At 43.1% G+C, this 72,089-nt stretch overlaps 2 protein-coding genes, 2 long non-coding RNA genes and 1 pseudogene across 4 annotated transcripts; 3 read left to right on the top strand and 2 right to left on the bottom strand.

Moving 5' to 3' along the window:
• Positions 1-9,991: 9,991 nt before the first annotated feature.
• On the bottom strand, positions 9,992-17,571 carry LOC124681760 (annotated as a pseudogene).
• Positions 17,572-44,159: 26,588 nt separating this feature from the next.
• Positions 44,160-45,964, top strand: LOC124681766 (mucin-5AC-like). The gene is made up of 3 exons (XM_047216591.1): positions 44,160-45,369; positions 45,460-45,493; positions 45,629-45,964. The coding sequence occupies exons 1-3, from the start codon at positions 44,571-44,573 to the stop codon at positions 45,918-45,920; spliced, it is 1,125 nt and encodes a 374-aa protein (XP_047072547.1). The 5' UTR covers positions 44,160-44,570; the 3' UTR covers positions 45,921-45,964.
• A 298-nt stretch (positions 45,965-46,262) lies between these two features.
• On the bottom strand, positions 46,263-49,528 carry LOC124681764 (probable RNA 3'-terminal phosphate cyclase-like protein). The gene is made up of 6 exons (XM_047216589.1): positions 49,297-49,528; positions 49,048-49,197; positions 47,831-48,012; positions 47,578-47,753; positions 47,266-47,476; positions 46,263-46,722 (listed from the first exon to the last, which is right to left on the bottom strand). Exons 1-6 carry the CDS (start codon positions 49,496-49,498, stop codon positions 46,513-46,515), a joined length of 1,131 nt encoding a protein of 376 aa, XP_047072545.1. The 5' UTR covers positions 49,499-49,528; the 3' UTR covers positions 46,263-46,512.
• Positions 49,529-53,192: 3,664 nt separating this feature from the next.
• LOC124681758 lies at positions 53,193-56,748 on the top strand. The gene is made up of 3 exons (XR_006996012.1): positions 53,193-53,259; positions 55,997-56,227; positions 56,520-56,748. It is a non-coding gene; the product is annotated as an uncharacterized LOC124681758 (long non-coding RNA).
• A 692-nt stretch (positions 56,749-57,440) lies between these two features.
• On the top strand, positions 57,441-58,807 carry LOC124681757. Its single transcript, XR_006996011.1, has 2 exons — positions 57,441-58,055; positions 58,651-58,807. It is a non-coding gene; the product is annotated as an uncharacterized LOC124681757 (long non-coding RNA).
• Positions 58,808-72,089: the final 13,282 nt, after the last annotated feature.

The following is a 72,089-nucleotide window of genomic DNA, read 5'->3' as shown; positions in this document are numbered from 1 at the left end:
ATCCTTTCTTTGAGCACTTTCTTGAGAGCACAACTGTCATTCTTAGTATAATATGCTTGTCTCAAAATATGATTGATTGTGGTATAACTTTGATGCTTTTATCTTTGACAATCACTACTTCTAGTCTTTCTGTGAACTTCAGAGGTGCCCGGGCATTTATATTTTGCCAATCGAATACAGGCAAGCCAGATACCATTTTATCATACTCTCTTATGAACATTGCAATCCTGCCTACATACATGATTCATGATGCTTATTATTAATTGTTGGTACCTTTTCATGATTGACATAGCTTTTAGATGATCTTATTTGCATGTATCTTATTATGAACTGCTTAAGTATTAGCCATATCATGAGAATATATACATCATATGAGCAAATGTGTTCGTGAAAGTTCTTTTATCGCTCAGTTGTTAACTGAATTGCTTGAGGACAAGCAATAAGCTAAGCTTGGGGGGAGTTGATACGTCCAAAACGTATCTACTTTCCCGAACACTTTTGCTATTGTTTTGCCTCTAATTTGTGTATTTTGGATGCAACTAAGACGGACTAACGCTGTTTTCAGCAGAACTGTTCTGGTGTCTCATTTTTGTGCAGAAATCCAACTTTCAGGAAAAACCTCGGGATTTTGATGAAAGGGCCTATTTTCCCAGAATACTGACGGAGCCAGAAGGACAAGTAAGGTGGAGGCCCGAGGGCCCCACACCATAGGGCGGCGCGACCTAGGGGGGGCACGCGCGGCCCTGTGGTGTGGCCCCCTCGGCCGGCCTCCGACGCCCTCCTTCGGACTACTTATTCGCCTCGACCTAAAAACGCACGGGGAGAAGTCGAAGTCGCCAGAAACCCTCCAGAACGCCGCCACATCGCGAAACTCCGTCTCGGGAGCCAGAAGTCTCCGTTCTGGCACTCCGCCGGGACGGGGAATTGGAGGAGATCATCACCGCCACCACCACCAACGCCTCTACATCAACCAGCCATGTTTCCCCCATCCATGTGTGAGTAATTCCCCCGCTGTAGGCCGAAGGGGATGGTAGGGATTGGATGAGATTGGTCATGTAATAGCATAAGATTGTTAGGGCATAGTGCCTAGTATCCGTAGATGTTACTTTTATGATATTGTTGCAACTTGTTATGCTTAATGCTTGTCACTAGGGCCCGAGTGCCATGATCTCAGATCTGAACATGTTATTGATTCATGAAGATATTCGTTGTTTATGATCTTACCTGCAAGTTGTATACACATGTCGCTGTCCGGAACCAATGGCCCCGAAGTGACAGAAATCGGGACAACCGGAGGAAATGGTAGTGATGTGAGGATCACATGTGTTCACGGAGTGTTAATGCTTTGCTCCGGTACTCTATTAAAAGGAGTACCTTAATATCCAGTAGTTTCCCTTGAGGCCCGGCTGCCACCGGCTGGTTGGACAAAAGATGTTGTGCAAGTTTCTCATTGCGAGCACGTACGACTATAATTGGAACACATGCCTATTAATTGATTAGTACTTGGATACCGTTTTATTATTATCTGCAAATGCCCTGCTATGATTGTTACATGAGTTTCTCTCATCCATGCAACGCCCGTCATCCGTCCCCGTGCCTACAGTATTTTAATCCTGCTGCTGTCTTTGTTACTCTGCTGCTGTTATTTCACTACTGCTACTGCTATAAAACTGTTACTACTGATAAACTCTTGCGAGCAAGTCTGTTTCCAGGTGCAGCTGAATTGACAACTCCGCTGTTAAGGCTTTCAAGTGTTCTTTGTCTCCCCTTGTGTCGAATCAATAAATTGGGTAATACTTCCCTCGAAGACTGTTGCGATCCCCTATACTTGTGGGTCATCACCTGGCTTTCACATACATGGTCCAAGTGGATAATGAGATAATGAGAGTACGATAAAACATATTTGTGGACATATTGTCGTAGCATAGAACTTGGGCTGTGTATGTGAAAGCAGGGTAACTATTGTAGTCGATGCACACCGATTGCAACATCTTGTGTGTTTACTTGGGTAACGCAATGGCCATCTTCCAAAGTTTTGGTAACGATGCTCTTCTTCTTTTTCGAGCATTTGAAAATAAGGGGGCGATGTCTTCTGGCCGTATTCCATCGAGCCATGGAGCTTCCCAAAAGAAAGCTTTCTTTCCATTTTCGATGGCAACTACTGTAGTCGCTGCAAAAAGCTCCATGTCTTGAGGCGTGCAAGGGGTCCCAAGGCCAATACATGGTTTGGTTCCAACGTTCAATTCATGCCATAACAATTGCAATATTCCATGAGAAGGGCCGCGGCAAATTTTTGGAGATCGAGGATCCCAAGCCCTCCAAATTCTTTTGGCTTGCACTTTCATCCAGAAACCTTGTCACAAGCCGCTCAATGAAAAAATTTCTAATACTATCAATTTTATGAGGACCTCTACGGGGATGTTGAGCACATTCTCATAATTAAGCTCATTAACTGTAGCAATGCAAGTATTTAGCTAATTTTCGAAAATGAAGTATTTAGCTAGTTAACAGAATAAAGCACGTGCATGGCGTGTTGCCATGCTGAAGCCCACCAGTATATACTCATTCCAATTAATTCGCACACCATTATGCTCAAGGTAAAGCTTCGTACAAATATTGTTCCCATAACTAGCAAGGTGGCCCTCGCAGATGCGAGGGCATCATCTTCATGTGTATAAAATGTTACGTTTATTACCTCGAGATTATTTAAGTTAAAATATTTTTTCTTTTGTATGCCAAAGTAAATGTAAAAATACATGTCATTTCAGAAATCGGCACATTTGTATATGGGAAATGATTGCTTTCCCCCGGGGGTTGACGCGCTAGCAACCTCCTGTTCCCGGGTCGTTGGATCGAACGCATCGTGCGGACAGTAATCCTCCAGCGTATCCCACGTGGAAGCAGCTCCACCACATCCTGGCGAGAAAAACGTGTGGAAGACACCTACCTTATCTCTTCTCGCTCACAAAATCAACGCCGCCTGCTCGATGCGCCGCCACACGCTACCATGGCCGGCGACACTGGACGAGCTCCTCCCCGTCGACGGCCACCGCACCCTCCCCGTCGACGGCCACCGCGCCACCCCCGTCGACGGCCACCGCGCCTTCCCGCTGCGTCGAGCTTCTCGCCTCGCCGCCGGCCCGCCTCCCCCGACCTCCTCCTCCAGCAGTCTCTCCGCCCTCACCACCGGCCGCAGTCCCCGACCTCCTCCTCCTTCAGCCGCCGTGCCGCGTCCTCATCGGAGCCCAGGCAGAGCCTCCCATGCGCGCAGCCGCATTGCATCCTTGTCGGTGCCCGCGCCGAGCCTCCCGTGTGCCGGCCGCCTCCACGGGCCTCCTCCACCGTCGCCGGCGCTGGCGGCTGCGACGTGCCGCGGCCGTCGAGGCCCTCTGCGCCGCGTGTGGCTGTCGGCGTCTGCAGGCGACTCCGTACCTCACGGGCGTCATCCGACGAGCCGTCCCACCGCGGGCCTGCAGATATGCGAGCGCACTGCCCTGTCCCTCCCTCTCCCTGCCTCCTCGTCCCGCGGCGAGGACGCCATGTGCCGCCCCAACCTCTCCATCTTCTTTCCTCCTCCATGCGGTGTTGCGAGCGGCAGCTGGCGGTGCTACCATGAGCGAGCCAAGTTGCTGCCGACGGCGGCCCTCGTTGCTGCTGACGGCAGGCCAAGTTGCTGCCGACGGCTTGCGATATGCATTACGTGAATTTTGCTGTAATATATAGATTTTTTTTGCTACAACCGTTCTATATTTTTTGCTATGTTAGTATATATATTTTGCTACTAAGTATTTTCGGTGATGTATGGGACGAAGTCTGTTTTGATACAATAGCAATTATCTCGCCAGAGACCTTGTAAAAAAATGATGTGATGCTATTTTTTTTTTGCTATAATTCTTTTGTTGTTTTGCTACTTTAGTATAGAAATTTTGCTACGAGCGTCTCCGGCGAGGCCTCCGTCAATATTTCTGATGATATTGGTTTTTGCTACATTAGCATTTTTTTGCTATAATAGCATAATTTTTTGCTACGAGGTCTCCGGCGAGCTCAGTTGATTTCGTGACTGAACCGTTTTTTGCTACATTGTAGCAAAAGCGGAGTTATTTTTTGCTGCCGGGAGGTGTCTTTTTGCTACATTCAGTAAAAGCAGATCTGACCGTCTAAGATGGCCGATCCGACGGCTGGCGACCCGGGGGCTGTGAAATCAGATCCCCCGGGGGACGCCCAGCAGTTTCCTTTGTATATTTGTCTATCTCTTAGAACGGTATTAAAGTTTCAGAAATTCTAAGGGCTGAACGCCAGTGTTTGCCCCCTGGCGTGTTGGAAAGGTTAGTTGGAAGGGTATTTTATGTGGGACCCGACAACTTCCCTTTTCTTTAAAAAAAAGCACCGCCAAGCAGATTTAAAGTAGCGCCCTAGATCACGTTGTGTCACCGCGCTAGAAATATCACATTTACCAGATTTCATGGTCCTAAAGTTTAATTAATCATGCATATATTGTATTTCTGAAAACCACAACTAGACTTTTAATGTGTTAATTTTACTGACATTTTTACCTAAGAAAAATCTTGTTATGGCATAGGTTGATTTTGTTTCTAGTTGGTAAAATCACTGACAATCTTTTCTGTTACGGATTGAGAGATCTTTACTATTAAATGGGAGTTGGTCGTACGTCATACAACACGTTTGGTGAGGAGATTGGGAACATCTAGACCGTCTAATCTAATCTCACGGCTTTAGCTTTGTTTCACAGCAAATCAGGGCTCACGGCACAATAATGGTATGACGAATAAAGCTCACCAAACTATGGTATGAGAAGATATCTTTCCTGTTCGAGAGCTGGTGCTCCTATCTTAAACTCTCACGTTAATTACGGTACAGTAATTAGGAAGATACCTTTCCTATTCCTGAAAAAATCTCACCCGCCATCATCATCATCCAGGAAAGTTCATCGTGCGCCTCCACGGCTCCACCCGATCCCTATTCTCCTTCTCCCAATTTTCTCTATCTAATCCAATCCTGTAGTCGCTGCCTCTTCCGCGGGGGACACCCGAACCCCTCCACCGCCGGCCATTCCTCCCACGCCTAAGAGCTCATCAGCCGCTTCCTCTCCTCCTGGTGACCATGGAATACCACACGGACGACGGGCACGCCTGACGGCCTGACCCATGCCTGTGCTCTCTCCCGTGTCCCGTCGCGCCACGGCAAGCAGCCGAGGGCAGGGTTGGCGACGGGGCTCCATGTATGGCTATGGTGACCGATAATTACGAAGGGGTGCACGTCAATGGCTGCGGCTGGCGGGAGGGCCTCGTACGGAAGGAGCCCGCCATGGTGCAGGAATGGCGGCGAGGAGGCGCAGATGTTAAACCAACTTTTGGCTGTGAAGACTGACGATGAGGCATTCTTGATGAAATTTATGACTCCGATATACAGAGTTATGGAGGAGGTATAGTTGCATGTTTGTATTCAGACAGTTCATTTTCCACCGTATCAAACCTTACTATTGACCCTCCTCTGAAATTCTACAGGAAGCTCAGAGGAACAGGACAATGAAATCTAAACACTCACACTGGAGGAACTACGATAATCTCAGTGATTACTTTTGGTAAATAGCAGTCAAATATAATTGTTGCGTTTAATATACTGTGTCATATATTTTGACAGAAACCATAGAATTATTCTTGTGTTGCATTCAGAAAAAATGACTCTGTCCAGCTTAGATTTCAGGCAGGGAGAAGTTGCTAAGGAAGTTTGTGTCCGATGATTTAAACAGCCATGGAGCCAACTTCTTGGATTGAAAATATGCTACCTATTGATCACACGATTATGCTCATGGACCAAGATATGGAAAAAATTCATGAGATATCCTACATGGAGAAGTAAGTACTTTTGATATGTATACAACCATGCATGTTTCACTGTTTTGGGATCAATCTCAGAAGATTATCCCTTTTTCTACTAGGGAACTGCACATAGCTCCTTCGTGAGGACTGATCTAGGGCCTGGTCACTGATTTACTGCTGCATATGAAGACCCTCCAGAATCACACAGTTCCATTCACAGATATACCATTCTGCGGAAACATGAAGATATACTCCTCCAAAGAGCCTAGAAAGGGCACAAGAAACTTCTGCTCAAGAAACAAACTTGATATGTCTATTTTGGCTACACCTACCTGCTAGGTTCATTTGCCAGTTTGTACACTATTTGTTTTTTAATATTAAAGTCCAAACACCACAACCTCTTGCTCCTACAACATATCATTTGTAGACATCATGTACTTTGGAGTCAATCTAGCACTTGTATAGCTATATTCATGAGTGCTCACGCCATGGTCTGAATTATGTAGGGAAAGCTGAAGAATGACCAGAAAGTTTCCATCCAGTTGTTGTCGGAGTTCAAGTAAGGGACAAGTTCTTAGAATGAGTTACATTAACAGGATAGTTTTGAGCAATTTGAAATATTCGATTGAAGGGATTGTGGCGCTGATGCACATAATGGAGAATGATCTGCTTAAGGCCAGCTCTATAAGAAGGTATGACATGAACTCTCTGATGGCAACAACTTTGTATTGACAAAGACCAAATTACCTTAAAAAGATAACTCTTTGGAGCAAACAAAACTACCATTGCAGTCTACTGATGTTTGTTATTTGTTCTATAAGAAAAATATATAACTTAATACGCCGGAACGTGGCACCTAAAAAAGCTACAAAAGAAAAGCATGTACTTGATACAAAAGAACTTATTATTGCACATATTTAAAATTTTCCATATAATGCTCAATTTACATGTCTAAATTATCTATGTGAAGAATTGGTCCTTAAGACATTTTATAAATTATCTATGTGATGAAATGCTCTTGATTGTAAATGCCCTATTGAGCAAATTTTAAAGTATTTTTAATACAACTGCTTTATAAGTGTAGGAATATCAAAGATTGTAACACTGGTAGAAACAATTAGTATGGACACCATGTTTGTTTCTGTACTCGTTAATAATCCTTGGTTGTGGAATCATTGACTTGATTTTTTCCTGCAAGCATTATATTATTAGTAATTCTTACTGGAGGTTGCCTTCAGATGTCAAACTGTCAGATGGCTTAACCTCGCATATTTGTGTTTACTGCCCTTAAAGCAAACTCTGACTACTCTGCAATTTACTGAGGAAAGTTGCATATGATGTCGGTGAAACCAAACAGGACAATAACGAAAACGGGAAGATCTACTACTCCAAAGAGCCTAGAAAGGCCACAAGAAATTTCTGCTCAAGAAATGACATGTCTATTTTGGCTACGTCTACTCTACCATTTACTGAGGCAAGTTGCATATGATGTTGGTGAACCAAACATGAGAATAACTGTAGTTTATTTGATTGCATTACAGTTCGATAATGTAGAATTTGTTTTTTTATTAAATGCAATTATCATGTATTTGCACATCATAAATGTTGAACAAAGGGATTATGAGGAAATTGAAGAGAAGCATTAACTTTAACTTGTAGAGAAATGACTTGGTCAAGTCGTTATATTCTATCATTTAAATATTTTTGCTTATCATATACCATACTCCTTTTGTGCTCATAGTTATATTCCTTATCTATTGTTTGTACTCTTAACAATATCTTGATTGTCATATTGTAAAATTTGGTACATGGTTACAGTGATTTTTTTCATTTTAGTCATATACTACCTTCGTACCATATATAAGATGTTTTAGTAGGCTATTTTAGCTCACTGAAACATCTTTTATTTTGTAACAAAGGACGTCTAATTATTTTAGAAGGTACTTTTATTTAGTGATTTTCCCATGTACTTAAATGGTTATTGATTATGTTGTAAACTCATGACTTTCCCATTTGATACCTATCCTTTGGTGCTTGCAGCCCGTGCGTGACAGCTTCACTTTCTTCGGCAGGTGCTACATGTCGAAGCTCAACAAAAAGGATTTGCGTTATGGGCAGGTCCTTAGACAAACATACTTGCTTCTCCCATGAACACACAAGTCAGTCGTTGCTGCGCCTTTGACAGTTGCTGCCGTGCCATGGCTTGCAAAATTGGTCATGTTGGTTCTTCCAACTTTGAAACAAACACTTCACGCTTGGATGATGACCTACTTGACGGGGGAAATCTCACGTGTGCAATTGGAGTATGCTATCTGCCCTGGTAAGGGACGTCCACGCACCAAGCCATGAAGAAATTAAGTCTAGCATGACAATTTCTAGCCATGCTAGGCAATTTATTAATCGTTATTCGGAGCAACTTATGGGTATTTAGCTATAGTTTAAAGACATCTGTGTATGGAAGTGCCTATTAGTGCAAATGTGTTTTCATTATCAATAATGTGATTTTCTCACGTGAATGTTGCATCATTTATTAGATTATTATAAGATATCCGTGCTCTGCCACCTATATTGACATGTTTGCAAAAATAGGACCGTGGCAACGCACGGGCATTCACCTAGTGCTTATTAGTTTGGACATCTACAACTCACCCACATATACATGTAGCGATTGCTAGAGATGAAAATTAATTTGTTTTTTTAAGATGTGTACGTGTGTGCATGGATAGGAGGCAATAATTAGTAGCTCAACAAAAATACATCAAGAAAATCAACCATGATGTGAAAATACGAAGAGATGTACTCCCCTTGTCCCATGAAACATATCATAGATTTGTCTAATTTTTTTTAAAATTGACAAATCTAAGACTGGTTTTATGAGACGAATAGGCTGGATAGACTGCGATATGACGTTTTCTTGTGTTTTAAGATACCTGGAAAAAGTTTTTGATTCCATAGAACCGATGTGAGGGGTCGGTAGGCTTTAAAAGAGCATTATTGGGCCGGTCTCCTTTTCACGTGTTATAATCGTTTGGAAGTTGTGTACCCGTTTCTCGTAGACAAGGAGACAGAGTCCTACACGTATAATAAAGGAAAACTGATATCTCTCACCCGTATGATTCAAGGAAAGAAAAAAGTCCTTGTCTCATACGTAATGTCAGTATATTAATTAGGCAACGTGTACAAAAATAAACTTATGCCATGTAAAAGATCTCTACGGAAAAAAAGAGGTAATGTCAGCATATTAAGTAACACTTCTTATCATTTAATCTTAGGCGTTATGATTAAAATTACTGTTTTATATTTTTAAGCATATGCGGATTAACCTGGTACCTCAAAAAAATACCCTTATAATATCGGAATCCTCATTGCCCACGGTCTCGTTATGAAATTCCAGATCTCGATGAAGTGCCTCGCGCGTCCATCATTTATCACCGCTTTACATTTTTAAACATATGCGGATTAACCTGGTGCCTCAAAAAATACCCTTATAATGTCAGAATCATCATTACCCATCAACTCGTTATGAAATTACGATGAAGTATTACGCGTGTCCATCATTTTTCCACCATGTTCTACATTCTAGGCCGTGTATGCATTATTTCTAGTGCAGCTAGAGCCCTAGGCCTCCATGCTCATTTCAGTCACCACCATGTTCTAAATAGTCTAGGAATTATTTTTACGTAGGAAGAGTCCTATGCCTCCACGCTCTTCATCGATCAGTTCTGTTTTTTTTTTATGTCTAATCTTACTTTGGTACGTGTCGCCTGTGCAATGGCCTCAAGTTATACGTTAACATGCATTGTTTTTTGTTTGGATTCAGCTAGAATTTTATGCCTCCACGCAGTTGACGTTTTATCGTGTAGAATAGCCTATATTTGTTACACAGTTACGTAACAATTTGTCTCATGTTAAATCTCAACCACATATTTTAGATCTAACTGTCAAAATAATTTAAGATGATGTGGATTAACGTGGTGTCTCTATTTAAAACCTCTGTATTGTGCTTTTAGTATATAATAGATAGATACATATATATGGTTTTCAAAAATATTGTGAAGCTGCAATCCATATATTGGATTCTTACGCATATTTCATTATGTGACCTTGCACATATAGGGAGCATGCATATACGCAGCTCCTCCCTTATTAATCTAGGCACCATTCATGAGGGCAGGCTTCATTTCCCACGCCGCCAGCTGTGAGACCTTGATGTCTGCCTTGCCATTGTTGAACACGTGAAGATGAGCGTTCTTGCCAGTGTCGAGCGATGGGTATACCCGAGAGAGAGTATGCACGTCCTGCCTCCAGCCCCAAAGCTCTCGACCACGGATCGGTCGATCTAGAAGAGAGAAATATGGGACAAATGAAATCAGTAACGGATGATAGCAGGGCCGGCCCATAGGGCGGGGCAGCGGGGCTCGCCTCGGGCCTGCAACAGTTAGGGCCCTAATTCAAGATTTGTTTGCACGCTTACTATACTTATATTCATACTCTTTAGGCAGTAAAGTTTAGAATAATTTTAGAAAATATAGAAGGTTGAAGTTGTAGCTTAATGTGCCTATATTCCAACTTTTTTTCAAATGTGCAGAACAACACTGATCCTCATAATTTTGTTCTCTGATTATTTCTATTTCTCGCAAACAATGCACATGTACACAAGTAGCTATTGGTAGAAATAAGAATTATGGTATATAGTTTGTGCGATCAATAGAAATAAATATTTCCGTCTTCACTAATATTCCGATGAGCATGGATCTTTCAAATGTAAATACTACTTAGTTTGTTATTGCATTATCTTAATATTTATCTTGCTGAATAATAATTTTTTTAAGTTTTCTTTGTGTGTGACCAAGTGGTGAAGCTTGACTGAGATTATTAAGGTGCCTAGAACACCAATCATGCTTAAACTTTAAGTAAGATATATAAATTTAATATAAATGAATATCTTTAAGGAATTTTTCAGAGCAGGGGGCCATCGCCCCCAGCCCTAGAAAAGCTTAGCCACAATGAACAAGGGGTCATTGGTGTCGGTTCGCCCTATGGTCCTCGAAATCTGTGGATCGGCCCTAGATGATAGTTGTGAACTACACGTAGTACAGTACAAAAGCAAGGAATAACTACAAAAGCGAGGAATAATATGGTAAGCATCTACATACCAAGCTTCGCAGTGTTATCTTGCCCTATGAGAAGTCAGTCTCAACAAATCCTGCGAATGTTGGCCGGTATAGGTTCGGGCTCAGAGATGACCTGCACCGGTGTGAGATGACAAACGCGAGTACATTAGTTGCTAATGAGGAAGGATATATGAGAGCCATGAGATCGATGTCATTAGTCCAGGTGCGATGTACCTTGTGGTATCCGTGCACATAAGCACCACGGGCTTCGTGTCACTCCTGCCCGCCACCCTGAAAACCCTGAAGAACACCGTGGTTTTCTCCTCCAGCTTGGCTGAGGCGAGAACCCATAGCCCGAAAGGGCCCATGCCGCCCTTCTTATCTGCGCCCCATAGGCTGCACAGCTTCTGGGCGTCCTTGGCGAGTGCCGGGTGCAGCACCTCCATTCCTTCCATACTTGGCACCTCAAAGGTAATCTCAACCTCAGCCTGATGAACAATACATTAGGCTGGATAAGTACACCAACTGGTTAAGCTGATATAAGAAAACAATGTTTATATAAGCAAGAACTATAATATCATATTCATTTTTTTTATCAAATGAAAATGTACTGTTCACAAAAAGATCATTGAAGACTCTGTGTGGTAGGCTTAACCATGAGCAATCGGATGATGACATTTTTTTTAGAAAAACAGGGGGGCCAAAGCCCCCCCCCCCCAGCCCCATTTTATTACAATGAAGCCAAGGTATCATAGTAGCATCCGGGAGGAGTCAGAGCAACCCTCCAGCAAAGATTACAGAAAATTTCGATACAAGTTCATAAGATGCAATGAACGTCAAGCAAGCTCCAGGAAAGTACAAAACTATTCTGGCATGTACCAATTGGTATTGGCGATCAGGAACTGTCGACGCTCTACATCCGTTGCTACACCCACCAAACAATCCGAAGTAGTTCTCCCCTCTTGATATCCAGCAGACGCAAGCTTCTGTCCATCAACCGAGAGTTCGATTCGTTGAGCAAAGGCGCCCAGCTCCGTAGCAAAGAAGTTGCACGATCCCAATCGGATGATGACATTAGGAAGAAAATTGATGTTTCTAAAGAGCTTGAAGCTGCAGACCCGGCTTTCACATACACGGCCCAAGTGGATAATGAGATAATGAGAGTACAGTAAAAACATAGTTGTGGACAAATGGTCGTAGCATAGAACAATACTGCTACTTTGGTGATGTCCTCGCATTTGATACTACGTATGGAACCAACCTTTACGATATGCCATTTGGTATATTTTTAGGTGTGAATAACCATTTCTAGAACATAATCCTTGGTGGGGTCCTTTTGTGAGTACATTCGAATTAGTTTTCTCGGAATTCATCGGGGTGATGTGTGGCAAACCAGCGCAAACCACACTTACCGGCGAGATCCCAGTCCCATTAAGTGCCATCTAATATTGTGATCTTATTTTGTATGTGTATTCCTGTTGTACAAGGGGCTAATCAAACTGATTGAAACAACTTCTTCCAAACAGATCAAGCTTTGTGCCATGGAAATTGCAATATCAGCGGTCTTGCCAAGTACCGCACATCGGTTGTGTGAGTGGTAAGTTCTACAGAAGCAAAAGAGTACCTAGGTCCTTTGTATGGCAAGAAAAATGACTTCAGGGCAGAATTTCACTAGATGATCTAGGAACACCAATATCGGATAATTTCAATAAGGTTGGGCAATTTTGCTAGCAAAGTATGGTCTCTAGGAACACCAATATCGGACTCAAATATATGAGGTTAGAAAAAAAAGTGCCAATCCATATTTTTATGGTGTATTTTGCGCCAAAATGACCAGTACCCAGAGGAATGAAAGTGCTAACCACATGCTGATATGCCGCCTGCGTGTTAAGTACATGTAAAAGTAATCTCTTATAGTTGATATCAAGTAAATAAAAATGAGGACTGATTAGAAGATGTCATTGAAAACTAGTTTGTTTTGAGGATGCTTAATATACAAACTGAATAATCAGCTCAGATTTCACCATACTAAAGCTAGCTAACCGCTGAAAACGAGGACTAATTAGTAGGTTGCCATTAAACACATGTGGTAGGCACACTAAGAGCAATTCCAATAGTATAGCCAACTGTTGGCTATAACAAGATGTCATATCATTTGTAGTCATCATATAGCTAACATGTACAATAGTTGGCTATAAGAATGTAGTACTTTACTAATATATGGCCCATCTTTCACTCTCACAAGGTGACTAGGAGCACGTGCAAGAGCTAGCTATTGCATAGTAGCCCACCTCCCTTCTCTCTCCTCTTCTCTCTCCTCCAACTTATCTAAAATATATTATTTAATGTCTTATAGTCAGCTGATTGGACTCTATTGTACTTGCTCTAACGTGTGCAGTTTGTAAGCCAGTGACGTCGACAGAATCTCCTGGCTTGATTACCTGGTCACTGAGAGTCTGAGACTGACCAGCTTCCCTCTCAGCGTCTCCACCTCCTCAACCGGCCACTGCAGCAATTGTTTGTCGCCTTGATCAAGCCAAACCTTCCTTGGTATAGCCTGAAATGTGGACGATTAAGCCAAATCAGTCTTGCTTGTTTATTTTATCTTGAACAAAGCATCAAGCAATGAACAAAACTTCCAAGTAGAACCTGCTAACGGTAATAAGCATACATTCAGTTTGATCATGATTGATATCAGGTTTCAAAATCTTACTTAGTACTAAGGAGTGTATGATCTGATCGCGTGAAATTATTTATTATTTAGCATGATGATTCCACAAGAATATACTCTCTCCATTCCAATGCATGTGGCATCCTTTCTTGCACTTCGGATTGTTCTCTGCAACTCAGGAACATTAAGTTGACGAACTTTGGCTAGCAATTTGATATTTAAACATTTGATAGTTGTTATAAAAATTACGCCATTAGAAACTTTATTGAAATACGAATTCAATGGTATAACATGTATAACATATAATCAATATTTGGTTGGCCAAATCGATGGTTAAACTTAAATCACGAAAAATGTATGTACCACCTAAATAGAGATAAATCGAGTAAATGAGACAAAATACTAGTGCTTAGTCTTTCGCTAATCTATTCAGAAGAACACAGGAGTGAACTAAACACCTTAGAAATTCCTTGACCGGCTTTCTAACCAGGTTCAGCAATCACCCAAGGGGTAATGCTACACGAAGAAAACAATTAAACCTCAAGAGTCAACTCAACTTATGAAGTAGATATGTGAAATTGTATTCTACTACGAAATTTCTCGGTGGAGCTAGTGGTCTATGTTGACGTGTACAAGTAGATTGCCTAGTCCTTTTCATAGTCATTTCCATTAGTTCGGACTTTTCGTTCAAGTGGCTAGTGCATGAAGCTTAACATGGTATCAGAGCCCCAGGTCACGAGTTCAAATCATGGCTTTCTTAATTTATTCTAAAAAAATCCCCGCAGCCTCCTGCCGTGTGGTCCCGGCCTTCCGCTGCCTCTTTGCCTCTCTACACGTGTTGAGTTGTCTTCTCGTCTCCCCGTCACATGTGAGAGGGGGTGTTGACGTGTACAAGTAGATTGTCTAGCCCTTTCCATTAGTTCGGACTTTTGCTTCAAGTGGCTAGTGCATGAAGCTTAACAGTCTACCTAATTCTTGACCATTGTTTCAACTGGGACTATGAGTATGCTAATCGTATCACTACTGGACAGGCCCTTCTGTCCCGGCCTGTAAGGGGTTTTAATCCCGGTTAGCCAACCAGGACTAGTCAGGTGAGACTAAAGGCGAACCCTTTAGTCCCGGCCCGGTTAACAGCCGAGAAAAATGACTCTCCACATGGCTGTGATACAGCGTTTGGGCTGGAGGAACTTTAGTCCCGGCTTGTAAGTCCAACCGGGACTAACGATTATTTTTCGAAATTGTTTTTCTTTTTTCAGTTTTTATTTTTCTAATTTCCTTTTTCTAATTGTTTGACTCGTTACTCTCTCACTTGGACCATTTTTAACACTAACTACACCTAATCTTTAGTCAATTCTAGACTTGCTCATATCCCGGTCGGTTACCGATCCTCACACTACTCCACCCTCAGCACGCTTAACTCCTCGGTTCTTTCCTCTTGTGCTCCCGCGAATGTGATTATACCTTGTTGTAAATACTACCATATCAATCCTATTAACTCTTATACCATTGTGTCACAGCTGTATTTTTTGAAACCAAAACAATTATTTAATTAAATAATAAGATAATAATATTGAATTCCAATGAAAATAAAATAAGTATAAAACTATTTATTATTATTATCAAATAATATATGCATTATTCGTATAATTTGGCACAATTAATTTTTTATTATTATCAATTAATATTTTCCAATCCCAATATCATTCAAAATTATTTTATATTTTTATTTAAATAAAAGTCCCTATATCTCACTTTACAAAAGACCCCATCTTATATGCTTTTAAAAATTCTCCAAATATTAGGAAGTGGTCCCTATAGCATATAAATCCTATTTCTACACACACACACACACACACAATGCCATACATGCTTTGGGCCAACACCTATTTATTTTAACATTTTGTGTCATCCTCAATTTTTTTTTCTAATACATTGCAAAGTATTTTTCGGGGTGATTTAAAGCCCAAAGTAGGTGCCACTATATTGCACTAACCGTCACCTTCATACCTTGGGACAAGGTGTCTCCGGAGATCACATAATAAAACCACTTGAGTAGCATAATAGTCAAGAATAACGTCTACTTATTCAACTATATTAAAAAACTCATGATCACATAAAGATCATACGATGGGAGAGAGAGATAGACCACATAGCTACCGGTAAAATCCTTAGCCTCGGGGGAGAACTACTCCCTCCTCATCATGGGAGTCAGCAACAGCGATGAAGATGGCGGTGGAGTCGATGGAGATGGCTCCGGGGGCACTTCCCCGTCTCGGCAGGGTGCCGGAATAGAGACTTTTGTCCCTCGAAACTTGTCTTCGATGGCGGCGGAGCTACAGAACTTTTCGTGGACGAAGGCTTGTTGATTTAGGGTTTTCGCATCGAGAGGCAACTTATAGGCGGAAGGGCGAGGTCGGTTGGCGCCCGAGGGGCCCACACCACCCCTAGACGCGGATAGGGAGGGGGCCGCGCCCAGGTATGGTGTGGCCGCCTCGGCGCCCTCCTCCGTTTTTGTTTTGGACTCCGTCTTTGGGTCGGGAAAATAGGAACTTTTACTTCCGTTTCATCCAATTCCGAGAATATTTCCTGTACAACTTTTCTGAAATACAAAACAGTAGAAAACAGGAACTGTGGCATCTTATTAATAGGTTAGTTCCAAAAAATACATAAAAATGCCACGAAGTGTAAATAAAACATATAGAAATTGTTGTAAAACAAGCATGAAGCATCAAAAATTATAGATACGTTTGCAACGTATCAATCTACTTCCGCAACTTCGCTAGATCGGAGCCATGTGCGTCGTTGAGCACCGCATGTGTCCAAAACTACGAGGTGTTGCACATGCGGTACTCGACGTCATGGTAGAGGACTTCTACACGACCCTAAGGTCGGCGACGAGTACGTCTACATCAACCACGTTCTAGCCTAACGTTAACAGCTATCGGTCTAAGAGGGTACATCACCGATATCATCTCTGTTACAGTTCCTTAGATAGATCTTGGGCCTACTAGGGTTTGCGATATTTAGAATTTTTTGTTTTCTGCTGCGAACCCCTACAGCCGCTAGAGTCCGGGAAGAAGAGGCCCGAGCATTGGAGGCGGCCGCCGGAGGGGGTGAGAAAACCCCTTCCAAATTGGCGACGTTAGGATCTACGAACGCATGTGCCTTGCCTGCCGTGATGCTATCGGGACCGGGGACCGCCAGCGATGACGATCTCGAGTCAGATCCGTGACCTCAAAGGCGGCCGCCGAGGTTGCCGCCCTCGTCGCGCACACCTCGAACAGGTCGACCGGGGGCGGGCGCTTCAGTGCGGCTGCGAGGTTGGGTCTGCCAACCGCTAGTTGGTCGAGTTGGCACGCCACCGCACTTCCTGGGCGGACATATGCGTGATGGTGGGGAGGCCGCCGGGTGGAGGGGGAGGAGGAGGTGGAGCGGCGGCCATGGAGAAACCGAGGGAGGTGTGAATACCGGTTGGGTGGTGAGGGGACTAGAGTGCGGAGTCATGCAATAACGTCTTGTTCCCGCGCTTTCCAACGTGTGCAAAATAGTACACATGCGGCTCGGCAGGGCTTGCCCCTGGAAAAATGGCCGAATCGACCGTTCCTCTTTGACCAACTTTTGGCCTGCTTTAAACATCATGCTATGCAAAATTTCCAGGTGATTTGAGCTTCCAAACAGCTGATTTTTTGGCTCACTGGATACATGAAAAGCCTTTGTTAGCAACCAAACACACCCTATCACTCCTGCCCACCACCCTGAAAACTCTTAAGAACACCACGGTTTTCTCCTCCAGTTTGGCTCAGGCGAGAACCCACACCCCGAAAGGGCACACGCCTCCTTTCTTATCTGCACCCCATAGGTTGCACAACTCTCGGGTGTCGTTAGCGAGTGCCCGGTCTACCACCTCCATTCCTTCCATAGTCGGCACCTCAAAGGTAACCTCCATGTCAGCCTGATGAACAATTACATAGACTGGATAAGTACACCAACTGGTTAAGCTGCTACGAGAAAATAAAATTAATATGAGCAAAGGCTATGATATCATATTTAATATTTTTGGATCAAATGAAAATTTACGGTTCACAAAAAGTTTGTTGAAGACTATGTGGTAATCTTAACCGTGAGCAATCGGATGATGACATTAGGAATACTATGGATGTTTTAAAGAGCTTCAAGCAGCAGACCTTACCCGGCTTTCACATACACGGTCCAAGTGGATAATGAGATAATGAGAGTACAGTAAAACATAGTTGTGGGCATATTGTCGCAGCATAGAACTTGGGGTGTGTATGTGAAAACCGGGTAACTGTTGTAGTCGATGCACACCGATTGCAACATCATGTGTGTTTACTTGGGTAACGCAATGGCCATCTTCCAAAGTTTTTCTAACGATGCTCTTCTTCTTTTCGAGCATTTGAAAATAAGGGGGCGATGTCTTCTGGCCGTATTGCATCGAGCCATGGGGCTTCCCAAAAGAAAGCTTGCTTTCCATTTTCGACGGTAACTACTGTAGTCGCTGCAAAAAGCTCCATGTCTTGAGGAGTGCAAGTGGTCCCAAAGCCAATACATGGTTTGGTCTCAACGTTCAATTCATGCCATAACAATTGCAATATTCCATGAGAAGGGCCACGGGGTGCCGCTGACAATCAGTACAGGGAGTTCGGAGACGGCACCCAAGACGTCGACGAAGAAAAAGAACAGGCCGACGGCGAGGACGAGGACGTGATGATCCTACAGCAACGGGGAAGGGAAAGAAGAACTCGCTGCCAGCCGAGCCGCGGATCAAATGGATGGGCAAAGAAGAGGAGTGGCTCGCTGAAGTTTGGAAGACCGTCTCCATGAATGGCATTACCGGCGCCAATCAAAACTATGAGACGTATTGGCAGTGGGTCAAGTTGGCGTTCGACGAACGCAAGATCGTCGATCCCTACTTCAACAAGACAGTGATGGTGCGCGGCGACAAGGCCATGTGCACCCATTGGGGATCATCCAGACGGCGTGCAACAAGTGACACGACATACATGAGGAGATCGAAGCTCGCCCGGAGAGCAGCGCCGACTTCGAGCAAAAGGTGAGCTGACTCGCTGTGCCATCCCTCGATCATGGATTGCCGAGGTTTAAACTTGTTTCGCCGGCCTATCTTGCAGATGCGTCGTGCTTCGACAAGTTCTGGGCTGACGCGAAAGGTTGCAGCTGTCCTACGACAAGTGCTAGGCTGACACGAGGGCGCACTGATACGTCTCCGACGTATCGATAATTTCTTATGTTCTATGCCATATTATTGATGATACCTACATGTTTTATGCACACTTTATGTCATATTCGTGCATTTTCTGGAACTAACCTATTAACAAGATGCCGAAGTGCCAGTTCTCGTTTTCTGCTGTTTTTGGTTTCGAAATCCTAGTAACGAAATATTCTCGGAATTGGACGAAACAAAGACCCGGGGGCCTATTTTGCCACGAACCTTCCGGAAGACCGAAGAGCATACGAAGTGGGGCCACGAGGTGGCGACACCACATGGCGGCGCGGCCAAGGGGGGCCCGCGCCGCCCTATGGTGTGGGCCCCTCGTCGGGCCCCGACTCGCCCTTCCGCCTACTTAAAGCCTCCGTCGCGAAACCCCTGATGCGAAAAACCACGATACGGAAAACCTTACTGAGACGCCGCCGCCGATCCCATCTCGGGGGATCCTGGAGATCTCCTCCGGCACCCTACCGGAGAGGGGATTCATCTCCCGGAGGACTCTACACCGCCATGGTCGCCTCCGGAGTGATGAGTGAGTAGTTCACCCCTGGACTATGGGTCCATAGCAGTAGCTAGATGGTTGTCTTCTCCTCATTGTGCTTCATTGTTGGATCTTGTGAGCTGCCTAACATGATCAAGATCATCTATCTGTAATACTCTATGTTGTGTTTGTCGGGATCCGATGGATAGAGAATACCATGTCATGTTAATTATCAAGTTATTACATATGTGTTGTTTATGATCTTGCATGCTCTCCGTTACTAGTAGAGGCTCTGGCCAAGTTTTTGTTTTTAACTCCAAGAGGGAGTATTTATGCTCGATAGTGGGTTCATGCCTGCATTGACACCGGGACGAGTGACGAAAGTTCTAAGGTTGTGTTGTGCTTGTTGCCACTAGGGATAAAACATTGGCGCTATGTCCGAGGATGTAGTTGTTGATTACATTACGCACCATACTTAATGCAATTGTCCGTTGCTTTGCAACTTAATACTGGAGGGGTTCGGACGATAACCTCGAAGGTGGACTTTTTAGGCATAGATGCAGTTGGATGGCGGTCTATGTACTTTGTCGTAATGCCCAATTAAATCTCACTATACTTATCATGTCATGTATGTGCATTGTTATGCTCTCTCTATTTGTCAATTGCCCGACTGTAATTTGTTCACCCAACATGCTTTTCTCTTATGGGAGAGACACCTCTAGTGAACTGTGGACCCCGGTCCATTCTTTAATACTGAAATACAAATCTGCTGCAATACTTGTTTTACTTGTTTTCTCTGCAAACAATCATCTTCCACACAATACGGTTAATCCTTTGTTACAGCAAGCCGGTGAGATTGACAACCTCACTGTTTCGTTGGGGCAAAGTACTTTGGTTGTGTTGTGCGGGTTCCACGTTGGCGCCGGAATCTCCGGTGTTGCGCCGCACTACATTCCGCCGCCATCAACCTTCAACGTGCTTCTTGGCTCCTCCTGGTTCGATAAACCTTGGTTTCTTTCTCGAGGGAAAACTTGCTGCTGTGCGCATCATACCTTCCTCTTGGGGTTGCCCAACGAACGTGTGAAATACACGCCATCAAGCTCTTTTTACGGCGCCGTTGCCGGGGAGATCAAGACACGCTGCAAGGGGAGTCTCCACTTCTCAATCTCTTTACTTTGTTTTTGTCTTGCTTTATTTTATTTACTACTTTGTTTGCTGCACTTATATCAAAACACAAAAAAATTAGTTGCTAGTTTTACTTTATTTACTGTCTTGCACTCTATATCAAAAACACAAAAAAAATTAGTATACTTGCATTTACTTTATCTAGTTTGCTTTATTTACTGTCCTGCACTCTATATTAAAAATACAAATTTTTTTTTTAGTTACTTTTGTTACCATGTCTAGCTCTGAACATGTTACTTCTACGCCTGAAGAATTAGTCTTCACTTTTAAACAAGGGGATGATGAGAGTTTTAAAGATGCTTGGTCTAGAATTTTTACTTCTTATCGTAAAACTGAACTCCAAATGACTCTAAGTTTGCTCCTTAGTAATTTTTATTTTGGTCTTATGATTCGCTATAGATATGCCTTGGATGCTCTAGTGGGAGGAGATTTCCTCCATTGTAATGGGGATCAAGCTTTTAATGCCATAAAGAAGTTGGTTGCATCACATGATTCATCTAATAATTTTGATTCAGCCCTTATTAGCATTCATAATAGATTAAATACTCTTGAGACAAGTGCATCTCGCTTAAATGAAAATTATGGATACATTCGTAACCGTCTTGATCAAGTTTTAGTGAACTCTGAACCTTCATTGTGGAAACCTACTATTAAAATTGTCATAGGTAACCAAACTCTTCGTGCTAATTGTGATATTATGACTGAATTTTGCCTAATGCCTAAGGGGATCCATAAATCTTTGAAACTTTGGGAATTCACTGAAGGGGGAGAAGGAATAGCTCTTATTGATAACTCTGTTATAATTCCTAAAGGGATAGCTGCGGGTGTGCATACAACCATTCTTGGGATAACAATATCCGTTGATTACCTTGTCATTGAATGCGCAGGAACAGGACAAATCACACTCGGAAGATCCCTGCTGAAATTATTGGGAGCAGTCATAGACGTGAGAGAAGGCACCATAAAATTCACCTCTACACCCGGGGGTAGTCATATATTCCCTAAGCCAAAGAGTAAGGACAAGAAATGTAAGGGTAAAGTCCAAGGTAATGTCAATGCTTCATCTCTCGATAATACTTGAGATACACTTTCTGCGCCTAGCTGAAAGGCGTTAAAGAAAAGCGCTTATGGGAGACAACCCATGTTTTTACTCCAGTATTTTTGTTTTATATTTGTGTCTTGGAAGTTTTTTACTACTGTAGCAACCTCTCCTTATCTTAGTTTTATGTTTAGTTGTGCCAAGTAAAGTCTTTGATAGAAAAGTAAGTACTAGATTTGGATTACTGCGCAGTTCCAGATTTCTTTGCTGTCACGAATCTGGGTCTATCTCCCTGTAGGTAGCTCAGAAAATTAAGCCAATTTACGAGCATGATCCTCAGATATGTACGCAACTTTCATTCAATTTGAGCATTTTCGTTTGAGCATGTCTGGTGGCCTAATAAAATCCATATTTACGGACTGTTCTGTTTTGACATATTCTCTCTTTTATTTCGCATTGCCTCTTTTGCTATGTTGGATGAATTTCTTTGATCCATTAATGTCCAGTAGCTATATGCAATGTCCAGAAGTGTTAAGAATGATTGTGTCACCTCTGAACATGTGAATTTTTATTATGCACTAACCCTCTAATGAGTTGTTTCGAGTTTGGTGTGGAGGAAGTTTTCAAGGATCAAGAGAGGAGTATGATGCAATATGATCAAGGAGAGTGAAAGCTCTAAGCTTGGGGATGCCCCGGTGGTTCATCCCTGCATATTTTAAGAAGACTCAAGCGTCTAAGCTTGGGGATGCCCAAGGCATCCCCTTCTTCATCGACAACATTATCAGGTTCCTCCCCTGAAACTATATTTTTATTCCGTCACATCTTATGTACTTTGCTTGGAGCGTCGGTTTGTTTTTGTTTTTGTTTTGTTTGAATAAAATGGATCTTAGCATTCACTTTATGGGAGAGAGACACGCTCCGCTGTAGCATATGGACAAGTATGTCCTTAGGCTCTACTCGTAGTATTCATGGCGAAGTTTCTTCTTCGTTAAATTGTTATATGGTTGGAATTGGAAAATGCTACATGTAGTAATTCTAAAATGTCTTGGATAATTTGATACTTGGCAATTGTTGTGCTCATGTTTAAGCTCTTGCATCATATACTTTGCACCCATTAATGAAGAAATACTTAGAGCTTGCTAATTTGGTTTGCATATTTGGTTTCTCTAGAGTCTAGATAACATCTAGTATTGAGTTTTGAACAACAAGGAAGACGGTATGGAGTCTTATAATGTTTACCATATGTCTTTTATGTGAGTTTTGCTGTACCGTTCATCCTTGTGTTTGTTTCAAATAACCTTTCTAGCCTAAACCTTGTATCGAGAGGGAATACTTCTCATGCATCCCAAATACTTGAGCCAACCACTATGCCATTTATGTCCACCATACCTACCTACTACATGGTATTTCTCCGCCATTCCAAAGTAAATTGCTTGAGTGCTACCTTTAAAATTCCATCATTCACCTTTGCAATATATAGCTCATGGGACAAATAGCTTAAAAACTATTGTGGTATTGAATATGTACTTATGCATTTTATCTCTTATTAAGTTGCTTGTTGTGCGATAACCATGTTTCGGGGACGCCATCAACTATTCCTTGTTGAATATCATGTGAGTTGCTATGCATGTCCGTCTTGTCCGAAGTAAGAGAGATCTACCACCTTTATGGTTGGAGCATGCATATTGTTAGAGAAGAACATTGGGCCGCTAACTAAAGCCATGATTCATGGTGGAAGTTTCAGTTTTGGACATATATCCTCAATCTCATATGAGAATAATAATTGTTGCCACATGCTTATGCATTAAAGAGGAGTCCATTATCTGTTGTCCATGTTGTCCCGGTATGGATGTCTAAGTTGAGAATAATCAAAAGCGAGAAATCCAAAATGCGAGCTTTCTCCTTAGACCTTTGTACAGGCGGCATGGAGGTACCCCATTGTGACACTTGGTTAAAACATGTGCATTGCAAAGATCCGGTAGTCCAAGCTAATTAGGACAAGCTGCGGGCACTATTAGTATACTATGCATGAGGCTTGCAACTTATAAGATATAATTTACATAACTCATATGCTTTATTACTACCGTTGACAAAATTGTTTCATGTTTTCAAAATAAAAGCTCTAGCACAAATATAGCAATAGATGCTTTCCTCTTTGAAGGACCATTCTTTTACTTTTATGTTGAGTCAGTTCACCTATCTCTCTCCACCTCAAGAAGCAAACACTTGTGTGAACTGTGCATTGATTCCTACATACTTGCATATTGTACTTGTTATATTACTCTACGTTGACAATTATCCATGAGATATACATGTTACAAGTTGAAAGCAACCGCTGAAACTTAATCTTCCTTTGTGTTGTTTCAATGCCTTTACTTTGATTTATTGTTTTATGAGTTAACACTTATGCAAGACTTCTTGATACTTGTCTTGAAGTACTATTCATGAAAAGTCTTTGCTTTATGATTCACTTGTTTACTCATGTCATCACCATTGTTTTGATCGCTGCATCCACTACATATGTTTACAAATAGTATGATCAAGGTTATGATGGCATATCACTTCAGAAATTATCTTTGTTATCGTTTTACCTGCTCGGGACGAGCAGAACTAAGCTTGGGGATGCTTGATACGTCTCCGACGTATCGATAATTTCTTATGTTCTATGCCATAGTATTGATGATACCTACATGTTTTATGCACACTTTATGTCATATTCGTGCATTTTCTGGAACTAACCTATTAACAAGATGCCGAAGTGCCAGTTCTCGTTTTTCGCTGTTTTTGGTTTCAGAAATCCTAGTAACGAAATATTCTCGGAATTGGACGAAACAAAGACCCGGGGGCCTATTTTGCCACGAACCTTCCGGAAGACCGAAGAGCATACGAAGTGGGGCCACGAGGTGGCGACACCACATGGCGGCGCGGCCAAGGGGGCCCGCGCCGCCCTGTGGTGTGGGCCCCTCGTCGGGCCCCCGACTCTGCCCTTCCGCCTACTTAAAGCCTCCGTCGCGAAACCCCTGATGCGAAAAACCACGATACGGAAAACCTTACTGAGACGCCGCCGCCGCCGATCCCATCTCGGGGGATCCTGGAGATCTCCTCCGGCACCCTGCCGGAGAGGTGATTCATCTCCCGGAGGACTCTACACCGCCATGGTCGCCTTCGGAGTGATGAGTGAGTAGTTCACCCCTGGACTATGGGTCCATAGCAGTAGCTAGATGGTTGTCTTCTCCTCATTGTGCTTCATTGTTGGATCTTGTGAGCTGCCTAACATGATCAAGATCATCTATCCGTAATACTCTATGTTGTGTTTGTCGGGATCCGATGGATAGAGAATACCATGTCATGTTAATTATCAAGTTATTACATATGTGTTGTTTATGATCTTGCATGCTCTCCGTTACTAGTAGAGGCTTTGGCCAAGTTTTTGCTTTTAACTCCAAGAGGGAGTATTTATGCTCGATAGTGGGTTCATGCCTGCATTGACACCTGGGACAGTGACTAGAAAGTTCTAAGGTTGTGTTGTGCTGTTGCCACTAGGGATAAAACATTGGCGCTATGTCCGAGGATGTAGTTGTTGATTACATTACGCACCATACTTAATGCAATTGTCTGTTGCTTTGCAACTTAATACTGGAGGGGGTTCGGACGATAACCTGAAGGTGGACTTTTTAGGCATAGATGCGGTTGGATGGCGGTCTATGTACTTTGTCGTAATGCCCAATTAAATCTCACTATACTTATCATGTCATGTATGTGCATTGTTATGCTCTCTCTATTTGTCAATTGCCCGACTGTAATTTGTTCACCCAACATGCTTTTATCTTATGGGAGAGACACCTCTAGTGAACTGTGGACCCCGGTCCATTCTTTAATACTGAAATACAAATCTGCTGCAATACTTGTTTTACTGTTTTCTCTGCAAACAATCATCTTCCACACAATACGGTTAATCCTTTGTTACAGCAAGCCGGTGAGATTGACAACCTCACTGTTTCGTTGGGGCAAAGTACTTTGGTTGTGTTGTGCAGGTTCCACGTTAGCGCCGGAATCTCTGGTGTTGCGCCGCACTACATCCCGCCGCCATCAACCTTCAACGTGCTTCTTGGCTCCTCCTGGTTCGATAAACCTTGGTTTCTTTCGGAGGGAAAACTTGCTGCTGTGCGCATCATACCTTCCTCTTGGGGTTGCCCGACGAACGTGTGAAATACACGCCATCACGCACGCCGCCGGGAGGGACGACAAGTACGACGTCAGGTGGAAGGAGATGCTCGCCAACTAGGGCGTCCGGATTACCCTGCTGAAGGCAACCTCCGCGGCGAAGAAGAGGAACATCGAGCTGGCGTTCCTGATCGGCGGCAACGATGGCAAGATGGACGAGGAGACGAGGGCTTGCTACGACGGCCATCGCCAAGACATCCTCCGACCCCCTCCGTCGAGTGCTTCGTCCTCTCCTCCGACGTCCACTCCCGTCGCTGCGACTCCAGCGGCCAACGATGCATCGCCGCCCGACTCCGCGGCAGACAAGGCGCAGGAAGGGACTGCCGATGTCCATGTTGTCCTCTAATTTCTTTTTAAATCGCCGGTATGTGGCTGATCCGATCGCCAAACTATTGGGCGATGCTTTTGTGTAGCGGGAAGACGATTATTTGAAATTATCATCGCTATTGGACGAATGCTGAGGTGCATCTGAAAAACTGGTGCCCCCATGTCCTATTTTCATCCAATCTGGCGGTAGTTTCGTCCGGATTTGGCCTGGGAGCACCAACGGCTGGAGGTTGGAGGTGCTCTTACGAGCGCAAGCTGTTCCTCAACGTTAACTTCTCAACAGCCTCATTATGCCCGTCCTCAACAGTCAACAGACAGTATTTCCCAAGACGGGAATGGGCTCCTCTACTTCTCATCGTCATGTCGGAGACCAAGACGCCGGGCACGGGCAGCCTGGTGCAGTGGTGCTGGTGGAACAACCAGTCCTTTTCTTCGTTTCTTTTGAGATGGCACAACCAGACCTGAATCCTGATTAACTGGTAGGGAGCTACAACAAGATCCAGTAGTTCAAGAACGGGCCGGATGGCCCCTACACCAGCCCGCTGGCGGCCATTCTCTGCGAGGACGCGTTCCAGTCCAGAGCATGTACGCGCAGATGCTGTGCGGTTTGTGCCAGCGGCACGACGTCCTGCGCATCGGTGGCTTCTTCGCCTCCGGCCTCCTCTGCGCCATCAGCTTCCTCCTGTTCAACTTTGATCAGCTCATCGATGATATTGACGCCGGCGCACTCACGTACCGGTTCCGCGTTGGCGACCTATGTTCTCCGTGTAACAACTGACAACGCGGCGCCGCTTCCGGTTCGTTTGACGCAGGAACGTGGTGCTGTCCGTGTACTCCGGAAAGACCGACGAGACCGAGCTCCAGGGCGCGGTGAGCTCGCGTCGGCGCAGCTCCAATCCCACGGAGCGTCCGTCGCCGAGTACACCAGCCGCGCATGCACAGAGGCCACCCCGGGCACTACGTCATCTACTGAGCACGCCAAATACAAGCTATAACAACCTCAGACTTCGGACACAAGTAGTAGAAGATGGTCGGAGGAGACGACCTGAAGGCTGTTCGGCTCATGGAGACCAGAGTCCGTTTGTCATCAGAGTGAAGCTTGGATTGTGCCGGTGCTCGTTGGCAATGGTACATCGATGAGGGGTTCCACTTCCACACAAGCCCGTAGCTCAGCTTCCAAGGGGCTACTGCATTTTACATGAAACGGCAAGCTGTGAAGATGATGGGCGTGCTTGGTAGCATGTGCTTCTTTTGGCGCTCCGGAGGGCATGCCCCGTCCAAAACCAGTTTCAGCCTTTTAGGTCATGTTCTACCTTTCTGATGATTTTTTCTGGCCCATCAAAGATGCAAGAGACCCAGATTGTTTGGTTGCATATGATCAGTCAGTTTACTCTCACCTCTTGTCTATGTGGTGATCTTACCTCTCGCCTATGACAACCAGCCCCACATTGTTGTTCACGAACCGGGTACAAGGCCTACCACCACGCCAGCACACGGAAAGACCATTGTGCATTCATGCAAGACAAGGCTGAATACGACAGCTCAAATCTTTTGGCGTGGCACAAAAAAATAGGCGATGACGCTGGCTACATCTACACGGTGCACCTCCATGAGGATAACGCTACGGTGAATTACCACCATTATCTAACCACCATTACAAATACCACTCTTGTAAGGTACTAGCATGCACAAGGTCTACCTCCTTTATGAACTAGATGACCATGAGACAAGTAAGAGGTTGACCAACACATGCTACAATAACAGCATGAACTAGCACACTCACACTATACTAGCGAGGTGTGGATCTAGTGGTTTACGATCACCGAAACAAAATACTTACAACACGACAAGTAATGGTGACTTGAAGTTGCTCTTTAAAGGAAAATTTAAACGGTGAACCGTGTGTGATGAATTTGACGGAATTTCGTCTAAAATGCTCCAAACACAAAATGAAAATTTACATCAATCTGAACTCATAACCAATTGCCAAAATGGAATCATATCATTGACGCGCATATTTTTATTTACAACATATTTTGATTTCAAGCATGGTTGTGTTGATTTGAAGCGAGTGGTTGAGTGAAATTAAGGGAGAATGAGTGGAATGAACTTCACATACTACCCACAAGTGAAAGGTTCCATCGCTAGAGCAAAGACCAGACATGTCCCTAGGAAAATGGCTGATTCAGATGTTTTTTCCGGGTCTGGCGTGGAGGTGCTTTGAAAACCATGATTCGATAACACAGAGGGAAGGGAGACACAAAATCAGCAAAAATAAAAAAAAATTGCTCCACCGAGCCTAGATGGCGAGCATGTGGGCTACCAAACACGTCCGATATGAACAATGAAGTTGTGTGCGTGTCTGCAGGTCGTGGCACCATGGGTATACACTGTTATTCATGATGAATTTCATTTGTTATTGAGAGTGGTTTTTTAATCGTGGGCACCTATACACTCACGTCTTCTAGAGATTTCCGTGTACCAAAAATTTAAGAAAATATATACGCATTGTAGTATAGACATATTATTGAACCGTAAAGTTTGAGGTATATATATATATATATGCTTTGGCATTTGAGGGAAACATGCATCTATTACCACTTATTTTTATGAACCATAAGTTTTCCCTCTATTTTTTGACATAGTATAATGTTGTACACCATCTGTTTTAAGTTATTTTATTGTATTTCGGTTTAAAAACCCAGGGTTAGTGGGTGTGTAGTTGCAACCGTGCTAAACTACAACTTTCTCTTTGCTTTTTCTATAACAGGGAATCCATCAACAAGCTAGACACATCTATAGTTCCCGGAGACATTGCTCATTTCAACTTCTATATATATTTGAATAATTGAGTGCTTTCTCTACCAAATATTACAACTTTCTCTTTGTTTTTTCTGTCAAATTGAGAAAAGGTAGACAATTTAAATTGCTTGACAAATATCATGTTTTGGAAAAGGTGACTTGGCTGAGTATTTGTACTCGCACGAGATTTTTCTTCTACAAATATATGTGTCCAGGGCCCACTTTGCTTCCTTCGTGGATTGGGTAGCTAAAAACTGATCTTAACATACACTTTGATGAAACACTTTGTCCGGTTTTCACAAAAGTCTTTTGCTTTTTTGTTTTTGAAAATTTCCAAACATTTTTTTTAAATCTGAATATTTTTCAAATCAGAAAAATATAAAATATAAAATTTTAAATTTTAACTTTTTGGTATATGAACAATTTGTAAATATGAAATTTTTGAAAACTGAATTATTTTCAAATCTGAACCTTTTCAAGATCTGCACATTTTTCAGATCCGGAATAATTTTCAAATTTGAACCTCTTCAATATCTGCAAAATTTCATATCTGAACAATTTTTAAAATAGAAGTAATTAAATCTAGATTGTTTAAAGTATGAACATTTTCAAAAGTCCTAAACGAGAAAAAAAACTGGCAGAAAATAGAAACCTGATAGAAAATTGTTCAAAATCGAGAAAACCGAAAAAAAATAGCGAGGTGACAGGAGTTTGGCCACAGGTACAAAACGCTGGAGGAGGTGCGCGGCTCCAGCATTAGAGCAGATACAATCGGGACTAGTAAGCATGATGTAAGGATTTAAATATTATATTTATACTTAGTTGGATAAGAGAGAATAGAAGAGAAGGTAGCTCTCTCACGCACGAGCTAGTTGTATCATGTCCTCCTAGATACTTTATGATAGTGAAAAGTGGAACATACTCCCTCCTTTCAAAATTAGCATGCATATAGTTTTTAGTTAAAGTTAAACTTTCTAAAATTTGAGTAACTATGTGTAGAAAAATATCAACATCTAAAATTTTAAATACACATAATATGAAAATATATTTCATGATGGTTTTAAAAATATTAATTTGCGATTATAATTGTTAACATTTTTTCTACATAGTTGGTCAAACTTTAAAAAGTTTGAATTTATCAGAATATTGTAGGCATCCTATTTTAAGATAGAGGGAATACATTAGTAAAGTAATATATTTTTCTATCTATCTATTGTACATGTTAACCACCGAAGCTGTTCCCGAGCGAGGACCACCTTCAACGGCCTCATTATTATGCCCGTCATCAATCAACTTGTGAGTTTCACTACGAAACACTCGTTGGACGTACCCTTACGTACTCTTTTTTTTAAAGGAAAAAAAAAATAAAAGAGCACTTATGTCGGAAATCTATTTTGTCTCATAGGTGTCGATGCACCTATTACTGAAAAAAACATATTTCAAAATATCTAAAAAAAATTAAAATAAATTCCGGTGTACTTCCACATATTCTATTCTGCACACAAAGTGTCGCGAAAAATATTATTTTCTATGGCACGTGCAAAAAAGACAATTTCTGATGCTCCAAAAATGTTTTAGGAGATATTTATTTGTCTTTTTTACATATGCCACATAAAGTATATTTTTCCCGCAAAATTTTCATGAGGTAACATAGGATGTTCGGATGCACAATGAGATATTTTATTCGATTTTTTACATTTTAAAATAAAATAGTATTTTACTTTTCCTAATAGGTGTATCTACACTTAGGAGCCAAAACGCCTTGTCCCACTTTTTCTTTTGAGATTGTCCCACTTACCTACTCTTGATATAATAATTTTGTCAGTATACACACCGGTGTCGTGTGCAGATATTTTCCGGGAGTCAGTATTTGATTTTTTGAGAGATTCCGGGAGTCAGTCAAGCCGGAAAGCCGGCCGCATTTGCATCTTGGAGGCTTTTCTTTGAGAGTTCGGACCTGGCCTGCCAGCCCAGCTACCGAAGTCGATCCTTGTTTTTCCGTTGCTGCGCAGCATGTGCTCTCACGGCATCTCCAGCGGCGTGACGCAAACGGCCGCTGAGCGACCGTTTTCATCCGCTGTAACCGGAAATGCGTTTGGGACCTGCTCCAGCGGGTCGACGCAAAGTGATCGGACCGTCCGCGGAGACGTAAACCTGGCCCAAATATACGCCTAGGATGCATCTCTGGCGGACGCTCGGCGGACGCGGAAAATGTCCGCTCGTGTCTGGCGGACGTTTCGTCGGGCCCGCCTGGCAGTGACACAGCGTCGATGCGTCTTCTCCGCCAGTACTGGCAGCGAGGCGTCGCTTCGGCAGTCTGCGGCCGCGTTAATGGCGATGCCTCGCGTGGCGCGCGGCTGTCGCCTACCTCTGCGCACATACTAATGGCGATGCCACGCGTGGCGCGGTCGTCGCCCTGCCTCCGACCTATATATACAGGGGCGCGAGCATCTCATCTCCTCCCCACTAAACCCTAGCCGCCGCTGCCGTAGCGCGCTTCCTCTCAGCCTCCAGCAGATCCACCATGAGCAGCACCGGACGCGGCCAGGCTGCCGCGCCTTCACCTCCACCTCCACCTTCACCTCCCACTCCACCTCCTCCGGCCTCGAGCTCCTCCGAGGAGTTCGACTCCGAAGACAGCACCGACCTCCTCCACCCGGTCAGGGACGCTGCGGCCCTGGCTGAAGCGGAGAAGGAAGCACATGAGGAGCTAGCGGGCCACGCGGCGTTGGACACCGAGCTGGAACAGCGCAGGCTGGCCGCCGCCGCTGCAGCAGAGGACTCCGACTCGGAGATATCTTGGTCCTCCGATGACCCTGATGCGCCGACGCCGGAGGAGAAGGCGGCGGAGCAGAGGGCACTCGTCGAGTCTTTCGAGACGCTCAAGGACGACACCGCCAACGCGAGGCTGGAGTAGTGCCTGCAAGAGGACGCGGCAGCGCACCGAGCCATAGCGGCCACGCGGGAGGCGGCGGAGAAGCAGGCGACGGAGCGACGCAACGACGGTGCCGGCCCGTCAGGAAGCAAGTAGTCTGGGCCTATAGATCTATTTTGTATAGTTTTTATGCATTTTTATGTACTACTTTGAATGTTTTTACTATGTTGCAATTCAAAAAATGGGTCACCCCGGTGGGAGCACACCCAGACGCAAACGGACGAGCGGACAAAATATGTCCGCGGGGTGACGCAAATGGACTCGCGACCACTTTTGGGCGTCCGAAATGCGTCTCGCCGCTGGAGATGCCCTCAACGAGAAAAAAAAAATTACTGCAACGAGTCACGTGCTTACATACGTAGGCTGAGAAAACGCACGTGTTTGGCTTGGGACCCGTGTGTCAACGCGACCTTTGGAGCCAAGGAATGTTCAGGTGAACCTCACTCTCGATTAGCATAGCACTCACGTACCATAATCATGCCGTGCATGCAAATATGCAATCGGTAGCTACTTGGCCGGCCCACATAGTACTATACTCCTTATCTCTTTCTCTTTCCTCATCTTTCTAATCGATCCGATCGGTCGTTCAGATTGACGTGTGCATGCATGCCATGGCTTTTCTTGTTTTCTTTCTCGTCTAGTGCAGAGCAGTGTGTGCATATCGTATAGTCGCCCCGCTTTAATCAATCCCAATGTCTTAGTTTAACGACCCCATGTATAGCCTCCCATCCATTAACATTCCTCTTTGGCCTTAGCTCTTAAGCAAAGTGCACATTACCTTTCTCCTCGTCCACTTGGCTCAGGCTCATCTGCATCATCTCTTCGCGCTTCCGTTTTGCCATTGTACTTGAACGTTCATCAGCCAATGGCTGGCTACCTAGGTGATGTTTCTTTCTCTGTTTAACTCCATGGTAAATCACATTGCGAGCTAGAGCCAGGATTTGGGGCGACCATTTTATAGCTAAGGTCGACATATACTATGATGACAAAGAGGAAAACTTTGACATCCAGGCAGGGATGGGTCGACGTGGATACCTCCCAACAAGTGGTTGTATCGTGGTTGGATATACTTCCTCCGTCTAATAAAACTTGTCTGAGATTTATCCAAATATAAATATATCTAGATGCTATTTAGTGTCTACACATATTCGAACTTAGATAAGTCTCAGAAATCTTTCATAGAATGGAGGGAGCATATTCGAATGCATACGGGGCATGTCCTGATGTTGGCATATACCATATGATGCAAGTCATGTAACTTTAGGTCGCTAACATGTGGGCCTCCCATCTAACGGCCCCACATATCAGCCACTCAAAGTTAGAGTAACTTGCGCTAGAGAAATTGGAGCGCCCCGGATATAGGTTGGCATGTATCAGAAAGACAGTTAATTTCAGAGCAGACAAAAGAAACACTAATGTGTAGTACCTCCCTTGTACGTACATACTACACCCGACATTCCTACACTAGTTCTCCCCATCTCTCGTCCTCACCGCTTGTCGTGGCGGCGGCCAAAGATGAAGCAACGGCGACAAACGCTTCTGGCATGAAGGTGGTGGCACATCAATGATCGGCGGCTAGATTAGCCCATTTCTCCCCTTTCTTCTCTCAGCTCTCTCGTTATTGGTGTTGTAGGATGGAGCACAAAATAACATTGAAATTTGGTAGGTTGATATTCAGTAAACTTCTCATGCATCACCTGAAACACTGCATATAACCATCTCATTTCTGCATTTGATTTGAGTGCATACACTTTTATATCTATCGGGCAATGAAAATCATGCTATCATCACACTAACCAAAATGCTTCTATGTTTGCCGTGTAGCTATGTTGTACCAAGAAACTTTTGTATCATATGATTAAGTGGAATCTGCTTGTAGTACAGTTATTTGTTTATAATATGTTGTACAATTATTTGTTTATATATGTTGTCACATATCTTGTTTCCTCATACTTGTTTGCTTCATTCTGAATTCTTTGTCACTCTAGCACTTCCCAAACATAATTCTCTTACTTTGGCTACCACCCCGGTCCGACATTCAGAGCCATTTGGAGGACTCAGCAGGTTGGGAAAACAAATCATACTCCTACCTTGTGGCGGTTTGCAACTCTGCCATGTGTGTGGAGTTGGGCATCCCAGCTATCATCACGCTGGTCCACGGACACCACCACATAATGGCTGATTGGCTCGGCGTGCCGTTGATGGCCGCAGACACCTACCGCATTGTCGCCAAGCTGATGTATGTGGCCATCTTCCTCCGATTCCTAGTTGGCAACTGGCGGTGGCCTGTGATCACTCTCGACATCGTCTTGATTGTGTCTATTACCGTGCTCCTGCTTCTCTTATTGAGGGGGTGGTCATGAACCTTCATGGGCTATTTCACCATGTTTTTAGGAGTGGCAATGTACATCATACGCGTTTACACCACGGTATGGAATTAGTGTCGGTGGTTGTCTATAGCTTCTAAAAAGTTTATTTGCTAATAATGTGGTTTGGACTGCATATGTCTACATTGGCCTAGTTCAAGCTTTCATCTTTGTATCATTTGCGACATAACCCAAATTTCTTATAGCGCATGTAATTTAGTAATATCACTCATCCAGCCTTAACTAATATGCCCACTTGTTCCTATTTGCATGCGTCTGATCTTACTATGATCACAGGCAGCTTTTCGTTTAGTATGTGTCCATGCAAATTATTGGCACCCAAGCAAGTTGAAATAAATATAATTATTCATACTAAATTTAAATACTTATTTCTAATTCATAGTTTTGAGGATTTATGATCACCATATTTGAGAATAAAAGTTAGGTTAGTTTTTAATCAATAACACCTTACAATTAGCTAAAAATTATGGCAAATGTGAGAAAAACAAAAGCCGCACTTGTATGAATTTTGTGTATATCCGTGTATTTGTATCTGTCTTGTTAGCGAACTCTAGTTTATATGCTTTAAGAATATCTTGAGAGAAGTTTCTAGTTTATCATTAGGAATACAATACTAAAAATAACTTAGAGTTCATATGGTGGTTAAGAGAAATTATCACCAAATCATTGGCATGTGTTGCTGTCATTCTCGGGTCAAACGTGTCTTAGAGCACCTCCAACCGTTGGCCCTCTCTACGGCCAAATCCGGGGTGAAGTACTGCCAGATTGGACAAAAGTTTAGCGTGGGGAGTACCGAACTTCCAGTTGTTCCCCGAGCTAGGCGTCCGACGATCGGCTTATTTGGCTTTATTTCAAAAATAAACTCACAGTTCGGCGTATTTGCAGCGAGAAAATGGTGGGGTTCACGTGTTTTCTCGCCAACAGAGTGGGTCCGTCTCCGCTTTTCTCTCGTCCGGACTCCCCGAGCGCACCCCGGGAGTGGCCTGGACTCTCCAGATGGATTTATGCCCTTTTCCGGGGGGGGGGGGGGGGGGGGACGAGGAACCAGAGGGGCGCGGCTAGGCCGAATAACGCCGTTCGGATGAAAAAAAAAAAGGGGTGCCAGGGGCCTCGTCGGGTAGACGGCTGGAGGTGCTCTTACATATAACAAGGGGTTCAACACTTTTTTGATGAAGGGTATCCTTCGTTGTATTTGGTACAAAAATTAGTCTCTACCTAATATAGTATGTTAGTTTTGCTAATTCTTAGCTAGCTCAGAATTAACTTAGCTCTGAGTTGAGTCCTACACCATCATAATGTATGAACATCAATGCATGTATTAGTTGCAAGTGAGGTTGCAGTTGCAGCTCAGAAAAATTCTGTTGCAAATGAGGCTGGAACTGGCATTATTTTTCAGTTGCAAGTAAGGTTGCTACTAGGAAAAAATATTTCAAATCGTTAGATTTGCTTCATGGTTTGTGTCAATCGTAAATTACAACATGAGTTGCAACTGAGATTAAATGACATCACTTCACCGAGAACTATAAAAAAAAACTTAAGTTCAAGGGAGAATTAGTCACACCCATAATATTTAGTACAACTTGCAGGGAATTCGCTGGGAGAGACTCGTCACCTAAGTGAACTAACTACAACCGCTACTGAGTTGATCATAATAATTTGTTTCTACGTGGTTCAGTCTAAAAGTTTGTGATTTTAACTTAGTCCTGAAATTTGGTTTTTTGTTCAATGTACTCTTTGGCATAAGCAAGTTAGGAGACGTAATACCCAAACCGGCACCAGCCAGGAGAGGAGAGAGGGGGCGGCCCCAAAACTCATCTAGAATTCTGTTCTCCTTGCTGCTGATGTCATCGGTTCGCTCCACCTCTAGTGGTCTTTGGATCTTGGAGGTGTGGCGGACCACGACCTCTCGCCAGCGAAGCGTTTTCGTTATTATTTTAGTTTGTTTTTTGGTGTCTTTTTAAGGATGTTGAGGCGGTGGCTATATCATGAAGTCGGAATAAGGATCTCTTCGCTCCATCCTCACTCTGGTGATGCGTCCAGGCTGACGGAGGGCGCGTGAAGTCGTGTGACCGACAGATCTATTACGATCTACGGTTGTTATCATTGGTGATGGTTCCTACTCTTGTGCGTTGGTCATTTGGGGCCTTAGCACGATGACTTCCTGTCTATCTACTATAATAAATCCTACTACAACAAGATTTGACCGAGTCCGGTGATGAAGGGATGAGGACGGCGACACGCCACTAGTAGAGAACTGGCCTATTGTCACGGGCCGTTAGAGGCTTTTGTTCCGGCTGCCCAACCGGAACAACGGAGGCGGGACAAAAGGCCCAAACTTATAGTCCACCACGTGGCTACGATGTAGGGGTTTGGGCTGGAGGAATTTTTGTCCCGGCTCGTAAGCACAACCGGGACAAAAGGTTTTATTTTTATTTTTTCATTTATCTTTTTTCATTTTCATTTTCATTTTTTATTTTTTTTGTTTGACTCATTACTCCCTCACTTGGACCATTGTTAACACCAATTACACTTAATCTATATTAAATTTTAGACTTGGTCACTTACCGGTCATTCACCCATCCTCACACTGGTTCTTTCCTGCTGTGCTTCCACGAATGTGGTTGTACCTTGTTGTAAATACTACCATAAGATAATAATATAGCATTCCAATGTGAGGAATTGAATATCTTTAAATCTTTAAACTGCAAGTGGACAAATATTATATGCATAACTATTCGAAAAATGTGAGGAATTTGAATATGGAATAATTTTGTTTTTATTAATTTCTTAATATTATTATCAAATAATATATGCATTATTCATATAATATGGCCAAATAATTAATATCTTTAAATCTTTAAGACGCAAGTGGACAAATAATATATGCATAACTATTAGAAAATGTGAGGAATTTGAATATGAAATAATTTTATTTTTATTCATTTATTAATATTATTATCAAATAATATATGCATTATTCTTATAATATGGCCAAATAATTAATATCTTTAAATCTTTAAACCGCAAGTGGACAAATAATATATGCATAACTATTAGAAAAATGTGAGAAATTTGAATATGAAATAATTTTATTTTTATTCATTTATTAATATTACTATCAAATAATATATGCATTATCATATAATATGGCCAAATAATTAATATCTTTAAATCTTGAAACCGCAAGTGGACAAATAATATATGCATAACTATTAGAAAAATGTAAGGAATTTGAATATGGAATAATTTTATTTTTGTTCATTTATTAATATTATTATCAAATAATATATGCATAACTATTAGAAAAATAGGAGAAAGTTAAAGCCATCTGTCAGCGCTACCAATTATGTGTTTCTAAGGTTTGAGGGAATATGGTTTATTGCATGGATGTGATGGGGTTCGTGTGTCATGATAATTTTTTCTGTAACTCCGATTGAGATGAAATTTTAACCACTACAACTTTGCATAACCTACGCACTTATAAAATATGAGATTATTCTGAGGTGTTTAGGCAGGGTAAAACAATACTATATGTGAGGAATTTAAATAACATATCATTATTCATATAATATGGTATACTTAATATCTTTGAATCTGTAAATCGTATTTGGACAAATAATATGTCCATTATTATTAGAAAACTCTGAGGAATATAAATAACAATATAATAGAAATATTTAATATATTGATCACGGCGATTTATATGTTCATACATAGAAGACACACACGCACACCACACACCACACCACCATGCATCTACTCATAAATATTAAGTCCGAGACGATCCAACTGGCTATTGTAGCCAAGTGCCTGGATATGCCTCCTACCCAGCTTGAAGCCGAGGCGAGCGTCGACAGCGGCATACTACAGTTGCTTATGGCTCAAGGGAAAATTGCCCCATTCAAAAATTAGTGCCTCTTCTTATGCTAATTCCTTGGCGGTCTTCGGCGTCTTGTTCTTCTTATTAAACTTCTTCTTCTGCTCGAGACCCGTCCCAATATAATGATTTGCCAAATCATACAAACTCGGAGTCTGCTTATTTGGGACAGGGTTCCGGAGGATCTGCTGGAGGTTGATCGCAGACGGAATACCATTAATTCCGTAGGTATGCAACATATTCACATCATTGTGGATTATCGCGCCACAGAATCTGATGTTCTTGTCCGCAAGAAAATTGATGAGAAGTTGTGGCATTTCATCGGCATGAACAATATGGAAGACCAAAGTCTGTTGCGCGACGGTTGAAGGACGGCGGCGCGTTTATTAGCTCTGCGAGGGGCGGTGAACTCGCAGTCCAAGCCCATGACCTTCAAATACAGAAAAATTTACCATTAGGATTTTGGATGCTTTATGATATCTCTAAATTTTAAGCACCTTGTAATAAAATGCTTCTTTGCTACATCTTTGATAAGAAAAGCCATGGAAAAGCTAACCTTGATTTCCGCGGCGTTGAGGAAATCCCTCTTGACGACGCGGATCCACCTCTCCACCCTCTTCGCACGGAGGGTGTACGTGACCATGAAATTTATCTTCTCGATGACATCGTAGTAGACTTCAGATCGAGGGAAGTCGAGGGCGCGCGCGAGCTTGACAATTTCTGGATCCATGAGACACTTGAGAGAGGGCCGGCCGGGGCGTGGGAGAGAGAGAGGCCGGCACCGGCCGAGCTCTTTTGGGAGAGATGTGACTAATGGTGCAGTTATGGTAGCTATGGAGATCTGAGGAAGAACAAGGCATGTCCATAGGGGAGATGGAGGTGAAAAGGCCATCCCAATAACGCCGGCGGCGATGCAACTTCCGGCGGTGATGATCGTTCTTCTTTCTGTTTTCCGTGTGCAGTAATGGCGAGACGAATCGGTTTCCATGCGGGAACGAATGGTTGGACTTTATGTCCCGGCTCGTGTCTCCAGCTGGGACAAAAGGGCTGCCACCAGGCCGCAAAAGGCCTTAGACCCTTTTGTCCCGGCTGGAGCCTCCAACCGGGACAAAAGGCCTTAAAAACCACGAAAAAAGGCCCCGTAGCTTCTCGATGATTTCGAGGCGACGTGGTCGGCCTATTTGTCCCGGCTCCAGACTGGACCGGGACAAAATGCCTGGACAGAAGCCCAGTTTTCTACTAGTGCACCTATGTCTCGTGCTAGTGTCTGTAGTCCTGGCTAGGTGGTCAGACTACCTATTTGCAATTCTTATGTACTTTGCGGCTATTTATACTACCATTTATGATTATTAATAGACTGGTGAATTTTTTGCAAAAAGTTATACTTTTTGGTAAAGTGATTGATACAGTTTTGAAGTAAATAGAGTGGATTGGTCTCCTTGTGAAGTTACATACGTAGACCACACCAAGGTATAGGCCGTGAAGCCAAGGACAGGAACAAGCGGAAAATCTATCGTCGATGACGCGACAATATGTTAGCCATATTATGTACAATATACTTGGACCAAATTGGTTCTATACAGGGTTTCGTCTATCCGTTTTGTTCAAAAAAAAATTTTCGATAAAGGATGCTTTATTAGTTATAATAAGCAATTACATCCAGCCTCTGCATAACCAGAATGCACACAGCCGTTTATGAGTCTTTACGTCCAGAAAAGATGTCAAACAAAAAGCAAACTAGGCGGAATACATATCGGAACGATGAATCATATAACGCCTAAGGTGTGGGAGGGGCTTCAATCCGTAGACTATGCTGCCACTCATGTAGGGAAAAAGTATCCCTCGCCGTAGCCTCCAACCGTGTACAGACCTCCGTAAATAGGTCGCGGTTCTCCATGCGCTGAAGAGGTAACCACAAACGGAGAATACCTGTACATCTGTAGATGACCTGCGACAAAGAGCAATTTTTATCATTAAAAACCTTGTCATTCCTACTCAGCCACAGCGCCCAGATAACTGCTAGCGCCCCCACCCTAAGAAGCAACTTGAACCTTGAATCTATACCATGAAACCAATTGCCAAAGACATTAGCCACACTAGTCGGAGGATACAAGGTAAACGCTACTTGGATGACCGACCAAATAGATCTCGCGAACTGGCACTGGAAGAAGAGATGTTTAATAGATTCATCATGATGACAAAAAACACATCGCTTACTTCCTTACCAATTCCGCTTAACAAGATTGTCTTTGGTGAGGATGACACCTCGACGAAGATACCATCCAAATATTTTTATTTTTAATGGTATCTTCATCTTACAAATTTTCTTATTATTATCAACTGGTAAATCAGAATGAAGTAAGGCATTGTATAAAGATTTGACCGAGAAAGAGCCATCTACATGTAGGTTCCACCGAAATTCATCTGGACCAGGTGATAGATTAATATCGCCCAGCCTTTGAATTAGGGTATTCCATGCCAATAGCCTCTGTCCTAGCAAAACTCGTCTGAACGTCACATTCGGTGGAGAGGTAGCCATTACTGTAGCAATGGTATCTCCTTTGCGATGAACGATGCTATACAACGCAGGATACTGTTCACTTAGAGGTGCATTGTCTAACCAAGCATCTTCCCAGAACCGTATCTGTGTTCCATTCTTAATTGAGAAAGTTCCATGACGAAAAAAGACATTTTTTGTCGTCATTAGACCAGCCCAAAAATGTGAATCCCCTGGTTTCCAAACCACTTGGGATAAAGTCTTGGAGCCGATATATTTTCTCCGAAGAATAGTTTGCCAAATCCCATCCTCGGTAAGGAGCTTAAAAACCCATTTACCCAGCAGAGCTGAATTCATGACCTCCAGGTCATGAACTTCAAGCCCACCTTGATCTTTGGGACTACAAACTATACTCCATTTAACCAGTCGATATTTCTTTTTCTCACTGTCCCCTTGCCAAAAGAATCTGGATCGATAATAATCGAGTTTATGCAGAATTCCTTTTGGCAATAGGAAGAATGATAACATATACAGTACCATATTTGTCAGTACCGAATTAATGAGTACCAATCTTCCTCCCAGGGACAGTAATTTACCTTTCCAACTACTAAGGCGCTTCTGTAATCTTTCTTCAACTATTTTCCATTCAGCTATCGTAAGTCTCCGATAATAAATCGGAATACCCAAATAGCGAATAGGAAATTGGCCTTGCCCATAACCAAACAACTCTGTATAAAGAGCTGTATCATCTTGGGCATCACCGAAACAGAACAATTCACTTTTATGGAAATTGATTTTCAAACCCGACAACTGCTCAAAAGCCGCCAAAATTAATTTCAGGTTGTGAGCTTTTTCGAGATCATGATCCATAAACAGAATTGTATCGTTGGCATATTGAAGGATAGATAAACCACCATCAACCAGATGTGGAATCACACCTTCAATCTGACCATCAGACTTGGCCCGCTCAATGAGTATAGCCAGCATATCCGCCACAATGTTGAATAACATTGGTGATAACGGATCCCCTTGGCGTAACCCTTTTCGTGTTTGGAAATAATGGCCGGTGTCATCATTAACCCGAATAGCCACACTACCTCCATACACGAAATCATTTATTAAAGCGCGCCATTCAGGAGAAAAACCTTTCATCCTGAGTGTCTGTTGAAGAAAAGACCATTTAACCTTGTCATATGCCTTTTCAAAATCTAATTTTAAAATAATCCCATTTAATTTCTTAGTATGCGTCTCATGTACTGTCTCATGCAAAACCGCCACTCCATCAAGGATATTTCTTCCTTGCATGAAAGCAGTTTGTGATGGCTGAACGACATAATCCGCAACCGTATTAAGTCTAATGGTGGCCACTTTCGTGAAAATCTTGAAACTTACGTTTAAGAGGCAAATAGGTCTATATTGTTCTAATAACAAAGGGGTATCATGTGATCTCAGTTGTCGTTGTGTTTGAGTTTATTTTGAGTTTAGAGGAAGAGGGTTGTACTGGAGCAAACACCTTCCGGCACATAGATCGTTTATTTTCATGTGGTCCTATCAAGAGCTAAATGTTTAGGTTGATTTTAAATTGTTGTGGCACTTACCTTAACTTAATTAAAATTTGGATGTATCTAGATATTATTTAGCATTTAGATACATCTAAATTTTGATAAAGTTGAGACAAGTGTCATGGGATGGAGGGAGTAGAACTAGGTGGTTTTATGTACATTCTATTTTATTTTTTTACATAATTAATATAAGCATTTGAAACTCCTTGGTTGGTAGGTTTTACAAGGCGTTCTTATAATGTGCACGATCAAGGTACCAAATATGGCAATGCAGCATATGCCAGAGTGACATAATTGAGAAACCCTACTCTGCCGCCTCTGCAAAGTTCTCTAGTCAGCACCTTTGGTGTGATCAGAAGAGGGACAACTCCACATCCACATGTGTGCTGCGTTACGTAGGATCAATATTGTAGCCCTATCTATCTGTGATGGTAGCCTATGAAAAAGATTACCCCGGACGACCGATTCGGCGACTTTTACGCAAATCAAAAGTGGTCCTTGACAAAATGCTGATAAGTAATTCTGCAAGTGCTCTCCTCCGGTGTGGCCATTTGGATTTTTGATGGATGGCACTGTTAGCATTGCTAACAAAAAGCAGGAAGGCCAGATCCTAATCCTAACTTTAGAAAGAAGAGGGGTACTGATCAGCTCAAGATTGACTTGCTGACGATGACGAATCTAGCAGCCAAGGCCCTGCAATCGACCCCGTTAATTTTCCTTGTCAAGTTGATGTGACTCAAACTTAACCAACCATTATTTCACATATATACTATGTTCAAGATTAAATGTCATAACAAATAGGTGGATAGTTAGCATACATGAACTGTGTTCAAGATTTATTTTGATACAGAATTCATGTGGACATTTAGCACACATGAACTATGTTCAAGATTAAATTTTATACAAAATTCAGGTAGACATTCTGAACTATGTTCAAGATTAAATTTCATACAAAATTAAGGTAGACATTTTTGAACTATGCTCGAGATTATATTTCATAAATAGAATCGGGTATATCAGGAGGAACGCAACCAACCTGCAAGCTTGCTGATGTAGCCAGATAGGTACCCTTGCTTCCTGGTTCTGGCAACCAACAAGGAGTACAACAGAATTGATTCCTCTGACATGTGCAGGAATGCATATTCCTCTTGCCTCAGTCTTCAAGGTTCAGAAAGCCATGGCTGCTTCATCCCTGCATTGTCCAACCTTCGTTTGTGGGATGAAAGAAGAATTCACAGCAAGAGTCTCAGTTTTCAGCTCTTCTAATCGGATACATAATCTTCCGATTGGCCATTTCTGGCCATTTTAGTAAGAAATACTTCGTAGTAGCAGCTGCTTCGCAATGGAAAAACAGCAAGAACTCTATCTAGGTAGAGAGGCACACATACACCTGAGCATCTACGCAAAGTTATTCCAGAGTGCAAATGCAGGCAAGGATCAATGAGGTGCGTGCACACACATGGCATGAGGAAACCAAGAGCAGCCTTTTCGAAAGGCCATGCAATGCATGCATATGCATCCACGCTCATCTGATCTGTCCAAGTTGATCCAAAAGCCCAATGTTCCTAGTGTTTCCTCAAAGCTCAATTTTTTCTCCTTCAAAGCTAAGCCTAGCAGACCGGACCAGTGTGTTCAAAGTTCCTGTCAGGATGTGTGTGAGGATACATGTATCTATTTGGATTGGACTGAGGATTATGATTGACATGAATGTACTACAGGGATCAGCGCAAGACTAGCACTAGATCAGGACCATTGTTGGAGAGTCGCCAGAGAAAACACCTTTCTGAATTGGCCCTGTGGAGAGCAAAGCATTTTTTTCCTTTTGCGTGTGTTTTGACAAGAACAGCAGGCGAATGCTGTCTATTGCCAGTGTGCCATTACATCATACCCTCGTTGCCTTATATCCACATGCTTTTCTCCTGAAAACAGGAACGCCGCCCCATTCCGCATTGCTAGTATTCTCATCAGGGCAATATATAAAGATTATGCTGTATTTCGTTGGTGTAAATTCTTTGCAACTGAAGGAGGATGGTCACAAATGAAAAAAAATATACATGAAAAAGATAGTCCCACGCCAGCCACATGCGATCGACAACAAAGGAGACATACTACATGTACTTTCAAAAATTGTTTGAAAATTTGAAAAGGAGCACGCATCGCATTGCAATTTGCAATAATCTAGGACAAATTACGATCCACTTTGGGGCCTTTCACCTATTGCTTATGCTTTTCCACTTTGTATCACACACACTGCCTTTAAATTTCCTCTTTGTTGGACTGCATTTGCCCCTTTCTCCCACACCTCCAGCTCCACTTCCTACATTTCCAGCTCCGTTTCCTCCCTAGCCTAGTCAGCCTTACCTTCGCCGTTGCTCCATCGATCAATGGCGGTTCCTGCTCTTAACTGCATCTTCTGTATTCTCCTGCTCTCAACCTCATCTTCTACATCGGGTCATGTCGCGGAGGCCTCGTGCCGTTCTCGGAGCCGGCGGGAGCTCCTCGGCGCGACGACCGTGCGCGACGTGTTCGCGCCGGTGACCAACCCGGTGACCGTGCCAGCCACGAACCCGGCGTCAAACCCGGGCGTCGTCACCGTGCCATCCACCAACCCAGGCTTCACCGCCAACCCCAACTTCCCGCCGCTGTACCCGGAGCCGTCTACGATGCCCGACCCGTCGATGACGACGCCGGCGCCGTTCACGAACCCGGTCACCGCGCCGATCACCAACCCGGCAACGACGCCGACTGCAGTGCCCGGCACGTCGCCAGTCACCAACCCCGCGACGTACCCGTACCCACCGCAGGTCGGCGGCGTCGGTGCCGTGCCGACGACGCCGGTGTACCCCGCGCCGGCGACGACGGTGCCCATCGGGGCGACGCCTACCTTCCCTGCGCCAGCAACCACGGTGCCCACCGGCCCGGCGCCCACAACGATGGCGGGAGCGGGGACGTGGTGCGTGGCGAAGACGGGGGTGATGGAGGCGGCGCTGCAGGCCGGGATGGACTACGCGTGCGGCATGGGCGGCGCCGACTGCTCGGCACTGCAGCCCATGGGCAGCTGCTACAACCCAAACACCATGCAGGCACACGCCTCCTACGCGTTCAACAGCTACTTCCAGCGGAACCCCTCGCCGACCAGCTGCGACTTCGGCGGCGCCGGCATGCTCGTCGCCACCAACCCAAGTAACCAGACTACCACTCACTCACTACATCACTTGGTATTCTTTAATTAACTAGGAAATTGTTGTACTGACGAGTTGGAGAATTCGTCAGGTTCAGGAGCTTGCATGTACCAGACATCATCAGGGTAAGATCACGAAATCACAGTAACTTGTTTCCAGTCATATCTTGAACACACGATTTTGTCAGGAATTTCGTATGGAACAGTAAAATTCATGAAACTTCTTCTATGCTGATCATGCATTTGCCACATGTGCTGCAGTTCGGGCAGCACCGGTACTCCGGCAGTAACAGGCACGCCAGGCTTCGGGTCGGCGGGCATGACACCGGGCTACAGCACCGGTCCAACGACAGGGACGGGACCGACAGTCGGCGGAGGGTCGGGCTCGACGGTGCTGAACGCGAACAATAACCCCGGTGGGACCTCAATGTACGGCCCGGACAACCCGACTGGCTTCTCCGGCGCCAGCAGTGGCGCCGCCTCCCGTTCCTTCAACTGGGTCTTGTCTCTTATTTGGATATTCACCATTGCTTATGTGAAGGAGAAAGTGTAGTGATGCTGATGAAGTTGTTATGTGTTCTTCTCTTGTTGATATTCAGTTGTGACTTTGTGTACATAGATGGGTGAATTAATAGGGAGAAGACTAGAAGTTTTGTGTTTGTGTGTATATTGACTGGGCTAGGCTGAGCAGAATGATACCCAGCCATCATATGTGTTAGGTCCACGTAGAGTTCGATCTCTATGAATGATTGTACAATATCAGTTAGACAATCTTCGTGAACAATAATAGGCACAATGACCTTTCAAATGTTGCAAGATGTAACAGGCTAGTAGAAAGAAAAGGCACATCAAGCGTGTGTGCTGAATGTTAGCACTAATATCTCTATGTTAAAGTTAACAGTCACACCTGTTTTCTTAGGAAACATAAACAGCAGAGCAGTTGCTCTATTGGATAGATGAGAATATCAGATACAGTTGAGTGTACACAATACTATGATCAGGCAAATCCATTCCAGAACAAATAGCTTACATCAAAACTACCTTGCAACATAACTTCTACAACAACGGCTATGAGAATTGTTGTGTTGCAGTTGCAAAACACTGCTGCATCCTTCCATCCTTGATGATATTTGTGATCCTTCTGTCTATGAAATCTTCCGAGCAAGGTTCTTTACTCCTGCACCAACGCATTTCAAAGTAACCGTGTTTGAATTTGGATCGGGTTTGATGATGAACTTGACATCAAGGAAATCCCTGATGTTTCGGAGTATTTCTATGGCGTATGGTGTCAGCTGTCCCACATGGACCTTTGACACATCGGGCGGGCATAGAGCGCACAACATAAACAGAAGGCCCTGCAAATTATTTACAAGAGGACATCATGTAACAATACATAACGTGCATTTTGAAGCAAGATCTGAAAAGAGCTTTAAGAAGAAGAAAAAAGCTAACACGACCTCAGAATTATTTTGCAAAAATGAACCAAGGACTAGGTTGCCAGAAGAACTTGCATAAAACAATAATTCTAATGGGAAAAATCCATGCATGCTATCTTTGGCTTAAATTTGTAGTTCTATCCAGCTTCTATGTGTGGTTTTTTGAGCTACTACAGTGGTCCGTGAATGGATGGGTTCTGGTCCCCTGTGTTTTCAAGGAAAGAATATAAAAATACTGAATCGGTTATCTTCCTACAATGTGAACCAGTCCAAAGAACTAGACCACTGATGTTGGAGAGATATTTAAGTGCTTCATAGAGCAGACAACAAAACAAAGAATTGATCATCAATCGTACCATAGGTGTATGACAAGGAAACACAAACTATCAATTGCAATTCAAAAATATATACAACCAGCCTGCTAAAGATAAGAAAAGAAAAAACTGGTATGAAATATCAGACCTGATGTGTTGAGTCGACAACTCCGCCTTGAGCCACTTCTTCTAGCAGCATTGATGCAACTTGTTCACCAAGATCCTCTGGAGACATTAGCTCAGGCTTCTCAGATTCAGTACTTAATTCGTCAACATTGGTATGACTCACAGTAGCATCTGCAGAAATTAGACAGCCTGTTGTGGTCTCAGCAACAACAGATACACCATATCCTGCTGACCTGCCATAAAGATGAATAAGTTTTTGAGTTATAAAGACATCAGGAGATAAAAGCAGGGTGTGCCGCTATTACTATTCAACAGGTCAAACTGGAAAAAATACCTTCCACCAGATGCACCCGATCTATGATCAGTGAATATATGAACATCAGGAATGAACATATTAAAGAGTCCACGGGCAGCATAGAGGATACGGTTTTCAATCTGTGGAGACACTCTGGTGGAGAATGTTACACCTCTTATCCTCTTTACCATGCCTTCGTCAACCCAATTAACTGCCTGTGGAAACAGTTAACGTTAGAAGGATAATGTCCATAGAGATTGCGAAATGTTAGCACAAGTAAACTCCAACACACCGTCAAAGTGCTTTTTATATTGGGAACTCGAAGAAGCACTTCACCACCACCAAGAGGAGGAGCTCCCCGGCTTTCAATTTTTAGCTCCAGCCCCTCAAGAGGAACACCAAAATGCTTGAGCATATGTAATGTAACCATCCGGAAAGTGTCCACAGAAGGGTCCTTTGTATCATTTGTGATTCCTATAAACATGGCATCAAATTCAGATTCCGTGGAAAATATAGAAGTGGAAGACGTTGTATGATCAGTAAGAACAATGACCATCAATTTAGTGCACAGGATAACTAAAGAAGCTCACTCTGCAGCGTCCTGGAGGAGCACTCGACGGATTTTCGGCCTTTTTGTCGTAGTCTAGTTTGAGTGTCGGGTGTGTACTGTGGGCGTTCGGCCTTTTCTTAGGCTTGTAATGTAAACTCCTTTTCTATCAATGAATCGAAACGCAAGCTTTGCGTTTTCGCGAAAAAAAAAGGATAACTAAAGAAGTATTGTTTTGTCATTTGTAAATTTTTCCTTATGGATGTTTATGGTGCTTGATATCTGGGCATCTTCAATGGATAAACAGAAATGGCCACAAGGATGATATAGATTCATGAAAACGAGCCAAACTTGGTTACTCAGCAACACTGAATTCCATCAAATTAACTAAACCCCCCTTGTCAAAGCAATCCACACAAGAATAGGGCCCAGTCACATAATTCACATGAACCAATTAAAAGAACCTATTTGGCTGAACAAATGGACCAAACTCTCTATAACAAGTAATCCTAGAACAACCAAACGTTACAACCTCTGCCTAAAAGAAAACGTGACAATCAATTCACCTGAAAGTGTGTTGTCTACCACAATTTCGTTAATTCTACAACACCTTAAGCACAATCAAGGATGATAGGTTCATGAAGAAGAGCCAAAGCTTGCTCATTCAGCAACATTGTATTAAACTAAACCCCAATCAAAGCAACCTTTGTCAAAGCAATTCACACAAGAAAAGGGCACACTCACATGACACACATACGCTAATTAAAACAACCCATTCGACTGAACAGTGAAACAAACTCTACAACTCACAATTCTAGAACAAGCTAATCGGAAAACCTCTGCCTGAAATAATATCATACTTCCTGGTAGAAAAAAATGGCAATCAATCGTTCTAATAGCACAGTAGGCACCTATCTTTTTGCTAACTCCAAGCATAAACTAGATAAGCAAATGCTTTTCACCTTTGAGCCGGATCGACAGGGGCGACCGGCCGAAAAGGCCGAGCAGTATGAGCGGCTCGAGGAAGTAGCCGATCCCGCGCTGCAGCCCGCAGTCGTGCTCCAGGTCCTTCCCGCCGATGATCACCCCCGGCTTGTACCTCAGCTTCATCCCTGCGAGCAGACCCGCGATAAATCAGCAACCGAATCGAAGCCTCTTTCCCCTGGGGAGGCGGCAAGAAGACACGACGAGTCGGAGAGGGGAGAACGTGCCTGTCTCGTTGATCTCGATGTCGCTGTGGTCGGAGATCTTGTCGAGGAGGCGGAGGAGGGAGACCTCGTGCTCGCGGAGGCCCGGCGTGCCGTCGGCGCGGATGTCGACGATGGTGACCGGGGTGGAGGTCAGAGTCGCCAGCACCATCCGCTGCCGGAAGTGGCGGCTGCCGGAGAGCCTCCGGGTCTTGTCGCGCCCCATTCTCGCCGCCGGCTATTCGCTCGCTCGCCTGACCTCGCGGTGGGGTTTGGGTTGGTCGTGCGGCAGAGGCGGGCGGGCGGGGAGGGCTAGCTAGGGTTTTAGCGCGCGCCGGCGAGACAGATGTTGCGGTGGCCAACAGGCAACGGCCCAGTTACATATCATGGTCCTATTTTAGTCTTTTTTTTTAATGGAATGCGTGTGCTCTATTAATCAACCAACATAATGTCAATACAAATTGTTTTCCGGATGAAATCCGGGGGCACACCACACCAGGCACGACAACCTCTAAACTCACCCTGACAAGCTAAAAGATGAGTGGCAACATTCTGCTCGCGTCTAATATGAAGGACATTACAAACTATCAGAGAGTTAGCACGTCGACGCATACCCACGTAAATATTTGTGAGGAAAACGCTTGGTATCAGCCGACCGATCGAGCGCTAGCGATCGGTAGTGCTGACGGAGCGCGTGTGCCTTCCTTTCCCGCGCGGGTCGCTTTCGCTGCCTCTGCCTGCCGTCTCACATGTACGTCCGCTCCCCTATCTTTTATTTCCACGCGCTCTGTTATCACGAGCTAGCATGCATGTTGGAGATCGATGGCCCTAGTGATTCGCTGCTAACTAGCACGCACGCTCGCGTGCCTAGCTAGTTTTGCAGCAAACATGCAGCTAGCTTTGTTTTTATTATTTTTATTACTATCTTTAGTTGCTACCTTTTTTCCCCGCTTTTTGGTCATGTGCCACGGTGTTTGTTTGTCTGCCTCGTCGTCATCCGTCACTTATTCTACTCCTTCAAGTTTACATTCACGACGCCTCCGATCAACTACGACGATCCCTAAGAAGACGATACAACAACAGGAACATGTATGGGGTTGTGAGATCTAGCGCCGACGTGCCTACGACGAGTACGGGGCCATAATGGACGATGCTACAACTCATGAATTTTTTGATGTTGCATTCATCTATTAATTTTGTAACAAACGGGTATGAGTTTTATTTTTTGACATGGATTTGTCTTTTTTTCAAATAATTTGTTGTTTTTCTTGCTAATTATTGTTGTAAATATGTGGTTGATTTGTTGTAAATTCCCAGCATGGAAGCCGACTGTTATTGTAAACACCCAAATAAAAAAATATTGGTTTTGTCGTTAATTTTTTGTTGTAAATATATTGGACATTTGTTGTAAAGAATTTTTGGCATAGAAAATTACTAGTGTTGAAACCGTTATTTTTTGTAATTTTTTTGTTGAATATTGTTGTAAATACTTAATTTTTTTGTTATTTTTGTTGATAATTATTGATGTAAATACTTTACTAATTTGTTGTAAATACTTTACTAACCTCCTTTTATAACATTACTATTAAAATGTACGAAATTGTTGTTGTAATAGTTTTTTTTGTACGTGAGGCGAGTGATTTTGTTGCAATACCAGTGGCATTTTTACTATAAATATGGGAAGTATCAGGATCTAAGCTATTAAACCTTACAGTTTAACTGGAGATATTACTTGCGTGGGCAGTTGCCACAAGTTTATGTTTCTCAAGATTAGTTGATGCCGAATAAGTTATTTAAAAATGTGAAAATCGCGTATAAGTTATGTTGTAAAAGCAGACACATGATGTTGTAAAGGTTTGCTTCAATTGTATGTTGCCTTGGATTTTTTTATGATGTTTACATTTTTAAAATGTTGCAGATACATGGCTTTTTTGTTGTAATAGTTTCTATATTTTTGGTGAAATAGTTGGTGATTTTTTATTGTCTATCAATATTTAGCAAAATAAAATATTATTATTATTGATGAATTTTGTTGTATTAGTTTATATTTTTTGGTAGAATTAGTGGTGATTATTGTTGTATAACAATATGCAGCAAATAATTGTTGTTAAATCATTTTTATAGAATTATAGTAGTACCTTACAAATATTTTACCAAAGGAGTTTTTAGTGCAATGCTAGCTAGCAGCAGCTAAGCACTCAATGCATGCGCTAGCACCTAGTCCTAGCTAGCAGGAGCTAAAGCACTCAATGCGAGGCATGCATGCATGGCGTGAAGATGTGCTGATCCAAGGCTTGACCATACGACGAAAGCGACGTGACCTGCAGCGCGGCAGCCGGGAAGTGACCAGACCAAGAGGGAAAAGTATTGATTTTGTACCGTACAATGCGCGATCAGCGGCCGGGCAACGACCGATTTTGGGACGCCGATCGGCTGACCGACGCGCAGCACGCCCCTATTTGTGAGGGTTGTTGGACCGGCCAACTTTTCCCTGAGGCCATGGTTGGGCAGGAAGAAGATGGAATGTACCTCACCGGAGACGGGCATCGCTGATACGTCTCAAACATATCTATAATCCCACGGTATGATTGCTGCACCCTCATGGAGCTCTCACAGCGCTTTGGATTTTCGGCCGTCCGATCGAGCAGACGTGGCGCGATCTCGGCCGTCGTTCCGTCCAGGGTGTTGAGGCCCTCCCGCAGACCCACTTTTTATCCATGGGTCACTAAAAGCCCCGCTCGGCCCGATCTCCACCAATCGCCACGCCCCCAATCGCTCCCCAATCCCCTCCTCTGCCCGTCTCCTCCCCAATCCTCTCCCCTCGCGCCCGCATCCCTGCCGCCGCACGCCTCTCTCCCTCTCCTTCTCTCCCCGCACCGCCCATCTGCCTCCACACGTCCCTCTCCGGAACCGCCGACGTGAGCGTCGGGCGGCGCGGGCGACCTCCGGCAGGGGCCGACGGTACGGCCAATGGGCGGCGCGACCGGTTCCCGTAGGGATGGCGGCGCGGGCGACCTCCACAGGCCATTGAGTGCCGGGGAGCAGGGCCGCCGGTGAGGCCACGCGCGGCCAGTGCGCCCAGCGACGGTGGTCGCGGCCGGGGCCGGAGCAGCTCGACGACGGTGGCTGCGCCCCTCGCCAGCGGCGAGGCGCCCTCGCGCCATATGGCCCCGGCAGCATCCGGCGACGATGGGATGGCCCCGTTCCCTCGCTCCCCGGGTGAGGTTGTCGCCGACGAGGGGAATCGCATGAGCCGCCGCCTCGAGCCGCCATCAGCCCAGCTCGTGCCCTCTTCCCCGTTAGCCGGCCGTACGGACATCCGCATGTGTCGCTGCTGCTCCGCCTCTTCATCCTCTCGCATCTAAAGGTGGAGCACGTGAACAAGACAGGGTAATTTGCCTCTCCTCATCCTGATCTCCCTCTTCTCCCTCTCTCCATTTAATCCCCATAGTTTCTTATCTTTGTTTTTTGCCTAGAAGGTGTTTGACAAAAATCCTGGAGAGAACATTATTTACTGATTCTCTTGATTTGATTCATGGCCAGCTAGGTATTGCAGCGCCCGGGGACAAAGCGTCGATGATTTAGCGAGGTGAGAGGTCTCATCTTTCAGTAGCATACAAGTTTGTGTATTTAGCGAGACAAATTATCAATAGCAAAACACCATGGAGTATATTCAGTTTGTGTTATTTTGGTGATTTGATGTTGGTGTGGCATCGATGGATTGTCCAGAAATCACCAAGTACAGAGGCTTGTCTGCGCTTGACAGCACATGCCGGAACTATGGTCGACCTCATGATTTGCCAAGTTCAAATTATTGTCAATTTCCATATGCCATACTGAGTATGATTTCTCTCTACTATGTTGCAGGAACTATGGTTGACCTCATGCACATTCGCGTTCAATGTTCGGATATCGGGCAGAGGGTGCTCACCACGGTCGATCGGGGGCCCACCGTCCCTGCAGCTTCACCTATGTGCGCTTCTGCAGGTACAGCCACCGCCCCTTGAGCTTTCTTATCAGATGCACCAATTACTTTCAGTTTTACAAGATACCATAAGCCTAACTTTCAGTTTTAGCCCACCACCCCTTGAGCTTTCTTATCAGCTGCACCAATGTTACTTTCAGTTTTTTACAAGATACGATAAGCATAACTTTTAGTTTTACAAGAACCTAGGAGTGAACATGGGTGTGGACACAGGAAGGTAAATTTCAGTACTTGTGCGCATATTTGTTCCTGGTATTATTTACTGCGGTACTTCGACACAAAATAATTTTAGTAAATTTTTCTTCAAGCTACTTGAGTATTTTCTGGCATTTTGTTCTTTGGACAGAGGTGATATTTGTCTTAATTTATTTCAATAAAGTATCTGATGTTTATTAGATAATTAGCAAGATGAACTCATGTTTATTGCTAGCTACTAATTGTCGTTTTACTGACAGATTACCATCATGCAAAAAAGCATCCCTTCAATAGTCTTGCAGCTTTTTAACCGCATCTCACATGTACCCCCTCACAATTAAAGCAACAAAAAGTATCTTATGATTTAATTACTGCATGGTACACAATTTACAGGGCACAACTAATATCTTGCTCTATCTATTCTTTCTTGCCATATCGCCTAACCAAAATGGACTACGTTGTCTTCACAAGCCCTTGTGGGCTGGATATAGTGGTGGGAGCAGGATGGAGTGCCTGTATTTGATAGTTTGCTCCTTAACTGAATTGTTGCCTTCAAGTACTGTGGTGCATAAGCAAAGGCAAAGACATAGTAACTTATTTTGTTCTATGGATTTTTTGGTAGGACTATGAATTAATAGTAGGGGACTTATTAAATGTTTGGAGGTTTTTTCTTTGCCTTTGTGTTGTTACTTAGTTTCACCAACTATTAGTCCAATGTACATATAATTTATATGCGGCAACTCATTTTTGGTTTGGCTTTGTGTTGTTACTTGATTCTGCCAAGTGCAAGTCCAAGCCCCGTATGAGCTCCTCCTACCTATATGTTTTTTCCTCTATTGCAATTTGTTATTAGAACAATTTATGAGCTTTCTATAATTATTTATGATCTATGTAGAATCTTGGAGGATAGTTATATGAGTCGATAAGGCTGCAGCAAGGTCAAAAACAAGGTGAGGGTTGTGCTAATCAGGGCCACGCTGTCCCATTCTCCTTTGGCTCTGCAATTCTGGTTGCCCTTGTTTTAGATGATCAACAGCTGGTTGATTTCTTCTTTTTCTTACATTTCACTACATGACTATGGTTACCGGCAGGAGGACATAGCGGAATGAATGGAACGAACAAAAAGGCTGCCGGAGATGCAAGGTTAATACAACATGTTATTTTGGTCCTGGTTCTTTTATAGTTACACATGCAAAAGGATTGGGGAAAAGGCTTTGATGTTGATGTTGTTTTTGTGCAAAAGGATTGGCATGACCGTGATATTAACAATTGTCAAAGGTGCTTCTTTGTTGGGTAGGTAGCCTTGGTAGTTAAAATATTTGTTTACTTTGCTTATAAAATTCAGAATGTGCCTCTATTTTCCACTTCCAAAATCCATAGTCAATGGCAAAATGTCGTTAGACAGTTTGTACAACATAAGATTAGAAATGAAATCTAGGATACTTTTATATTGTAGTGTGGTGTATATGCAGTGCACGACTTCTGATACTATTCAGTGGATATGAATCTTCTGATTTTCCCGTTGTGGTTTTTATCATGTAGGCCTTTTTTTTCAATTGGATTGTTTGACTGCCCGTATAGTTCTAGGTATAAAGTATTTTTGTCTGTTCAGGTCAAGACGTCTCCATTTAATACATGAGTTTGTGCATTGTGACTAAACATGTTATGTTCCTTGATATGTTAACTAATGAGCTCACACAGTTTGATATAATTCCCTGTAAAGTCTTGCGCGGCGTCTGTGATTTTGATCTGCTTGCAACCTATGAAGTGGTGTTTATCCTGAGATTGAAATGGTTCTTTCAGGTTACTTGCACCGTTAACTGTGTATAAAACTACCTAAGTGCTCAGGTGTATTTTCACTGTAGGTTGCCACCAGATTTTTTTTGCAAGTGAAAGTTGTTTGATAAGATGACCTGATGTATACGTCAAATTTTTTGTAAGGCTGCAAAATCTGAAACAGAAAGATCCAGCAAAAGGTAAGCTACAAATTTATCATTATCATTTGGTGTTCTGGTTGTACGAGGAGAAGATCTTGATATTTAAGTAGGTTATACAATGTAGATGGAAAAAATCATTACCACCATCTGCTTTGTTTCCACGGCCATTCAATGTGCTGCTTTTCAAGTTGGTGCTTCTACTTGATTGCTGATACATGTTTTAGTTTGGTCTTTTTTACCATCCCCATTTTGTTCTTTTAATTATCACATACTAGGTTTTACTGTTCTCCATATATACATATCATTATGAGAATAGCAGATTCTTTTATTTACCATTCTTTTAGTTACCTTTCTGGAATGCTAGACGCATGCAAAGTTCATATCTCTATAGTATATACATGGAAAAAATTACCATTCTATTGAGGTTATATACAAGAGCAGTAATCTATGGACATGGTAAAAAGGAAAAAAAAAATAACTTATTGTCTTTGATGGTTGGATTCTATTTTACCTGATTAATTAAGCTGTGATTGGGCAGTTAGGTCATGAAATATTGTGACCCCTCCTCGAGTCTCCAAATGCTTGACATGTATTTGTTTTGATTCAGGGATCCCGTGCCAAGCTCGTTTGCCTCAACCATGTCTCTCTTCGTCATGTGTGGTGGCCAAAAGGCCCGCTTTACTGGAAGCGAAGCGGAGAAATAGGACAAGCCGTCTGCGCTGTCGTCGCCTACACCATGCGCGGACGTAGAGACGAATGAGAAGAGGTCGTCGCCGACATCCTTGCCCCTCAGTTCCCACAACAGGAGCCCATTTTTTTATGAGGAGAGTTGGTTTAGGTGCGCCTCTCTGCCAGTCTAATGATTTTACCAATTACATGCTACAACTGCTGGTTGGAGTATTTCTACAATTTTGGTTTTGTGATGATCTGGTTAGAGCCTTAAGAGTCAAGTTTATAAGCGGGCAAGAAATTAATGGAGGACAACAGACAAATTATAACTGTAGTTACATGAAAATAAGCAGAGTATGATATTATAAATGAATCTATTAAGAAGATGGTCTAGATTAGGTAGTTATTTCTTTCTATACCTATGAAGCAAATTTCATGAATATTTGCATCTATCTATGCAGTTGATGGTTTCTCATTCCCATGTCAGTGGAGTTGTTCCTGGGCATTCATTTCAGTGAAATCCATTTCAGTTGAGGGCATGCAATGTATGCATTCTATCATATGAGATGTTCTTTCAGCTTATCTGCCTACAATAATTGCAGTCACGTTAGATGTTTTTCAGTTTATCTGACCGTACAATACTTGCATTCCTAGCATTCTGATATGTTATTCAAAACTTATGCGCGTTTCTCATCAATTTATGATGTCGGAGGTATATTCCACCGATTCCTCTCACCTCTGATCTCGGATGTTGTGGCATAAAGTGATAAAGCTGTATGCAAAGACAAGAGCTCAGAATACATGTTAAGTGATTGCTCAGGTTCTTTTGCTTCACCTCTACTTGAGCACATGTTAACTGAATTCCATAATCATGTCTGGATCTTGATTTGATGTGCTTCATATAGTACTTACAGAATTCAGGTCATGCTGGCTTGTTTTCCCTTGTTTTGAACTTTTGATGGTTCGATAGGTTCTAGCATAGTAAATCCTCTTGTTACACGTATACACTCATAACTGAACTTTGATGCTTCGATAGGTTCTACCGGTTTACTTATGTGTCCTGAATTCCATAATCATGTCTGGATCTTGATTCGATGTGCTCCATATACTACTTACAGAATTCAGGTCATGCTGGCTTGTTTTCCCTTGTTTTGAACTTTTGATGTTTCGATAGGTTCTAGCATAGTAAATCCTCTTGTTACACGTATACACTCATAACTGAACTTCTGATGCTTCGATAGGTCCTACCAGTTTACTTATGTGTCATGTTTAGTGCATGACAAGTGAATCAAGATATCATTTTGATAGAGGTTGGTAAGTTAATTTCTAATTTGATATAGTGAAGTGTATTTGTTTCTACATTACTTATTTTAAGAGCGAGTATCTGTTTTAAATTTGCCTTATTTCGACCATTTGATAGTGAGATGATACAATAATTTCTCATTTTCGAGTTCTCGTTATTTGTGATGCTTTGTGTGAATTCTCATGTTTTGAAAAGGAGATTTCTACATCCTTATTATGCTTCATGTCCTTTTGGCAAAATGCAATATGATGGCTGACTGTTCGGTGGTAAGTTTTGGCATAGAACCACACATTACATCATTGATCGTTATTTTGATCACATGTACGTGTATTTAGCACACTTAAGTACATAAATGGATACCTGGTGGTGATTATTGATTAATCACGAGAGTAGAGCTAATAAGAATGCTCCTTTTTACTAAGAAAATATATGCACTTGCCTTTTGTACTTTTTACCCTGTTCTGTTATTAGGAACATATAGCTACATGGTTGCCTTTGCTGGTACCATAGTACATTTTACTAATTCGTCATCAAATTCTTCTCTGTAGATAATGGATACTAATGTGATATGCTTTTGCTTCTGCGGCGTAGATTATATTAGGTTCACCTTGCCGCTGTTAGCGCTGGACGAAAGCTGCTGCTGGCCGAGAAAATGGTTCTTCACTGCTAATATTGGTCTGTTGATTTGGCCATGGTATGTTAAACTGACGGTTACTAATTAACCTAAGCAAAAGGGAACATCTAGGGATGCGACTGACTACACTAGGATCCCACATGATTTATTTTTATATATAGATTTCAGTAATTACGGATAGAAAGAGGGCTCATTCATCCATGTTGTGCTTCAAGTTTAACAATATTTTCTATTTTGAGTTAGTATCTTCGTAGTATTCAGCTCTGTATAGACTCCATATGTAGGTTGTCTGTTTCTGTAGGTAAAGAAAATAGAGATATGTATATCCCCCCCCCCCCCCCACCCAAAGCTTATTGGTAATGTTTGTTTTCCATTTGTGAACTAGATTAATCGTAAAGAAAATAGAAATATGTATATCTCTCCCCCCCCCCCCCACCCAAAGCTTATTGGTAATGTTTGTTTTCCATTTGCGAACTAGATTAATCTCACAGTTATTTGGTTCATCATGCAATTGAGACTCTGTTTCTACATAGAATTCGCATCACATCTTAAAAGAATAATATCGCATCTTTTAGTTTAATCATCTGTATGCTGCATGCTTTCGATTTGTATAAATGTTCAGTATAGTGTTTTACAAATCCGTTTACCAATACAGAAAACGGAGAAAGGGCGTCAAGGAGTGCCCCTAATTTTTTGGTCATTCTATTGGTCCTAAGACAAACAACTGTCTTCATCTGATGTACAGATGTGCTTGAAAAGATTTTAGCAATCTCATGTAATTCCTTTCTATGTCTATATGTTCATTCTATTTATAGTCTGGCTACTGCAATGACCCTAACGGTGAGGTGCTAAAATTTGTTCTTTTGGGTGATAGTGATTTAATGGAAACACGTTCAGGTTCCTTGGGAAAAAACGCTTGTTATTCTTGTTGGCACTTGTCCGTAATGTAATATTGAATGATACTGGCAGATCTTTTTTTAATCTTCTTTCACTGCAGTTGACCAATTAATCCAACGAAAAATATTTGGTGGCTACCAATATTGCTCTGTGTCACCAAGTAGGCGACTATCTGAGAAATCTCTAGCTGAATTGATCAACTTCAGTCTTGCATGTGATTGTTTGCAGAAGATGATGGCCTCCTATTCTTAAACTTACAATTGTTATGCACTCATGTAGTGTAGGTTTGTTTATAGCCTCTTCATTTTGTTGCTTTTGACCGTTTATCGTTGAAATTTCGTATGGTTCCAGTAATTATGTGTTCTCTTAATTTTATGAGCTTATTATATACTTTTGACAAAGCATCCCTTGCTTGATTTTGTTGCTCACGAGCAAGCCACTCTGTTACTGATTTTGTGTGCTTCATCCTAATTTTATAAAACCTAAAAAGTATATTATCATTTTTCATCTTCTTTTTTATTGCTATACAAAATCGAAACCATAGCGAATTTCACGGGGTCGTGCGCCAAGGCGCACATCTAAATCTAGTTTTTATTATTTTTGATGATACATGCTTGTTTTACACCAATTCATGTATGTTTTGCTTACACTTCGTTGCATTTTTATATGATTTCTGACACTAACCTATTAACAACATGCTATAGTGTTAGTTTCCTATTTTCTGTTGTTTTTGTATTTCGGAAAATTTGTACAGGAAATATTCTAGGAATTGGACGAAACAAAAGCCGAAGTCAATATTTTACCGAAACGAAGACGAAGTTCGAAGGGGGGTCGAAGAGGCGCAGCAGGGCGGCCAGCCCTGCCCTAGGCGTGGCATGGACCTGGCCCACGCCTAAGGGTGGTCTGGGCCCATCAGGCGCCCCACTGACCTAAATCCTCTGCATATTTATACATCTTCTCGGGAAAACCCTGGATACCCGAGCCTCCATCCACGAAAAGTTATGTCGCAGCCGCCATCGTCGAACCCATCTCGGGTGGTTCTGAAGCTCTTCCCGGCACCCTGCCGGAGGGGGAAATCATTACCGGAGGCATCTACATCGCCATGTCTGCCTCCGAAGTGATGCGTGAATAGTTCATCTTTGGACTATGGGTTCATAGAAGTAGCTAGATGGTTGTCTTCTCCAATTTATGCTTCATGTATAGATCTTGTGAGCTGCCCTATATGATCAAGATTATCCTTATGTAATCCTACATGTTGTGTTTGCTGGGATCCAATGAATATTGTATACTATGTTGAGGTCGATTATATATTCATGTCATATGTTATTTGTCATCTTGCATGCTCTTCGTTGCTAGTAGATATTTTGGCCAAGAAGATGCTTGTGACTCCAAGAGGGAGTATTTATGCTCGATAGTAGGTTCATGCCTCTAGTTTTCTGGGAGAGTGACAATAACTTCTAAGATTGTAGATGTGTTGTTGCTACTAGGGAGAAAACAACAATATTTTATCCAAGCGTAATTCTATTATTTATTTTACATACGTTGCTTAATGTGATAATCCGTTGCTTGCAACTTAATACTGAAAGGAGATCGGACGATAACCGGAAGATGGATTATTAGTCATAGACGCAGTTGGATTACGATATATGTATTATGTTGTAATGCCCAATCAAATCTCATAGTAATCATCCTGTAATTTGTTCACCCAACATGTTATTTATCTTTATGGAGAGACACCTCTAGTGATCTGTAGACTCCGGTCCTTTTTTTCCTTTACACTGATAAATTCAACCACTCAATCTTGTTCTATTTACTTAGTGCAATTCATGTTCTCTTTAATTACTGCAAGTATCTCTTTCCACTCGATATGTCTAATCCTTTATGTTCATCAAACCGGTGAGATTGACAACCTCACTGTAAGTTGGGGCAAAGTATTTTGGTTGTGTTGTGTGCATGTTCCATGTTGTTGCTGACACCGGTAGTGCGCCCTGCCACTAGTCAGCTAGCAACACCTTCATAAGTCACGTCTTTCTCCTACTGGTCAATTAAACCTTGGTTTCGTACTGAGGGAAAACTTATTGTTGTGCTCATCACAGCTTCCTCTTGGTGTTTCCCAACCGCTTCCACAACAACCGCCACCAAGATTGTCTAGCGCCATCACCGGAGCACCATCAAGATTTTCTGGCGTCGTTGTCGAGGAGAAAGAGGATTTCTGCAAGTGGAGTCTCTCATCTCCAATCTTTTTACTTTGTTATATTCTGCATAGTTTACTTTATTTTGTTTTGTTTGCTTTATTATATAAAAAACACACACAAAATTAGTTTCCTTTTATAATTGTCTTTATATCGAAAACAAAAAAATAGTTTCTATTATAGCTGTTATTTATGTTGCTTAGTTTTAATTTTTCTAAAATGTCTACTCTTGTTACTATGTCGCATGAGGAAATGATTTTCACTTTTACTCAAGGGAGTGAGGAGAGTTTTAAGGAATCTTGGTCTAGAATAAACAGTTCTTATAATAAAACTGAACAAAAAATGACTCTAGGCTTGCTTCTTAGCAGCTTTTATTTTAGTATTATTATGCGTTATAGATATGCTTTGGACACCGTAGCAGGAGGAGATTTCCTTCAGTGTGATGGAGATCAAGCTTTTAATGCCATAAAAAAGTTGATTGCAACATATAGCTCACCTAGTAATTTTGATTCATCCCTTGTGAGCATTTTTGCTAGAATAAATACTCTTGACACAAGTACTACTAGATTGAAAGAATGTTATAGTATGCTTCGGGAGAAGTATGATCTCATAGGAATCATCTTGTCATGTATGGTCGATATTCTGTCAATTCCCAGCTGTAATTTGTCCACCCAACATGCTATTTATTTTTATGGAGAGACACCTCTAGTGAACTGTGGACCCCGATACTTTTTCCTTTACACTGATAAATTCAACCACTGCAATCATGTTCTATTTACTTACTGCAATTCTTGTTCTTTTTAATTACTGCAAACATCTCTTTCAACTCGATACGTCTAATCCTTTGTGTTCAGCAAACCGGTGAGATTGACAACCTCACTATAAGTTGGGGCAAAGTATTTTGGTTGTGTTGTGTGCAGGTTTCACGTTGTTGTTGATGCCGGTAGTGCGCCTTGCCACTAGTCAGCTAGCAACACCTTCAGAAGTCACGCCTTTCTCTCCTACTGGTCGATAAAACCTTGGTTTCGTACTGAGGGAAAACTTGCTACTGTGCTCATCACACCTTTCTCTTGGGGTTTCCCAACCGCTTTCACAACAACCGCCACCAAGATTGTCTGGCGCCATCACCGGAGCACCATCACCGCCCCTATATACGGTGGCGAAAATTCAAGCGCGGTGACCGAATTCATCCCGCCGAGATTTCGCTGTCCCGCGCGAGCTCTGGCCATCTCCCGCGGTGGCCATGCGGGGACGTGGCGTTCTCCGGTTCTGCGGAAATGGGGGTGGCTCGCTAGAAACGGCCGAACTGGGCGTTCCTCCAGGGCCTGGCCCGAGGGTGCTTTGAGAACCGGTTCATGCAAGGACGCGGGCGAGACCAGGTAACCAAACGGGCCAAAAATAGATGGCCCGATGCGATCCAAGGGGCATGCAGGCTACCAAATGCACCCCAAGCTTCTGGCGTCAGCCATCTCGGTGTTCTTGGACCCGCGCTAGTGATCCCTGATGGCGTGTACAGCACACGTCCGTTGTGAACCCCAAGAGGAAGGTATGATGCGCACAGTAGCAAGTTTTCCCTCAGAAAGAAACCAAGGTTTATCGAACCAGGAGGAGCCAAGAAGCACGTTGAAGGTTGATGGCGGCGGGATGTAGTGCGGCGCAACACCAGGGATTCCGGCGCCAACGTGGAACCCGCACAACACAACCAAAGTACTTTGCCCCAACGAAACAGGTGAGGTTGTCAATCTCACCGGCTTGCTGTAACAAAGGATTAGATGTATAGTGTGGATGATGATTGTTTGCGAGAGAACGATAAAACAAGTATTGCAGTAGATTGTATTCGATGTAAAAGAATGGACCGGGGTCCACAGTTCACTAGAGGTGTCTCTCCCATAAGATAAATAGCATGTTGGGTGAACAAATTACGGTCGGGCAATTGACAAATAGAGAGGGCATGACAATGCACATACATGATACGATGAGTATTGTGAGATTTAATTGGGCATTACGACAAAGTACATAGACCGCTATCCAGCATGCATCTATGCCTAAAAAGTCCACCTTCGAGGTTATCATCTGAACCCCTTCCAGTATTAAGTTGCAAACAATAGACAATTGCATTAAGTATGGTGCGTAATGTAATCAATAACTACATCCTCGGACATAGCATCAATGTTTTATCCCTAGTGGCAACAATACATCCACAACCTTAGAACTTTCTATCACTGTCCCAGATTTAATGGAGGCATGAACCCACTATCGAGCATAAATACTCCCTCTTGGAGTTAAGAGTAAAAACTTGGCCAGAGCCTCTACTAATACCGGAGAGCATGCAAGATCATAAACAACACATAGGTAATAGATTGATAATCAACATAACATAATATTCTCTATCCATCGGATCCCGACAAACACAACATATAGAATTACAGATAGATGATCTTGATCATGTTAGGCAGCTCACAAGATTCGACAATGAAGCACATGAGGAGAAGACAACCATCTAGCTACTGCTATGGACCCATAGTCCAGGGGTGAACTACTCACTCATCACTCCGGAGGCGATCATGGCGGTGAAGAGTCCTCCGGGAGATGATTCCCCTCTCCGGCAGGGTGCCGGAGGTGATCTCCAGAATCCCCCGAGATGGGATTGGCGGCGGCGGCGTCTCAGTAAGGTTTTCCGTATCGTGGCTCTCGGTGCGGGGGTTTCGCGACGGAGGCTTTAAGTAGGCGAAAGGGTAGGTCGGGGGCGTCACGAGGTGGCGACACAACGAGGCCGCGCGGCCGGCACTCGGGCCGCGCCGCCCTAGCGTGTCGTCGCCTCGTGGCCCCACTTCGTTTCCTCTTCGGTCTTCCGGAAGCTTCGTGGAAAAATAGGCCCCCGGGCGTTGATTTCGTCCAATTCCAAGAATATTTCCTTTGTAGGATTTCTGAAACCAAAAACAGCGAGAAAACAACGAATCGGCTCTTCGGCATCTCGTTAATAGGTTAGTGCCGGAAAATGCATAAATACGACATAAAGTATGCATAAAACATGTAGATATCATCAATAATGTGGCATGGAACATAAGAAATTATCGATACGTCGGAGACGTATCAGCATCCCCAAGCTTAGTTCCTGCTCGTCCCGAGCGAGTAAACGATAACAAAGATAATTTCCGGAGTGACATGCCATCATAACCTTGATCATACTATTGTAAGCATATGTAATGAATGCAGCGATCAAAACAATGGTAATGACATGAGTAAAAAAATGAATCATAAAGCAAAGACTTTTCATGAATAGTACTTCAAGACCAGCATCAATAAGTCCTGCATAAGAGTTAACTCATAAAGCAATAAATCAAAGTAAAGGTATTGAAGCAACACAAAGGAAGATTAAGTTTCAGCGGTTGCTTGCAACTTATAACATGTATATCTCATGGATAGTGTCAATGTAAAGTAATATAACAAGTGCAATATGCAAGTATGTAGGAATCAATGCACAGTTCACACAAGTGTTTGATTCTTGAGGTGGAGAGAAATAGGTGAACTGACTCAACATAAAAGTAAAAGAAAGGCCATTCGCAGAGGGAAGCATGGATTGCTATATTTGTGCTAGAGCTTTTATTTTGAAAACATGAAGCAATTTTGTCAACGGTAGTAATAAAGCATATGTATCATGTAAATTATATCTTACAAGTTGCAAGCCTCATGCATAGTGTACTAATAGTGCCCGCACCTTGTCCTAATTAGCTTGGGTTAACACTGATCATCATTGCATAACATATGTTTCAACCAAGTGTCACAAAGGGGTACCTCTATGCCGCTCTGTACAAGGGTCTAAGGAGAAAGTTCGCATTGGATTTCTCGCTTTTGATCATTCTTCAACTTAGACACCCATACCGGGACAACATAGACAACGAGATAATGGACTCCTCTTTTAATGCTTAAGCATTCAACAACAGATAATATTCTCATAAGAGATTGAGGTTTTATGTCCAAACTGAAACTTCCACCATGATTCATGGCTTTAGTTAGCGGCCCAATGTTCTTCTCTAACAGTATGCATACTCAAACCATTTGATTGTGAAAACCGCCCTTACTTTAGACAAGACGAACATGCATAGAAACTCACATGATATTCAACAAAGAGTAGTTGATGGCGTCCCCAGAAAATATGGTTATCGCACAACAAGCAACTTAATAAGAGATAAAGTGCATAAGTACATATTCAATACCACAATAGTTTTTAAGGCTATTTTGTCCCATGAGCTATATATTGCAAAGGCGAATGATGGAAATTTAAAGGTAGCACTCAAGCAATTTACTTTGGAATGGCGGAGAAATACCATGTAGTAGGTAGGTATGGTGGACACAAATGGCATAGTGGTTGGCTCAAGGATTTTGGATGCATGAGAAGTATTCCCTCTCGATACAAGGTTTAGGCTAGCAAGGTTATTTGAAACAAACACAAGGATGAACCGGTGCAGCAAAACTCACATAAAAGACATATTGTAAACATTATAAGACTCTACACCGTCTTCCTTGTTGTCCAAAACTCAATACTAGAAATTATCTAGACTTTAGAGAGACCAAATATGCAAACCAAATTTTAGCAAGCTCTATGTATTTCTTCATTAATGGGTGCAAAGTATATGATGCAAGAGCTTAAACATGAGCACAACAATTGCCAAGTATCAAATTATTCAAGACATTTTAGAATTACTACATGTAGCATTTCCCGATTCCAACCATATAACAATTTAACGAAAAAGATTCAACCTTCGCCATGAATACTATGAGTAAAGCCTAAGGACATATTTGTCCATATGCAACAGCGGAGCGTGTCTCTCTCCCACACAATGAATGCTAGGATCCATTTTATTCAAACAAAAAAAAAAACAAACCGACGCTCCAAGCAAAGCACATAAAATGTGATGGAATAAAAATATAGTTTCAGGGGAGGAACCTGATAATGTTGTCGATGAAGAAGGGGATGCCTTGGGCATCCCCAAGCTTAGATGCTTGAGTCTTCTTAAAATATGCAGGGGTGAACTACCGGGAAATTCCCAAGCTTAGAGCTTTCACTCCTCTTGATCATAGTATATCATACTCCTCTCTTGACCCTTGAAAACTTCCTTCACACCAAACTTCAAGCAAACTCATTAGAGGGTTAGTGCACAATCAAAAATTCACATGTTCAGAGGTGACACAATCATTCTTAACACTTCTGGACATTGCACAAAGCTACTGGACATTAATGGATCAAAGAAATTCATCCAACATAGGAAAAGAGGCAATTCGAAATAAAAGGCAGAATCTGTCAAAAACAGAACAGTCCGTAAAGACGAACCTGGAAGGGGCACTTAACTTGCTCAAACGTAAAAACTCAAAACTAATGAAAGTTGCGTACATATCTGAGGATCACGCACGTAAATTTGCAGATTTTTTTGATTTTTTTACAGAGACTTCTGCGTGAATTCGTGACAGACAGCAATGCTGTTTCTGTGCAGCAATCCAAGTCTAGCATCAACTTTACCATAGAGACTTTACTTGGCACAAAAACATGATAAGGAGAGGTTGCTACAGTAGTAAACAACTTCCAAGACTCAAATATAAAACAAAGTACTGTAGTAAAAATATGGGTTGTCTCCCATAAGCGCTTTTCTTTAACGCCTTTCAGCTAGGCGCAGAAAGTGTAAATCAAGTATTATCAAGAGATGAAGCATCGACATTATTTTGGGCTTTACCTTTACCTTTCTTGTTCTTTTCTTACTCTTTGATTTAGGGAATATATGACTACCCCCGGGTGTAGAGGTGAATTTTAGGGTGCCTTCTCCCATATCTATGACTGCTCCCAATAGTTTCAGCAGGGATCTTCCGAGTGTGATTTGTCCTGTTCCTGTACATTCAATAACAAGATAATCAATGGATATTGTTCTCCCAAGAATGGTTGTATGCACACCCGCAGCTATTCCTTTAGGAATTATAACAGAGTTATCAATAAGAGTTATTCCTTCTCCCCCTTCAACGAATCCACAAAGTTGCAAAGATCCATGAATACTCTTAGGCATTAAGCAAAATTCAGACATAATATCACAATTGGCATGAAGAGTTTGGTCACCGATAACAATTTTAATAGTAGGATCCCATAATGAAGGTTCAGAGTTCACTAAAACTTGATCAAGACGGTTACGAACATATCTATAATTTTCATTCAAGCGAGATGCACTTGTCTCAAAAGTGTTTAATCTATTATAAATGCTAATAAGGGCTGAATCAAAGTTATTAGCTGAATCATGTGATGCAACCAACTTTTTTATGGCATTAAAAGCTTGATCCCCATTGCAATGAAGGAAATCTCCTCCCACTACAGCATCCAAGGCATATCTATAGCGAATCATAAGACCAAAATAAAAATTACTAAGGAGCAAACTTAGCGTCATTCGAGGTTCAGCTTTACGATAAGAAGTAAAAATTCTCGACCAAGCATCTTTAAAAATCTCCTCATCCCCTTGTTTAAAAGTAAAAACTAATTCCTCAGGTGAAGAAGTAACAGGTGCAGAGCTAGACATGATAACAAAAGTAGACTAAATGCAAGTAACTATTTTTTTTGTGTTTTTGATATAGAGAGAAAGACAGTAAATAAAGTAAAACTAGCAACTAATTTTTTGTGTGTTTTGATATAATGCAGCAATCAAAGTAGTAAATAAAATAAAGCAAGACAAAAACAAAGTAAAGAGATTGGATTGTGGAGACTCCCCTTGCAGCGTGTCTTGATCTCCCCGGCAACGGCGCCAGAAAAAATGCTTGATGGCGTGTACAGCACACGTCCGTTGGGAACCCCAAGAGGAAGGTATGATGCGCACGGTAGCAAGTTTTCCCTCAGAAAGAAACCAAGGTTTATCGAACCAGGAGGAGCCAAGAAGCACGTTGAAGGTTGATGGCGGCGGGATGTAGTGCGGCGCAACACCAGGGATTCCGGCGCCAACTTGGAACCTGAACAACACAACCAAAATACTTTGCCCCAATGAAACAGTGAGGTTGTCAATCTCACCGGCTTGCTGTAACAAAGGATTAGATGTATAGTGTGGATGATGATTGTTTGCAGAGAACAGTAAAACAAGTATTGCAGTAGATTGTATTCGATGTAAAAGAATGGACCGGGGTCCACAGTTCACTAGAGGTGTCTCTCCCATAAGATAAATAGCATGTTGGGTGAACAAATTACGGTCGGGCAATTGACAAATAGAGAGGGCATGACAATGCACATACATGATACGATGAGTATTGTGAGATTTAATTGGGCATTACGACAAAGTACATAGACCGCTATCCAGCATGCATCTATGCCTAAAAAGTCCACCTTCAGGTTATCATCCGAACCCCTTCCGGTATTAAGTTGCAAACAACAGACAATTGCATTAAGTATGGTGCGTAATGTAATCAATAACTACATCCTCGGACATAGCATCAATGTTTTATCCCTAGTGGCAACAGCACATCCACAACCTTAGAACTTTCTGTCACTGTCCCAGATTTAATGGAGGCATGAACCCACTATCGAGCATAAATAATCCCTAGCTACTGCTATGGACCCATAGTCCAGGGGTGAACTACTCACTCATCACTCCGGAGGCGATCATGGCGGTGAAGAGTCCTCCGGGAGATGATTCCCCTCTCCGGCAGGGTGCCGGAGGTGATCTCCAGAATCCCCCGAGATGGGATTGGCGGCGGCGGCGTCTCAGTAAGGTTTTCCGTATCGTGGCTCTCGGTACTGGGGGTTTCACGACGGAGGCTTTAAGTAGGCGAAAGGGTAGGTCAGGGGGCGTCACGAGGTGGCGACACAATAGGGCCGCGCGGCCAGCACCTGGGCCGCGCCGCCCTAGCCTGTCGTCGCCTCGTGGCCCCACTTTGTTTCCTCTTCGGTCTTCTGGAAGCTTCGTGGAAAAATAGGCCCCTGGGCGTTGATTTCGTCCAATTCCGAGAATATTTCCTTTGTAGGATTTCTGAAACCAAAAACAGCAGAAAACAGCAGAATCGGCTCTTCGGCATCTCGTTAATAGGTTAGTGCCGGAAAATGCATAAATACGACATAAAGTATGCATAAAACATGTAGATATCATCAATAATGTGGCATGGAACATAAGAAATTATCGATACGTCGGAGACGTATCAATCCCTCACTCGCGCATGCACAACAGTACAGCACAGGCGCAGCGGCGCCACCCTCTACCAGATGCAGGACAAGCCATGTGCGGCTACTGAAGAAGGCATCACCAACAGCAGTTGCTTCGTTAGAAATTCTAGCAGTAATATACATAGTATATTATGCAAATCATGCATCGAGATACTGGCAGGTGGGCCTATCTGCCCAACTAACGGCGAGGAGACGACTGTTAGGCCGCAGTGGTTAAACCATTGTCTATGGACGATTAGTGCTATTTGTTGTCGGCTCCCTAGAAATGGTACTGACATGAAAAAATTAACAAAAGTGGTACCGAACCGTCCACTTTGCCCAAATGTGGTAGTTCCTTGTAATTTACTCCCGATGTAGCTACCAACCAGGACGCCTTCTACCTCCACGAGCGGCGACCACAACTCCCGTGGCGCCTTGACGCCCCATCCTCTTCAACCGCTTCCCACCACCGGCCCCATCCTCCCTTTAACCCCCACCCTAACTACGAACCCCATCTGCACCGCACCCCAAAAACCTTAAGTTTCTTTCGTCACCTTCGTCGGTGACACGGGGGGCTAGCCGCGCTATCGCCATCTTCCCTGTGGGTGGCCCATGGTCGTCGTCTTCCTCTTCGATCGGCGAGCAACGCCTAACAAGATAAAGCCCACGTCGCTCCCGCACTACGCGTCGGGAAGATAACCGACGCATTAGGCGTCAAATAGGATTAGCCACGCACAGCTCCTCTGCAACAGACGCTAGAGTTGCCGACCACCAACTAGGCAGCTGCGATTCATCCTTGCTCAGTATTGGTGCATCTTGTGCATATCCGGGCCGACCCAAATTCGGGAACAGACTGGGCCCTACACGAGCGTCTAGGCCTCTAGGGTTTATAAGGGTGGGTTGGTTGGTTTTGGTTTTCTCTTACAGTTCCGGCGATTCCCGACACCCCGTCATCGCTCCCGCCTACGCGACAACTTACGTCCGCCACGCGGGTCGAGCAGCCGGGCAAGTTAAATAACCCAAATAGACGAGACGATGGCCGCGGGGAGGCGAGCCATCGGCGACGGCTATAATGGAGACGAAGGCGAGCCAGTGGGAGGTTGGCAGGCGGAGGAGACCGTTGCCGGGTACCGCATGGCCCTTCAAGCTGTCCGGAGCTCGTGGTGTATCCTTCCCTCTAGGCCCGTGAGGCCCGCCTACTCGGTCTCAAGGTAATATACAACTTGTCTGTCCCCTTCTAACCCCCATGCGCGCGCCACCAATTACATCACCCATAGCGCGCGCCTTCGTTTGACCAAATTTTCGCTCGATGTGATGTGCGTGCGACCTTTGTATTCTTCAATGGCCCAGAGGATTGCTGCTCTACGACCCCTGGCACCGGAAAGGTAATGCACTCCTAGTCCCAGTGGCCACGTCTTGATCCTCCTTCAGATATTGACCTTTGCGTTTCTGAAGATTGATTATTATTGTTCTTGTCAGACAAGCCTTGTCCAAGCTAGCTCGGGTTCGAGTCGAGGCAGAGGGAGGAATTGATGGTGGGAGGAGCGATTCGCAAAAAAATAAAAGGCGAGGGGGCTTTGCGGAAAGTGACTGGCGGTGGGGAGGGAAGTGCAAAATGGCCAACGAAGCCGGTTTGGAGAGCTAGGGTTTGGAGGGATGGAACGGCTGGGCTGAGGACTTGGGCCGCCGGCTGGGTTTGTTGGCCTGGACAGTTGGTTTGCTTCTAACCTTTTTTATTTTTAAAACTATTTTCGGTTTTATTTTCCTCTTTGTTTTAAAACATTTCAAAATATTTTTGATACCAGAAAAATATGTATTTAATTGTGGGATGAAAAGGAGAGAATAATTTTGGCAATAAAATAATGTTTAATAAAATAGTTTAGGGTTCAAAAATATGCATGGTGACATGATGACCTGGAACGACATGGAAAAATAGGCAACAGAGAAAAAATCTAGTTAGGGTTTTCCGGGTCATTACAGAGGAAGAAGAGGGAAGCCATGATGGCGTGTAACTCACACGTTCGTTGGGAACCCCAAGAGAAAGGTATGATGCGCACAGCAGCAAGTTTTCCCTCAGAAAGAAACCAAGGTTTATCGAACCAGGAGGAGCCAAGAAGCACGTTGAAGGTTGATGGCGGCGGGATGTAGTGCGGCGCAACACCAGAGATTCCGGCGCCAACGTGGAACCTGCACAACACAACCAAAGTACTGTGTGGAAGATGATTGTTTGCAAGAAAACAGTAAAAACAAGTATTGCAGCAGATTTGTATTTCAGTATAAAAGAATGGACCGGGGTCCACAGTTCACTAGAGGTGTCTCTCCCATAAGATAAAAGCATGTTGGGTGAACAAATTACAGTCGGGCAATTGACAAATAGAGAGAGCATAACAATGCACATACATGTCATGATAAGTATAGTGAGATTTAATTGGGCATTACGACAAAGTACATAGACCGTCATCCAACTGCATCTACGCCTAAAAAGTCCACCTTCAGGTTATCATCCGAACCCCTTCCAGTATTAAGTTGTAAAACAACAGACAATTGCATTAAGTATGATACGTAATGTAATCAACAACAACATCCTTAGACATAGCATCAATGTTTTATCCCTAGTGGCAACAGCAATCCACAACCTTAGAACTTTTCATCACTCGTCCCGAGATATCAATGGAGGCATGAACCCACTATCGAGCATAAATACTCCCTCTTGGAGTTAAGAGCAAAAACTTGGCCAGAGCCTCTACTAATAACGGAGAGCATGCAAGATCATAAACAACACATAGGTAATAACTTGATAATTAACATAACATAGTATTCTCTATCCATCGGATCCCGACAAACACA

Source organism: Lolium rigidum, unplaced genomic scaffold (genome assembly GCF_022539505.1).
Source record: "Lolium rigidum isolate FL_2022 unplaced genomic scaffold, APGP_CSIRO_Lrig_0.1 contig_5526_1, whole genome shotgun sequence".
NCBI classification, from domain to species: Eukaryota; Viridiplantae; Streptophyta; class Magnoliopsida; order Poales; family Poaceae; genus Lolium; species Lolium rigidum.
Note: the sequence above shows the minus strand (reverse complement) of the source record. Positions and strands in the feature narration are given on the sequence as shown.

Coding starts and splice junctions, on each gene's coding strand:
- LOC124681766 (XM_047216591.1), top strand. CDS start 44,571: ATGGCGGTTCCTGCTCTTAACTGCATCTTCTGTATTCTCCTGCTCTCA. Junction 45,370..45,459: donor GCTCGTCGCCACCAACCCAA/GTAACCAGACTA, acceptor AGAATTCGTCAG/GTTCAGGAGCTTGCATGTAC. Junction 45,494..45,628: donor ATGTACCAGACATCATCAGG/GTAAGATCACGA, acceptor CATGTGCTGCAG/TTCGGGCAGCACCGGTACTC.
- LOC124681764 (XM_047216589.1), bottom strand. CDS start 49,498: ATGGGGCGCGACAAGACCCGGAGGCTCTCCGGCAGCCGCCACTTCCGG. Junction 47,477..47,577: donor TCGGGTGCATCTGGTGGAAG/GTATTTTTTCCA, acceptor TCTTTATGGCAG/GTCAGCAGGATATGGTGTAT. Junction 46,723..47,265: donor TTGTCGACTCAACACATCAG/GTCTGATATTTC, acceptor AATAATTTGCAG/GGCCTTCTGTTTATGTTGTG.